Source organism: Columba livia, chromosome 6, assembly GCF_036013475.1.
Source record: "Columba livia isolate bColLiv1 breed racing homer chromosome 6, bColLiv1.pat.W.v2, whole genome shotgun sequence".
NCBI lineage: Eukaryota > Metazoa > Chordata > Aves > Columbiformes > Columbidae > Columba > Columba livia.
Window position 1 is genome coordinate 6809974 of NC_088607.1, and position 72089 is coordinate 6882062.

Genomic DNA, 72089 nt, shown 5'->3' on the forward strand with positions numbered 1-72089 from the left:
GCTGTTGTAAGCGCCAAGTTGGTTGAACGAAGCCATATGCTATTCATAATTATTTTCACAACACCTGCTGGATTAATTTTAAAACAAATATCCTGAAGTGTGAGAAAAGCCTAACTGTACAAAATCCTGACTAACGGGAGAAAGAGAAGCTTGCAAAGCTAACTTGGACCTAGGGATGTTCTTGTGCATTAGTGATTTACCAAATTCTGTAAGAAGATGATGGAGACAGTAAAAAAGGTGGATGTTGGAGGGACCATTACAGTCCCAGAGAGGACACAGCAGCCTGCAGAGATTGCTGCTCTTCTGGAGCCGTGACATGGGCTGTGATGCTTTTCTTCCCAGCGTCAGAAAACACGCAGAGCTTCAAAGCTGTTGTCACTGTGGGGCTGGGCACCCGTTCCTGTGAAGCTGGCTGGTTTTCTGCTGAGTTTTTGTGTGATCTGCATTCTGAAGGCTCTAAACCCAATGTGGTCAGGGTCTGTGTGACAGTGCCATGCTGTGATACAGGGAAGCCTGTTGAATGAAGTTGTGTGTACACAGTGCACACCTCTGTGAGAACAGCTGCTGCTTCAGGGGGTAGATTTATCTTTGGCTGGAGGTGAGGGTGCTGGAGGTAGAGCAGATGGGTGTCCATGGGTGCAGTATTTTGGGCTGTGCAGAACGTGACTGCAAAGAGAAAGCATTCCCTTCAGTCACAGTTAGACCTCCACCATTTTGGCTTTCATATGTCGCTCCAAATTAGCTACCATGTAACGAATGCTGATCTGTTTATCATAGAGCAATTTACAATCTATGTAATCTTAATTCTAATTATCAGGTCTCCTGAAAACAGAAGCTTGTAAATTCAGTGCTCTCTTGGGGCTCACACGATTGAATGAAGTTCAGGTTTCAAACTTCAGTAGCTCTTCTGATACACCTGAAACTCTTCGATGTTTCTTTTCCTATCTGACTGTGTTATTACTCTGCCAGTGAGTACTGTCTGTACCAACAGTGCATAAAAGGAGAGACATTATACCACTGGCTGTTGCATTCAATAGACCTTTCCTGTCTTAGACCACTCTGAAGATGGCTTAATAGTCTTGCTGAAACATTTCCTAGCTGCTGCTCCAAGTCTGGATTTTCCAAGCCCAAAAACTAGTGCCTGGATTTCTCCAAGGATTGTTACTACCTCCTCCAACAAAAAATGCCTTAGTTCTTAATCATGGGAAGGTAAAAATAGATATTCTCTTGCACAGTGCTGTCACAGACTTCATTTCTAGGAGTCCCCGTAACTGCTGGATTAAGCAAGATTGATACAATATAAGAAAGCAAAGTGTGCTTCTTCTGTGCTCTGTTCTCTGAACAGGGAGACAATTGTTATTCAAGGTGTTGAAGGTGAATGAATTTCTTGCAGTCAAATGTCAGATTTTGTTGATATTCTTCTTCTAAAAAGTGCACAACGCCTGTAGGAAAACAGTGCTCTCCTAACCAAGAGGCAACATAGTTTTACGGGTCTCATAGTATTCTTCCTTAAAGATATGAATAGAATTGAAATGCAAAGATTGAAATACATCGTTCTAGTGTGACCTCCACACGTCTGCTCATTGACTATGAACAAGCCTGGGTAATTACTTCTTTGGCTCTTGGATGCCAAGACTGATTCATGCTCGTGTAGACATCACGTGTCCTCATGAATGTGCCATGACGCCCACTGGCAGTCACCCCGTGTGACCCGCTCAGAGAAGGAAGGTCGCTTTGCATTTCTGATAATGGTGGGTATGGTTGAAAGAGCAGATTAAGTCTTTAATCTCATGAGCATACTTTGGTTTGCATTTCATCTAGGTTTAATTTTTATTACAAGAAAAAACATGTGATTGAGAAACTGATCTATCCATTTTAAACCCTCCAGGGAAGTTGATCAAAGCAGGCAGGAGCGCTGCATGCCTGCGGGTGGCAGTCATCCTCAGAAATCCCAGCCTGGTTCCAGCTCATTTATTACCTATACATAGTGGTATGTGAGTATTGATGCTACCCTAATTAATTTTCCATGATTAATACGATTTTTTCCCTTAAATATTTTATTCCGTGGTTTTACTGTGAATCAAGGAAACCAAGACATTTGTGGGAATAGGTTTGCTGCAGTGTAATGTCTGAAATCACCATAGGAATAGAAGAGTTTTAATAAATAACAGCAAAGGAAATTAATTAATAAAGGGCATGAGTGTTTATGAAGAGTCAATGGAAAGCAGCTCAAGGGAAAAGGGAAATATGCTGATGGATCTTTTCTTATAGCTTGCACTAGGAAGGAGAACTGTGTATCTATATGGAGACAGCAGATGTCAGAGGCTGCTGTGGCTAAAGGAAGATGTTTTTGTCAGTACAGCATTGGCATTCATTTTTAAGTCTTCTTTTTGGGAAAGCCAGTTTGAATCAGGACTGAAACCTGCCTGTGTCTGTGACATGACTATTGCCTTGGCACCAGGTAATGCTACCAGCTGTTTAATGAAAAATATCTGCATTTGCATAGCATTACCTGGCTTTGACAAATTTGGTGAACGCATTTTATACAAGCTCTCTGGGGACAATGAGGATTAAGAAAAAAAAACCATCCAAACTCTAATTTGTTCATTTTTCTCTCCTAAATAAGTGTTGTTAGCAAAGTGACTTCTAAAAACACATATTTCTGAATGACAACAAATCACTCATTGGAATAAATTTCAGCCTCACTTAGAGGGTTTGCAGGTCTTAGTGGCTTTTTTAACAAACTTGAGTTAAACAAACTAAAACCCAGATAATTATCACATGGCTTGAAATGTGTTTTGTGAGTACCATGCACATCTAGTGCCCTTGAGAAATGGAAAGCATTATATTTATTTATGTAGCCACATAGTTCCACAGCCAGCTCTCTACTCTTTAACATTCAGAAACCAGCAGTTACTGTGTGTTACTAGGCAAAAATATGTCCTGGTGGCTGTAAAGGAATATGATTGAGTCCTGTGAGGAAAATGATAGTAATACAACATAATACAGTGGCTCCCTTTGGTTGTATCACAAAAGATTAGTCAAATTACAGATGCTGTTCATGTACAAAATGTACACAACAAAATGTAATGCACATAGAATAATGGTTTATTACCTAATTGAAGGAAAATACATGTCTCTACCAGCTTCCCTTTGTTCTCAAAATAGTGTGTGCTGGTATATAATCTGCTGTGGTGTGCATGTGCTTCACAGGAACTTCACACTGGTAAGGAACAGGCAGTTTTGGGCATGTTTTTGAACTGCTGTGTTATAGGACTCAAAGATGCTCAAGTGGTCTGGGAGCGGTGAAATCATAGTTCCTTCACCTGTGTTATTCTAAGTGCTGAATATCTCCCATGAAATCACTGCAGGACAACCCCAGGTCTCCAGCTTCACCCCCACCGTAGGTCCTTCAGGATGATTTACTTGTGGCAACTGTGAGAAATGATGAAATTCCACTGAACTCTGATGATGGCAAGCGAAGATGTGCCGAGCTATGGCCTGAGGGGTGAGACGGCTGCACTTACCCCGGTCCCCTCGTTGTCCCCAGGTGCTCAGGGTCAGCCCCACTGGGGCAGCAGCCCTGTCACCTCTGCTGGTGGCTCTCCCATGTTGGCTGAATGAGCTAGCAAAGGAAGACCAACTAAGTTGATTAAGCTATCCCAGTTTGTTAGTGGCCCAGGGAGCAGTTGTGTGACCAGCTCAGGGGCAGCTGGTGGGACAGAGAGAAGCATCTAGGGGCTGGAGGTGAAGAGTGAGTCTCACCACCATGCTCAGGCCCAAATCCAAGAAGGTGACTAGGGATAGAGGTGGATGCTGCACCATCGCTCCTTCCCCCTCAATAGCAAAGAAGAGCCCAAACTTTATTTTAAACAGTGACATGGAGTTTTAATATTTTTGACTGTTTTTAACAAATTAAATATTTTTAGTATTTTAAACCAGCTTTGCTGCAGAGGTGAGGACCGCCTCTCCTCTTTGCTTCTCCTCTGCAAGGTTTTGTGAAGGAACTAGTCTCTTCACCACAGGATCAGCACTGTGTGCAAATCCCTATTTTCAAAGCAGCAAAAAATATTGTAGGGTGTTAGTCATCCATTATTCCTTGCAGGTACAGAAGTTTATTGCGAAACTATTACCCTTCTTTTCATGGGTTGTTGTTGATCTCTGCTCTTATCTCAGAAGCTCTCTGAGGGTTGATTACTTTCCTTGGAAGTGTTCTTTGCCCCCCAAAGCATGGCAATGTGAGTGTGCTTTGCCTACAACCTGTTAGGCACCCATGAGCACCCAGAAGACAATTAAACCACTCAGTTTCATAAAAATAAAGCATTTGGGAAGACTCCAGTCCTTTCTGCATATACCAAAAAAAGACAAGGATTGCTACTCACATATAGCAAGTGATGAGTGTACAGAGTTGGCTACGTAGTATTTATTGGGATAAATATCTCTGCCATTTGAAGGCAGAAATGATAATTTGGGCTGCTGGCAATCACATAGGAAGATGATGTATTTAACAACTGATAAGGTTTATCTTCCCCTTGTATGTGTGCCACATTGACTCTTATTTTTTTAAATAGCTACAAACTGGATTTTATGAATATTAAGGGAGTTCTCTGGGTGTTACAAACAGCAAAGGCTGTGATCCAGCTAGTGGAGGTGAGTGTAGTAGTGGTGGGGTCTACTGCACCCAACGATCTACAGATTTGGACCTAATGGAAAAAGGTAGGCATAGGGACTCAAGCTGTTATGCTCTACACACTCATGTTGCTTAATGGAACAGACTGGAAACTAGATTTTCTCTTTAATGGGTAGCTCACACTCTTGATAAAATGCAACAGTTTCTAGCAGAATGAAATCCCAAAAAAAATTTCAAACTAATGGAAACATTTTTATTAAATTGGAAGGTTCAGTTGACTTTTAGTGCTGGAAAACATGTTGGAAATAACTGGATAAAAAAATCTTCCAGGGGAAGAATAAAAATTCTCTGAGGGGGAAAAAGAGTTCATGGGATTGTGCCATTTTTCATGTTAGCAAATTGAATCAGCCATTAAATTCCACTTCTGAGGATGAACTATAGATGTTTGAGTATGGCACATAGGCCAGAGCAATCTCTAAGCTGTGCTACAAAGGTACTATTTTATAGAGAATAGCACTAGTATTTTTTCATTAGGTTGGAGTGGTGTCCGAATTGTATTTTTTTGACTTGCTCCTGTCAGGAGGAATAGAGCTTCTAATTAAAAAGCCAATGTTAGACTAGTCAGATGTCTATTATCACATTTAAGTAGTGCTTTGGGGAGCTATAAACATGACATGGTTTGTGTTACTGATGTGATTTAACAGAAAAGTACCTAACATTTTAAGTGCTTCCTTTGGGTGTTTCAACATGCTTTTTGGGGTATTTAATAACTCCAGCACATCCTGTTTACTACAAGACCAAAAGACATGCTTTGTTCTGATATTTGTACAGCCCTTTGTATCCAAAATATTTAAAAATTTATTTTAATGCTTTCGACATCACCTTACAAGGACTTGGGAGATGAAAGAGAAGATGCTCTGCATTTAACAGCTTGCTTGGTCACATCTTTGAGGCAACAGGGTTTAAGTAAAGCACATCCTGGCTCTGGCCATCTTCCTTTCTGTGACTGAGGACAACCACTACAGACCCAGGAGCAGAGCTGGCTCTGGATTGTCCCCGGGGGATTCAATTGCCCAGAGACCTCCAGCACTGGTCCCTTGACGAGTCTTTCTGTCCCTTCATTTGGGTGTCTCCAAATGCACACAAAAAGGCATACTTAAGCTACTTAAACTCTTGTAATTGGACTATATTCTTGCTTTTACATATGTAAGGCTAGATTAATCTGTTTACAAGTCCAAAATTACTCTTTTCATTCATAGTATAACTGAGAGCACAAAATCTCCACATTTATTAGAGGGGACATGCAATTAACCTAAAAAGCTTGCAGAACAGCTAAATTACTCTTCCAACACATTGTTGTCATCCTATGTCTTTTTTTTTTCCATTATTAGGATCATCTGAACTTTCAAACATGGGTCCAATGTGTTTATATCATTAGAAATGTGGCTTAGAACTGGATTGTGGCCAATATACTCTGAATACCCAGATAATGATGTGTCTTTGAGGACACCTATTTTAATGCTCCTTTGGTGACCTTACACAGGGACTCAAGGAGGGTATAAAGAAGCAACTAACATATTTTAACTCCAGGTGTAGCAAAGTTTTGGAACAAGCTTAATTTTAGTATTTCCATTTTACTGGTGTTGAAGGAATACTGAAAGCTAACGTGTTTTTAGGGAGAAATAGCAGCAAGACAAGTTTTTGAGAGTCCTGCAGTGAGGATTATGGTTGTTATGGTTACTAGATTAGCTTTCTTGCTATCCCATCTGAATTCATCCAGACTCTTATCCCCACTGGAGGATGTGGAGTTCCATCCTACAAGATGCACCTCAGCAAACAAGTCCACCCATTTGTCACCATTCAGAATTGAAAAGGGCTCACAATGAGCTCTTTTGTTGCAATGGCTTCGTGCTCCCTGGCTGCATCTATGGGCTCCAACTGTGTTACTGTTATGAAAGTTGATTGAAATGACTCAGAAATGATACTTCTCAGAATAGAGCACTGTCTCTTAATAAATCCAAGAGCAGAATATGAAGGGTAAATGTATAAACTACAAATCCCACATAAATATTCCCTCAGGAAAATATTTTCTCATCATTTTATTAAGAAGTGTAGTGCATTTCTGACCTGCACTCTTGTTAGCGCAGTTAAACAGGAGCCTTAGAGACAAACATATTTGAGCAAGAAAGATCCCCAGAAAAACATGGTTGTAGCAAAAGGATCCATTTTAGTTTCAGGTGGGACTAAAAGGAGCTGGCTGCACAAAAAAGGCCCGTGTGGAAAAACTGTGTGGAGAACAGGAGATCTTTGAACTGCAATGTAAGTTTGGAATGCTTGAAAACAGTGAGGAATTTAGGCAAATAAATGCATACAGGACTTCTACTGCTTTGCCTTTGCTCTTACCTAACTTAAGAAAATCCTCCTCCTCTTCTCTGTAGGACTGATCTGTCAGAAGGATCAATGTCCTTTGATCTCTCAAGAACAATGAGCAAGGCTGGACTGAATTCCTCTACCTACATGTATATGTTTTCTTCTTATCTGGTATATTTTATCTTTGGAGTGTAGTTTCTCATCTCTAGTAACTGCTTTGCCTGTGGTGATTTAAACCTGTCCCTGACACGCAGCATTTCAGTGGTTTGCTTTGCTGTTGCACAAGTTTTCAATGCTCCAGATGTGACTCCACCACCTTGAATCCCTGCACCCAAAACTCAACCTTGTTGGTTTCTCAAGCTTCTCTAGTACCTTCATGGAGATGTTAAATGAAGTCTTTACTCATCCAGTATAAAAATATGAACAGTATAGCACTTGTGATAGCTGTCCTCTGATTTGTTTTGGATCAGCCTCTCATTTGCATTTCTATGTGTACGCATACCCCTGTCCTAAACGTTGTGGGTAGGAAACATGGGCTGGTGACATTAGCTGTGGGACAACTGGGGCTACAACATTGTAGGAGGTTTGACAAGTGGCCTGAGGAATTAACTGTTTGTGTCAAAATAACCTGCTTGGTCATCTCTTTTGGCTGTCAGAGGACTCTGAGTCTCTTCCAGGCTGACACAACCATTTATTGTAAATCTGGCTGTGGAACAAATGTTGAGATACGACCAGTTCGTAGCCTTCCTCCTAATGTGCATGCTGGAGTTATTTACTCAAAAGCAGAAATCTGGGATACTAAGATGTTAGTCTGCAGGTTGACAAGATCCATAGGGGAAGGGAATCTGAGAAATAACAGTGTCCAGCTAAAACAACAAGGAAAGTGAAGCCAGCAACCAGGAATCCACGTTCAAAACCAAAACTGAATTGCAAATTCTGCCAGTGCTTCAGATCTTAGTTTGAAAAACATCATATTCAGAAGCACAGGTGCTCTCAGGCCATGAAATAATTAGAAAACAGTGGCTTATACCTGGAGAGGTGCAGCCCCTGCTGACCACAGGTTTTTGCTGCTGCAGAAGTCAGATTGGACTGGTAAATTTTGTTGTTGTTGTTTTGTTTTTAATCTATTATCTCTTCTGGGTAGTGAGATTAGGAAGATAGAGAATGAACAGCTTAGAGAAAGCGAGAATTGCAGATGACAGAGACTTTTTCAGCTTCTTATTCTTTTTTCATTGCTCGCCCTTCTGACATGGTGATGACTCCATTGCCAAATGCAAACTGAAGGTGGGAAACATGGACAAGGAGACTAAAGGGTGAACTTTGCAAGGAATTATGCACCCCATGGACCATAGTAAAGTGCACGGGTGTTCGTCATATTGCAAATCAGGCCCTGGAGTATCCCTGACAAACATGTGGTCTCATAAAGCCTCAGTTTGTGTTCCAAGAAGGGTGTGAAGTGCAGAAATGACACTGCAGATATTAATAAAATGATCTGGTTACATCATTCCATTATAAATAAGGTTCAGTGTCATTGGGACACTGTTGTTATAGAACCACAAAGTCATTGCAGCTGTTTATCTGTGATTACTACAGTGTATAAAAACACTGAAGATAGACATGTTTCAGTTATTTTTAATGTTTCTGCAACGTAAAAGATTCAAACTGTCTATGAAAGTTTTTGTCTAGGACAGCTTTCTATGTATCCTATTAACTTTAAGAATCTGTTTAAGTCTTAGTTATTTCTCTTGTTGATTTAATTTCTCAACTTCTGATAGTCTGTATTATCTAATAGCTCAGAATGATGCCCTTATATCATTTGTGTAAAACTGTGCTGTGTACCAGTGTTGTGGATACCTGTTTACCTGAGTTTCTGAGATTTACTTGGACAACAAACAAGCTCCAAATCCTGCATCAGCTGGATAAAGGCTGGTAAGTGTGAGTTAAAAGTAGAAATAGATAACTTACCCTGCTAGTTCAAATAAAATGAGCACTACTAAATTTTGGCTGATATTTAAAACAGCTCCATGTCCAAAACTGTAATTCTACCAGCTATTCTCTGTGAATAGAGAAATGAATTACAAAACAAAAGTTACAGAGTGCTAGTGTGATCAGGGATAGGACTTTATGTGACTCAAACTCGAATGAGGGAGCCAGATGTATGCGTAATTGTTTGACCACAGTCTGAAATCCCTAAAGATGAAAAATGCAATATGATGCACTTTCCATGGAAGCATGTGAAGTAAAGGGCTTGAGAATACATTGCAAAACAACTGTGAAGTCAAACTCTTGAAGCTGGTATTAGAAAAGGTTTCTGTTGAATCTGATATTTTGCAACGAGTTTTGCTTTTTGTCTCAAGGTACTTCTCCCATCTTGGCTGGTTTCTAATGCTCCTTTTTAATGGTTATGCTTGTGCTGGTTTTGTTAATGACCATCCATTTTTCCATCCCAAAGGCTATAATAAACTGGCTATGAAATATCACCGCGAACTGCTGCGGGTGTCAACTTAGAAATCTGTTCCCAATACGCAGAAGGACGATCCTGCCTGTGTGAGTTATGAATGCACATATAAACTAGAGGGAAAACTTTCTTCCTTGTTTTATTTGGATTGCAAGTTGCTGGGCTTTGACCTGAGTTACTCCCTTGAGTGAATATCAGTAGAATTGACTCTGAACTTCCACATGGCTGATGCTGCACCAAGCATGTAATTTATTGGGCTTTTGTTATCTTCTTCAATGCAAGGCAAACTCCTGGCATAAGCAAAGGCTAATCCCTTCCCAACTGCAGGAGTACATGGTTGGCTTAAATATGTAGATTACAATTGATTTTGGAAAGAGTTATTTATGGTTTTGTTGTTTCGAGGCTACATAATCTGTAGTGAGCTGTGAGACGGTGCAAGAGGCTAGGCTTAGTTCAAGCAAACCCAAAGCTGATAAACCCTGGCCTCGAGGAGGTTTATTTTACAGATCTATGGCATTCCAATGGCAGCCTTGATCGTTCAGATTGACTGAGCCACCTGATTCACAAACACAGTTTTAACATCTCTGCCAGCAAACGGAGAGGTTAACAGTCTGCGTGAATCATATCTGTTTCAAGGTGTGCTGGTGAGACAACTGAAAAAAACAGCTGTTTCTTGTATATAATGTGAAATCATAAAACTCTTTGGTTTTCTGCTTGTTAAGGTGCCTTGATTTTTCAATCAATCCAAGAGGCACAGTCGCAATTTCTGCTCTCAAAGCCATGGTCATGCTCATGGGCAGCTGTTTCATGACTGACTTTTTATTTGGTGTATTTTCTCATAAAGCTACAAGTAAGATTAGTACTGAGGAAAGTTCTCATCAAGAAGCTTGATAAAACAGTATAACTGTTAAGTTGTCCTCGCTCAGCTGAGGCCAGTCTTTTATGGTATTAAAGTCCTAAGGATTTCAGCAGCACCTCTTTGGGCTCTCAGTCTCCTCACAGGTGTAACTTCTCTCACCTCTTCAAGGAAATGGGATATTCCGATCCAGTGATCGGTCATCAAACAAAGACTGACCCTGCTCTGTGGAGAGACCCTTGTAACTTAGACACCTGGTCCCAGAGCTTGAACCCTGTACATTCATCATAGGTTTGTGCCAGTAGAGGGAACAGACCCTTGAACTTTTTGCAAAATGTTCCAAATCCAACCATTCATGGCTTAGTCAAAACAATAAAATGAAGGTTTTTCTTGCTCAAGTTCTGTTCTGAAGGATTTTTGGCTGCAAGTCATAGTGCTCCAAGAAATCCAAGAGCACCCATTGCCCATACAACTTCTCCTCAGATCCCAGGAGTCCTTCCTGCTGTCAGCTTCCTTTTTCCTCTGCTGTAGGTACAACAAAAAGAGCTTCTTCCTTCCCTGAATTTCCATTTTTCCCTGGGAATCCCTCCCAAGTGCCAACGCTTCTGCACTTTTTAACCATTATTTTTACTGTATTGAGGCGGGGAGAGTTTATTGCCATAGAAGTTAGAGAAAATGGAATTTCACCTGAGCTGCACGCAGCTGTTCTCCCAGGCAGGGTTCACTGACCTGCCAGCATTCCCTAATGCTGATCTAGAGATGGGTAGACAGAGTCATGAGTTGTGTGTAGGTTCCTGAGTCACGCAGCATATGCTAACCATAATATAGGGATCCTGCAGCTTGGACTAGTTTGCTATATCTGTTAATGTAATTCAAGTTCCATATTTAATGTCAACACTTCAATTAAGAGTAAATTAGCATGTCTTTTATACGAGGTTGCTCGTTTGAATAAGGGTTTGGCCTTTCATTAAAGCGTACAGCAGCTGCTTTCCAAACTGGAGTGTCTTGCAGTGTATTTATAGTGAGGAAAGAGAGAAACCCCTGAGGTTCGGGCCTCGATTGTATGATGAAAAACTGGTGGAAGAGGGAATGTAGCAGAAGAGGCAGGTCCTGGTGTGTGCTCTGCTGTAGCTCACAGCAGTCTCATTAACGATAATATAGGTGAGCTAATTTTGCTGGGATTCCTGGTTCTCCAGGTCTGGTTACAGCACAGGAATTACCTTCCCTTGATTGTGGGTAGTTTTAGGTCCAGCTTCTGGAAGCATAAAGAAGCCAATGCTCAATTCCCATAAATCATAGAATCATTGCTGTTAGAAGAGACCCTCTGGATCATCGAGTCCAACTCTAGCATTAAAAATAAAGCACAGAAATAAAAAAAGGCATCAAAGTAACAACTTTAAAGTAAACTATCTTGGTTATCTCCTGAAATAATTGTTCAAAAGAAGCCTACCATCTGCAGAACATTTTGATGAGATGTTATTTTACTTCAGGTTTCAGGGAAAAAAGGGAAAAAAAAGAAGACATTTCAAGTTGTACAATACCAGTTGGCTTTGAAATGCAGCCAAGGACAGCAAAGATAACACAAAACCCTCTGGCTGTTCAGAGGTCCAGAGATAATTTTTGCCTGTCTTTTCTCTCTTTGTGGTAATAACTTTACTTATTTTTAGGTGTCTACATACTTATGAGTGGCTATTTACAGAAATGTCACACAAACAAATTATGGCAAGGGAAATGAAGTGCTTTGATTGATATGGTGAATTTAATGCAGCATAGGAATAAACTCAAGTGTTTGTCTCTAAACTTCAGAGTTTATATTTGACACTATATCCCCCAAGTCTTCCAGTTTGCCATCTGTCATTTATGCCAGATCATGTTTCGTCTTTTATATAATTACTAGTTGTTACAAAATGGAGCGACCATAGCTGCAGATTTGAGAAGTGCAGGTTAGAAAGTAAATCAATACTTTGCAGAGTGGTAGAAATATGCAGGAGTCACTTATCGTCAGCTCTGAATTTTGGTAGAAAATGGTAATACTGGTTTTCTTAAAAATCCTTTGGATTTTTTCTACTTCATTCATTATATCTTTCCTGTTTAATCTTTCAGTTTTTTAATGGCAGTTTTATTTGTGATTTCTCTTTTGATTTTTTTTTGACCAAATAAGATTAGTTTTCCTGTTTCTTTCCAACAGACAATACAAAAACGTACCTCTCTTTCAGTGAACTGGAAGGTTCCATTGGGTAAAACCTGGCAAGTGCTGACACTCAGCTATCAGGACAGGAAAGTGAACAGCATGTGTGCTTCTGGAGCTGCTGAATATGAAACAGCTGTGAATCATTTGGGTCAGCAGTAATTGAATAATCACACCTAGTTTAGCAACCTAGAAGGCAGGTGTCTGATCTTAGTTGGTGGCCCAACACCCCATTATGGAAAGGGAGATGGAGAGAGAAAACACTGCCAGAAAGGGTGTCTGCACCTATTGCAGCAGGAAATGAATCACCTGCTCCTATCCATTGATTACAGCACACACCTTGATAACTCACTGAGATTAGACAGCTGCAGCCAAAGACAATGACTCCCATTCTCTCTCTGTTGAGATATATTTGACTCAGCCATCCTAGAATTTGTGTGAACTCCTATAAATGAAAGGTGATAATACACTTCTCCTTGGTGTCCACTGATGTAGAATTTAAAGCCAGAGAGGACCTCGCTGTATGCTCTTAAATTTTGGAGCATTTGCTGTTTTGAACCCAGGATCCTCTTCTCAAAGCACAATTTATGGTTTAGGCTGAGGTGTGTGTTTCAGGAAGGCACATCAAGGCTTGCTAAGATGATTGGAAGGAATGGAGACTGGTGAGCATTTTGAAAGGAGTATAAATGGTCTTGAGTGTTTTGTATAAATTAACTCTTTTTGTTTTCCTTTCATTTGAGTCAGTCTGGCACCAGTTTACTGCTGCAGGCCCTTTCTCTGCTTGAGAAGGGAACATTCAACATACATTTCATACCAATGAAAGAATTTGTTGCACTTTTTTCGTTTGTTTGTTTTGAATTTTAGTTAGCCCTGTTTGCAATGTGATTCTGATTGCTTTGTGTTACTGGCCTTATCCAATCAATGGCTGATGCTCATTTCTGCTATTTTATACTTCCATGTGCTCATGAAAGTGCTGACTCTAAATACTTCCATAGAATTATTTACTTGCAAGTAACGTGGCTTTTAGGTCTCTCATATGGCAGATTCTTCTAGTTATGTCAATTAGGTCTTGATTCAGTTTCTTGAATATATGGATCTAATACCTTTTTGTGTAACTTTCTTGGCTACCCGCTGTGCCTCCAAGAGGGTGTTGGTCTTTCCTAGTCCTGCATCCTATCTGCTAACCCCATGTGAATGTCTTGAATGCTATAAAGTGTCTTAAACATGTTAGCTGCATATGTTTAGTGAGACAAATTGATCATGTACTATCATATAGATCAGCTTTTTAGTTGTTATATCATGCAGCCCTTAAGTGTGAACACAGCAATCACATTTACCTGTTCTGAGATGCTACCGTCTGCCATCCAGTGAGGCAGGAAATGATTATATGCAAAGAAAAGGAGATCAGCTTAGATCACATCATTCTGGCCTGAGACTTCCAATGTTGAAATAGAAAATTCTCTTTTGCCAGGCAGGCAATTTCACTTTGCAGATATTTGGAAAATTGAGAAATACAGCCCATATTAGTAAAAGGATTTTTCCCTGTAAGCCATGGTACCTACCGTGTATTACCCACGATATCCAAAAGATAATCACGTGCTGAAGGAATAATGCTTCCTGCTCTCTAGTTTAATTCAGCAGTAGAACCCACCAGGGGTGTCCTGGCTCTTCCACATGGCCTAGTAAAAAAATCTAAGAACAAACAACAAAAAAACAACACAAACAAACAAAACACCACCACCTCTTCCCCCAAACCTGAACAATTTAAAAGCTTTGAGCAGATGGAGGCAGGAAGGACTTCTGGCCACAGATGTAGCAGACTAATACCTACTTGTGGGAGAAGAGCATGTTCTGCATCAGCTTCCTTCCCTGTGAGCAGCCTGGACCATCCGTTCCGCATCTCCACACTGGCTTAGTTGGAGTTCAGGAGGGAAAAGGATCGAGATTTTGGCTGTTTGGTGTTTGCTTTCTCAGAGGAGCAGGGGTGATGTGCGTTCACTTGCTTGCAGCATCTCCAGGCACGCAATGTCTTGGGCAGCTGGAATCAGAAAGACTCCTCTCATATAGCCTGATATACTCATTATACTCATTCAGACCAAGCCGTGATTTATAGTTGTCCTAGTTTTATTAAAAAACGAGTTTCTCTTTTAGTGATTTTGCCTGTCAGCTAAAGCCTTCATATTAACTGCATTTTCCTGGAGAACCAGACACATGTTTTGGTAAACCTAGCAACGAAATGCAAACTTATTGATAAGCACAAATGGACATCTTGCGAGAGGGGCGACGAGAAACAAGTGACCAAGAAACTGACCAACATTCCATTCACGTGAATACTTCATATAAAAGTGGGAGATCACGAGGATCTTGTCCCTTTTTCCCTTTGCCTTTTCCTTTTTCCCTTCTGCTTATGGCCAACATTAGGAGAGGACCTTGCGAGTCGTCCCTGCGAACTGAGGCCTAGTGAGAGACTGAATCCAGCTCCGTTTGGCTGCAGAGTCCAGTCCAGGACTTTGGGTGCTGGCTCTGCAGTTGCTGAGATTTTCAAGATTGGTTTTGTATATTTTGTATTATTTTCTCTATTCTTATTAGTAGCATTAGTAAAACATCTTTAATTTTTCCAACTCTCTTCTCTCTGTCCTTCTTTCCCTCCCGATCACCTGTCCTTAATGGGAAGGGGGGAGAGGGAGGGGCAAAAGGGGGAAGTAGGGGGGAGAGTGGAGGTTAACAATACATCTGCCAGGGTTTTTGTTGTCACCCCGCAATCTAAACCCTTGACAATAGTTTAGAAAACCCATTCCTTTTAGAATTGCAATGCAGAGCATGTTTATTGTTTCAGCTATGGCCCCATGAGATTTGGAAAAGGTGGGTTTATTGTTAGTGACATTTATATGCTTGATACACTGTGTGTATCTTTCTGACTTAAAGGCAAATATCACTCAAGAAGGTTTCTATTTCTTTTACTCTGGCTGGTTTGATGCTTCTGGTCAGTGTCAGTGAAACTGGCATAAAATTCAGTTGGTGTGGCTTGTCATTTCTTGGGAGTGAGTGTGTGTTGCGCACCTGAAGCAGAAGAGGGAATATCCAGTTGAAATAATTTTCAGTGCCAAACTGATATTTCAGAGTAAACTCTAATGACCGTTGAAAAGAAGCTGCTATATGGATAAGATTGGATTAATAATTTATATCTAAATCTAGGAGCATATCAAGTGAAACTAATATAAGCCCTGAATTAACTCCTTTGCCTTTAGGTCCTGGTCCCATCACAGCTTTTCAGCATTTCCTGCTGCAGGAAGGCAGTGACCAAGGGGTCATGTTGCAGTTTATATTTGGCTCAGATTAATACATCTTTACAGAAAGGTCTGTTGAATCTACATGCAGAAGAAATAAATTTGTCAAGTGCAATGAAAATCCTGGTTAGAAAATTTGTAAGAGAAACGTTATGATGTTCATTAAAGGGGGCTTATGAAAAAGATAGGGATGGACTTTTTAGCAAGGCCTGTTGTTATAGGACAAGGGGTGACAGTTTTAAAGAAAAGGAGGGGAGATTCAGACTAGATATAAGGAAGAAACTTTTTACAATGAGATTTGTGAAACCCAGGTTGGCCAGAGAGGTGGTGGATGAGCCATCCCTGGAGACACCCCAGGCCAGGCTGGACGGGGCTCTGAGCAACCTGAGCTGGTGAAGATGTCCCTGCTCATGGCAGGGGTGGCACTGGGGGAGCTCTGAAGGTCCCTTCCAACCCAAACTGTTCTATGATTCTATGTTTATACTGCATAAGGAACATAAGTGGCAGAATTATTTATTATTTGGCTTCAGTCTCACAGAGGTAACAGATACATGAAAGGACTAACCACAATAAACACATGCTGTATGAATTATTTAAGTCTGAAAAAGGATGGTTATATTTTGGATATCCATGGGTAATACAGGGTAGGTACTATGGCTGATAGGGAAAAATCCTCTTTATTAATAAGGACTGTATTTCTCATTTTTTTGAGTGCTTCAGTGCGTGATCTATTAATTGATGCGTGATCATGCAAGTATGAATATATGGAGCTCTGCCTCTCTGTTCATGTACTGTAGCCTTAGTCTTCGCAGTTATGTATCTGGACAGTCCTCAGCTGTTTTTTAGAAGTATTTTCTAATTGAGCCTATTGGCAGAAAAATAGTTTTTCTCCCTAAGGACAATTGAATGTTCTATGTAATCTCTGGAATTCTAAAATTATTTCTGTGCTTCCGATACTCGTTAATCAGGTATTAATGTCTAATGGATGTGATTTTTTTTGTCCTTAACTTTTCTGCATGTGCAGAATCAGAGCTTGGATACTGATACCTTAAGAAATGTTGCACTCCAAAGATCTCATTTCTATTCATCTGTGAATAAGACTAGAATCTTGGTCCTATCTTTTTTTGCAGTAATGTCCCCAACACTGAGAATCTGATTTAGGACCAATTGAAGTCAATAGAGAGATTGTAATACATTTTGTGATACATTTTAATGGGCTTTGAGGCAGAGACATAAAGACTGTCTGAAGCAACTGCTAGCATTTCAGGAAAACCACAGGTTAAACAGCTGAATTTGGCAGCATGTAATTAAATACTGAAATTCAATATCATGTTGCACAATATTTGGCTCTTCACATAAGAAAGTAAGGTTTGGGTTTTTTTTCAATATTTCTATATTCCATTGCAAGACACATTTTAAAAGTCATTGAGATGAGCTAGAAGAATGTCTTTCATTATGTTCAGAATTGACTGTGTTTGGGTTTTTATTCCCATCAGAGGATAATGAAAACAGCTAGAGTTAAATTATTATAACTCAGAAACATCCACTGGCACATTCCTCTCTCAATATGCTCTGTCTGGAGGAAATGAATTGCGTGGTGCTGTGAAGACCACAGGCAGTTGTGTAGCAATGCTCCTGAAGTTTGAGATGGAAAATCCCTGACCGCCTCTGGTCACACAGTTAATCTCCAACCCAGTAGACAGTACACTACTGACAACAATATTTAGACTCATCAAATCACAACTATTTCCATGAAAAATGCCTCATTGACTGTTAAACCAAAAATCTAAGCAGTCAGTAGATTGACAGGATATCTATTTCATAATCAGTCTAACTAGCATGCAAAAGCCACAATAACTTCAAGTCCTCGATGAATTGTTGTGTAGTGGATTTAGCAATAGGAATGGTTGAAGGGCAACACATGAGAAGAACAGCAAATCTGGTTTATGATTTGCAATTGCTCCAAAATACCAAGTCATAAAATACTTTGGATATTGACCTCCTGATCTGTTAAATCTTGGCTTAGTCACTCAAATAGTAATCTTTGGAGATTTATATACTATATAACAATCAATCTTCTCCCAAAAGTTTTCTTTGCTTCCCTTTTGCAATAATACCTTTATATTCTTAGAATTGTCTGAATTTAATTTAAAAAAGGCCTTTATTGTTCACTGTCGTGATGCTTGTCTACTGAAGACAGGATAATAAAAACATTTGTAATTTCTGCTGTAATGAGATAGAAAAAGAGGAAATGTAGGAGAAATATTGTGATTTTATATCTCCCTAGACATCTGCTTTTATGTTTTAATTTTGTTCTTTAGGACAGACTCAGAGAAATGCTTTTTATCTAATCTGCAGTCAAGTATTGAATGAATCATAGTTATCAGTTGTTTAATCATATAAAATGAATAGTACTCCTTCCACCTCAGAGTGAAATATTAATAAGCATGAGAGAAGAAAGCAGGATAGAGCCTGAAACCTTCTTGCTACAGCAGCCAGCTGCCAGTCCTGTGGGCTTGCACGTCTCAGTCCTGTCTCTTGAGATCCAGATCCAACACTTATATTTTCACCGTTGGGCTTGTTTGCTCTGTGGCAAACCGCAGTAATCTTGAGAGATATGCTTTGTCATGAGTTGCTGTCCAAAACAAAGGAAAACAACCTTTTATTTTCTACAAATGACAGGTGATCTCTGCCTGGGATCAGAGTCTGGCTGTGCCTGATGTGGGGAAAGGCAGTGAGAGCATCCTGAGCTCCTCTGCAGTAAGGTACATGTTTGTATTTCTGCATCAGGTTACCTCTGCGCCAGGGCAGCTGCTTCACATGCTAGAGGAGGGGAAGTGCTGTATGAACTCAACACTAATTGCTTAGGAAACTGCAAGCCCTGAAGTAACTTTGCAGACAGGATCAGGTCTTTCACTGCTTCATTTTGTATGGAAAATAAAAATGCAATGCCAGAAAATAAAGTGGATACAAGGAATGGACTGGGATAACAGATGGAAGAGAAGACAGGAAGCTTTCTTTTAGATATAATTTGCCATAAATTTTAATTTTCTAAAGTTATTTCTTTCCCCAGCTGTAAAGAAACAATTGCCCTTTTTACATTCAAAATCCTATGATTTAAAGGTTTTGAAACACAGTTTTTGATCCATACTTCTCATCTCAGACAGGTACAAACTAAGCACAGTTAAGGCTGTGGATGTCCACGCTGGGGTGGACCGCGTTCTTCCCACAGGGGTTTCCTCAAGCCCTGTCAATCTGTGCTTCATGCTGTGTCCACAAGGACAGCTCTCTCTGATGTCCTCATTGTACCTGGTTTTCTTCCCTGACGTGAAATATCCTTTAGCATTAGCCTGTACATTTAGGAAAACTTTCCTTTGGAAAGTCGATATCTATTTCCACTTTCCAGTGACCTCAGACTGGTAATTTCATTTCAGGAACTACCTACCTAAGACCTTTGTAATGAGCAAAGCTGTACCACAGCTGCACATCGACCACTTCTCCAACATGGGAAAGAGGGGACCATGGTGCGTGCACCATATCCAGCCTGTGTGAGAGGCTCCCCACCATCGGCTCCATCCTGGAGCATGGCTGAGATCTGGAGAGTGTCATGGAGTGTGGAGGTGACTAGTTCCCTCATCTCCTACCCAGAGTTAGAGCACAGGAGTGGAACTAGCTCATATGATGTATCCACCTTGCTTTCCTCAATGCATAGAATATATCAGAGAGTTTTCATAAAATCATCAGCCATGCACGGTACTCAAACAACCTCTAAAATGAGACATATTTTCATTTGGTAAGGAAGTAAAGGTGTGAAAAATTCTTTGATTGTATGATTGAGGAGGTGGTAAGAAGTGGAGGTTGTGGAAGAGAAGGGTTGGTTAAGAAGTGTAAAGATTTGCTAAATTTGATCCATGATAATAGGTGCATGTTTTCAACATCCAACGGTACAGCAAATAGCACAAAGTTAAAATGGATCAGATGAAAACAAGACAGAGAAAAGTAAACACAATTCATTTAGATCTGAATTGTTGCCTGAAATGTGTTCTTCACAGGATCTTGGTTCATCTGGCTGAAGCTGTGGTCCCCATAAACTGGTGATTTCACACAGACTTCCAGGTGCTTTCTACAGCAGGGGTCACTGGAGCCAAGGCCAACATGTCCAAGGAGGATCTCCTTTAGGGACTCTCTCAGTCAAAAACACGTGGCTTGACATTGAGAGGAAGCACTCCAGAAAGCAATGGGGTCCATGTGAAGCAAGGAGTGAGTTATCTGGAGGCTTTCTGTTCACTGGGTGATGTTTTTCCATCTAGCTGGATATTGTAGGTGACTGTCTCTGTGACCTGTGCAGTTCTACACTCTGTGTCCATGCAGCTGACTATTCCTGTCTAAACACAGCGCTTCATAGTCATCTTTTTTTCAGTCACATACTATTTTTCTCAGATCATTTCTCTAGTTTGATGAGATCCTTTTATATTCTAAGCTTGTCCTCAAACCTTTCTGAAGCCAGTTCCAGCTGGCCCTTGCATGCATTTTTACAGGAATCGCTTCTAGTCTACCATCTAGGTCCATGTAAGATGTGCTGAATGGAGCAAGATCCTTCTACTCCAAATTCTACTGTGTAGGAAAAGTACATTTGGCAGTGAATACTGCTGGTTGTGCCTGAGAGGGATTTTGCACCCGCGCCGTAACATTTTTATCTAGAGAGATCATGTTTGTTAATTTGGTCAAATGAAAGCCAGAAGTCCTACAGCATGTGTGATATTTATTGCTGCTCCCTATTTTTAAAGCTTGTTATACAGTCTGAAAAGGACGTTACATTGGTTTGCTTTAATTGATTCCTTTAGCTTAACTGATCTCCTGGCTTAACTCTAGGCCTTTACAAATAGTTTGAAGTTACACTGATAGGTATAACTCTTTTTCTCCATGTTGAGTCCCCAAGCATGGCTGCAGCCATGGTTTGTCGATAGCCTGTGTCTGACAGAGTACAGTAAACAAGGCATCTAATTAAAATCCCGTTTGAACTTTGTTCTCCTGTTCTCTCTTGCCAGCAGTGAATGTTTTTCATGACGTTTTTACCCATACTTTGCAGCATAATTAATGTTTTCTTGACCTTATTTTTGTGTGTACTAGTATCACCTCTCACCTTAAATCCATCAAAGAACTGTTGTCTGCCCTGAGAATTCAAAAATATGGAGTGGTTCATTGTGTACTGAATAAATCACAGAGGATGTCTTTATATTTGTCCTCAATGCAGTGCAATCTTTATTCTGTCCGAACCTTTCCCCTATTATCTTACACCTTCCTTAGCTTGTTTACCAACTTTTCAACCTCCTCATTAAATGTGAAAAACCATGCAACTCTGAGAGAAGGCTACGAATATTGACAAACTCTTGAAACAACAGATCTGTTTCAAAGAGGAACTGGAACTGGTTTACAGGCTGTGAGAACAGTGTGGGTTGGAAGCCTCCCTCCTATTCTCACTCTAGGTGATCATGTCAAATTACCGGGTAGCGAAATCTCATCACAAGGTGGTGGCTTGCAAAGCATCACACAAGTTTTTTCTCTCATCAAAAGAGCAATTTTCTACTTTTGTTTGCTTTATGTTCTTTCCCCTGGGAGATATAAATAAAATACTGTTAGATTGTACATGAAATCTGCATCTGAGAATCAGCTTAAAAGGAATCACAGAAGAAAACAGGAAAAATAGGGGTAAAGAACAGGAGAAATCAGAGGCAAGCAAGTAAAACAGATGCAGAAGGTAAGTGCAAGAATATTCCTTTCTGCCCAAGTTCCTGGTAACAAACTTACTGGGCACTGACCAGGAATGGGCTAAAATAACCCCAGGAAAAATACCAAAAGAAGACAGAGAGTTTAGGAAGAGCAGGTTTGCCAAGGCTGTGCTGCTGTTAATATGTTAAGGCTCCAGAACACATTACAGCTCCTTGCAAAGAGAAACACCGATGCACATGTAACTCTGTGGTAATGAATAGCCCAATTTCACAAAGAACATGAAGGGTAATATTGGATGTGGAAATATAAAGAGGAAAGTAGTGTGGAGGAGAGAATAAAAGGGTTAGTAACATGCTGGCTGTATTGTTTGAGATGCCCCAGACATGCTGAACTGGAAGCTTGAAGAGTCTGAATGGGATACAAAAAGATTTAGATCTATTAAAAAATTAAATCAAGCATGAGCAATATAAGGTCTGTGAGCTGGTTGTGTCCTGTGGTGCTGCTACAAATCACTTGCAATCATTATTAGCAATACGCAATAATACTACAAATACGTATATTAATAAATACTTTTCTAAATGCATTTGAGAAAAGCATTTAGATTTCAAGGAAAAACTTTCCCAGTGTTCATTAATACACCAGAAAAAGGGCAGAGAGCCCAGTGAAAGTATCTCTTTATGGGTATGTCATGGTGAACAGTTTAAAAGCCTCTGAACGGTTCTTTGAACTAGAAGACCCAGGCAACAATGACATAGAATGTCTGTAAATATTTTATTTCAGGATAAAATGTTCTTCTATTGACAGTAATAAATATATGGAAAATAAACTTATTAACTTTAAGTGGAAAACTGTTCTGACAAGGCATTCTTTGCAAATGTCATCTAGCCTCATAGCATTTCCAATTTGGGTATGAGGTTTTTATGTCCTTTTGGCAATAGCGTAAAAATACAGATGATTCATGTATCAAGATTTATTAAAGGGAAATGCAGATGGTGTTTTAGACAGTTATTTTGGTTATTTGTAATTATGGGGCAAATGAAGTTAAAATGGACCCACTCTGAAATGAGCATCCAAACAAAAGAATTGGAGTCTAGATTTCAGTTTTGTGGCTTTGCTTGGAAATAAGACCTCGTCTGATGAAAATGTGAAAAACTCACAGTTCTTGCCAAAATTAAACTATGCAACAGCCAATTCATAGCAGTTAATAAGAATCATTACATTTTATTGCTTGACTTTTCTCTCCCTCTTTTTGTCTCTTGAATCATTTAAAGGAAACCTATTTGAAAATAGCACATTGAAATCAAGTGATTAAATCTGATTGTCCTTTTGTTCCATTGGTTGCCAGTGGAAACAAGCACATTTAAAACAAACCTCTGCCTACTCTTTGCAGTCTATCTGACAAAGGCCAGTAGGACTTTGCTTTTCAAAAGCAAAATGTGTTTAGCTGTCAGCATTTTGCTGATGAACAGCTTCTCTATTACAGATATTTCTGTCCTAATTTTGAAAAACACCAGGGTATTCTAGCTAGCTTTTGAATTACCTGAGGGATTTATTCTGTAATTGTCATGCAGATCAGAAACCCAGGTGATGGGAGGACCCAGGTACCTCTTTGCAAGTGATTTATGGAACTGAATTGCAATTGAAATAATGAAGGATTATTCACAACTTTTCCTTTGAAATCTTGTCATAAAAGCCAAATACTGACAAAATAACTCTCTTCACAAATCCATTACATTCTTTATCTACTTTGTCATGAAATCATTAGAATCATCCTTTAGACCATAGACTATTGGCCATTGTGAATTATTTAACTGCAAATTGAAGAGGCTTCTGTTGCACCAGTTGGATTTGGACCAGGCCCTTGGGAGGAGGTATGTGGACAGAAAACATAGATGCTCTTAATGCTTAGCTGAATCTATTTATTAAAGGGATTATATAATATCAGTGTCTCTGTCAGCTGGAGGCAGTGCCTTAGGATTTTCTTCAAGTTCAGTTTCCGAAATTTAAATTACCAGGGAGTAAAGTGATGGGATTTCCTGGTACAGTATTTCAGATTGGTGTGGCTTTCACCTTTTGGTCATAATAAATGTTTCTATGGACTACAGATCCTACATATCACAACTGCTGTTCAGGTGAGAGCCCAAATTTTTGGCAAAACTTTTGATGAACAATGTCAGTAAGCTCTTTGTACTTCTCCAGCGGTCTAAACCCTGTGATAAGATCACTCAGTTCTTTGCCATATCAAAGTCAGATGGAGCTGGATGTACATTTGATTTTGTTTCTTTTATGAAATAAAACTATTAATCAAAGATTAGAGGACACCTGTGCTTTGCTACATGTGTGTGCCACTTTGCACAGAACACAGTAAGTCCCAAGGCAGCCGAGAGGTCTGGGCAGCATTGCCACTGTGCTGAGAACAACAGCAGACTTAGCATGAATCTATTTAATTCCAGAACTTGCTGTGCTTGTTGAATGAAAAGACCGATGTTTATGCAGTTTGTTACAAGGCATTTCTTGCTCTTGCTTGGCATTGCTCGTGTCTTTTGCTTGTTCCCTTCAAAGACTTGTAGTGACCTGTTTGAGCTGCGGGTTTGTGATGGGAGGAATCTGCTCCCCCGTGAAGCACGTGGCAGCTGTCTGAGGGCTCAGACCCCAAACTGCCGGCACAGATGCTGCAACCAGGAGCGGAGATTCTCACCCCAGCTCTGCTGACATCGGTGAGGCTTTGTCAGGCTGCGCCATACAGTGACTGGCCCGGGGCTTTGGTTATAAACGGGATGGAGGAGATGCTGCTATTATCTGAATGATGCTTTGGCTCTGTAGGCATGGCAACACTAGGGAAATTTCAAGTGAATTGGGGAACGTGAACTCTGAGGACTAGATTTGGTGTCCTAACTGTTGTATAAGCATAGTTTACTCCCAGTGTACAGTACATCCGTCTGTATGGACGGACACAGAGCATACCTTGCAAATGATGGCCATCATTTTAAGAGTGGAGCTTGCCAGGCACAGGGTGGGCAGGTGTAGTTATCAGGGCAAATGGCTGGCTACCCACAAAGTTGGTGTAAGCAAGGATGTCCAACTAAAAATGTCCAAGCTCTAGGCTGCAGGAGCTGCTTTCCTCCATAAGCCTTTTTTTGATGTTAGAGACACCCTTTCTTTGATAGCACTGAAAAAACTATAGGGAGGAAGAGAATAGGAAAAAAACACAGTGCTCCACCTTTATCCTTTGTTCCATGAGACCATCTGAAAAATCATTGTTGGAAGCCCCTGCTTGAGGGGGGCTCAAATCCCATCAGGAGAGTACCCAGGCTATGTGCTAGATTATCTCATTGACGAAGTGATCCTAATCCTTCCATTGATGCTATTTCAGCTTTGAGCAATACCAACTCCTATGTATTTTAAGTCTTTCCATATCAGAATACTGAAAGCTGCCGTTAGATGAGACTTGGATAGTTAAATCCACTGTGGCTTGAACTCAGTACGGTCACAGCCACAAATTGCTGCTGGGAAGGTGCAGGCTGAATGTTAGAAAAAAAATATCACGAGGAGGGTGCAGCACTGGGACGGGCTGTTCAGAAGCCGTGAAACCCTTGGAGGTTTTCAAGCCTTCATTTAAATGAAGCCATTGCAGAACTGGTGTAGTGTGGGCAGCAGTGTTGCTGCAGGGGGAGGCTTGAGGAGGTGACCTTCAGAGGTCCTTTCCACCAACACTTCTGTGATGCTGTGGGCAAAAACCGCCTGAAACTCAGGAAAGTTAGATGTGTTGTTAATAGCTGCTTGTGTGGGCAAGAGGAGCAGAGGGGAAGGTGTCGGATGGAACCAGGGAAGGGAAATAGCTGCAGGGGGGTGTGTTCCCAGGAGGGGCTGGAGACTCAGTGCTGGGGTGGGTGGTTTTTGAGTAGCAAATTCACCACAAGACTGGAGGGTTTCTTGAGAGCATGGGGAGGAAAGAAATTACTTGTGAATTTGAATTGAACTTAGGAAATAGATTCTGCTGGGGGCAGGGAGGAATAAAAGGAGCAGAATGAATGTAAAAACATGTATCTCCTCAGCATTTTAAAAAAGCTTCACTCCAGAGTTGCCCAAATATTTAATTTTCACATTGCTGTTATTTTCTCAAAAAGCAACTTTGACTTTTCATACTAATGTGGTATATTTTGATGATGGAAGAAAAGGTGAAACAACCCCAAATGGGAAAAGTATTGCCTAGCATGAAATTTGTTTGTTTGTTTTGTTTTACTCCAGTCACATATATATATGTTTATCCTAAGCCAGGTTTTTAGAATACCTTTATAATTCTTCCCTCAAACTGCAAAATCCATTATTTACCCAGTGAGCAAGAACACTCATCCTGCCAGGCAGTGTATTAAGCTGCAACTCTTGTCAACATGAACTGGGAGGAGGCAGCTGCTAATTGGTAAAGCAGAAATGTGCAGGGCTGTGCCTGCAGGACAGGACGGGGTGGGTTTGTGCAGGCAGCTGAGAGAACCAGCTTCATGGTCTCCAAGGGTTTCAGTGCTCTGGAACTGTTACTTACAGCTACCAAAGGAATGCATTGGAAATAGGTATTCCTGGGTGCAATGGACCCCTTTGGAAAGATTCAAATGCTGGGATTTGCAGTGGTATGTGATAGACTGATGTTTTGAGTCCACTTTTCTAATAACAATTTTTTAAATGCACATATTATTTAAAGAACTTTTGGATAACCATGGATCCATTTAAGGACTTCATACAGTTTCAGCTCTCCTGTGTGACACCATTCCTTAAATAGATTTAATAGATAGTAAGAAAACACACTTTTTTTTTTTTTTAACAACTGTTGCCATAACAAAGCAAAAACCAAAGCCAAGCTCTGAATCCAACATACACAGATTTCATCGTTATTTCAGGTACGTGGTATTGTTAGCAGAAAAATTCTACAGAAGTATGGCTCAGATACACAGCCTGCTGTCACCAGTGGGATCATCTCCATGATTATCCATGGATGTGGGAGCAGATCCCTTGCTCATCTCAGAAGGAGCTAGAGTTCTTGCCTTTTCTCACCTTAAAATGAAAGCTACGCAGTCCCTCTGCTGTGCGGCAATCTGTTTTTATGCTGAGAAGAGTTACAGATGGAGCAGAAGCAGAGACACACAGAGAAGAGACAGTCTGATGAGAGAAGCGTCTTAATTCTATGTACTGCTGCCTGATTAAAACAGCATGAGAGCAGCGTGCTTTTAACGAGTAAGTGCAATGAACACACAAAATATTATTGAATTGCTTCTGTCTAGCTTTTAAATGTGTCAATACTAGTTCCAATAACAATCTTTTGTTTAGGAAGTGCTCAGCTGCTCTCCCTGTAATTCAATTTAACTCCTGAGCCTTCGTCGTCACAGAGCCTTTTATTCCAAGTTTGATCTGAAATTGTGCTCGTGACCCAGGGATGTAGCACATGGTTCGTGAACATCTTTGCCAATGGCTTTAAGTAGAAGTAAAAATTTTTAGCAAGGTGCACAAACAAATCCCTGGCATGAGACACAGATGCGGGGCTTAACTCTTAATGCATGAATAAGTATATGCTTCTCTCAATTCCTGCGGTGTATACTGTTTCAGGAAAGAGGGGGCCTTTCTCTGGCTAATTTGGTTCTGTAAACAGCACAAGCAACATCACTCGTCACTTAAAGATTGCAAGTCCTCTGTGAGCTGCAGAATACCTTCTAGAAAGTGAATAATCCCTTAAATCTTAGAATCTATAGAAATATTTTTAGGCAAGAGAGAATCCATACACTCAGAGAATAGATTTTTAAGCCCAATTGTCTTCATAGCTAATGTTTTGTGCCTTATTTTTAGCATTAATTTATCCCCCTTCAGCTGTCATTATGCCTTTGGTAGATTAATAATCCCTCCATTATCGATGTTCTCTTTGTGTCTGCATGGATTGGAACAGCTTCACCTTTTAACTTCCACTTGGCTGAATTCATCCTGAGCTCCTTCACATCTTTCACAAGAACAGTGAACTCAAGGAAAAGCAGCCCCAGAGTATTTGTTTTTCTGGCATGTTCAAGAGGGTATTTCGAAACTGAGAGCAAATAGCAAAGCAAATTCCCAGCACCCAGCCATGGTGCTGTAAATGGCAGGAATGGGGTGGGAACAGTCGACAGTCTGGTGCAACAGGGTTTTGTTGGCTATTTGTGGGAGATGGGTACTCTGAGAAGGATGGGCTACCAAGGGAGCTAACTGTTCACCTGAGTAAAGGCTCCGAGCAGTGGGACCGTGCAGAAGGTGAGGACAGGGCTGGAAAAAGTTTGCAATCAGGGACTGCAGTTGATCCATCAACAAGATCCATGAGAGCACTCCTGAAACTGGGCTTTGGCCTTGCCACTGCCTGAAAGAAGATTGTAGCATGGAGGGTGTTGGTGTCTTCTGCCAAGTAACAAGTGACAGGATGAGAGGAAATGGCCTCAAGTTGCACCAGGGAAAGTTCAGATTGGATGTTAGGAAAAAAATTATTCACAGGAAGGGTTGTCGGGCATTGGAACAGGCTGCCCAGGGAAGTGGTGGAGTCACCATCCCTGGAGGGGTTTAAAAGATGCATAGGTGAGGTTCTTAAGGACATTGTTTAGTGCCAGTGTTAGGTTATGGTTGGACTTGATCTTGAGGGTCTCTTCCAACCAAGATGATTCTATATTTCTATGATACTACTGAGGCTGTATCATTTGCCACCAAACATTCCTGTCCCTTGGAATGATATTCCTCTGCTTTTGTACCCAAGGCTTGTGGTTGAGCTCTAGCAACCAGAGGCCATCACAAATTTCTTTCGCTGCTCTGCAGTAACCGTGCATACATACAGCCTTACTTAACTGGGACTGTGAGACAACTATATCTTTCTTCACTGTAGGGCCAGCTTTCTCCAAGTAGTACTTATTTACACACAGTATTAAAGCCAGTGCACAAGCCAGCTGTGCATCTTGACAAGTGCTAATTTGGGACCTGTGGCCATTTGTGCCCCTGCACTGTACCCTGACACAGCGTGTGGTTCCTATGGCCAAGGCTGGCATGTGTGCAGGCACAGCTGGTTTTCTGCCCCTCTGGGATACATTACTGTTGTTTCATTCCCTGATTGCCTCTCTGCTGCTGCCCCGTTGGTGCTAACCTATCCTTCGTGATATCTGCACATTTTATAGAACAACTGAATAGGCTTTTTCCCTGAGATGGTATGGTAACCTTTTAGTCTCTCAGATATATGTGATCTACACTTGAGCTTGCCTTCTACAATACATTGGTTTTGTGTATATTGTGTTTTTTAATCTAAAAGCCATGTACCAGTATATTAAATGCTTTATGAAGGCTAATATATGTTAGCACAGATTCCTTGGTCAACCAAATTTGTATTTCATGAAAAATATAAAATGTATTAATGTGTGAATGTTCGTAATTGCAAATATTTCTGCTTAAGAAAATGTAAATGGGGCTGGTTAGAAAGGCCTAAATCAACATCTCTTAGAAGGAAGCAGATATTAAAACAATGTGTTAGGAAGAGTGAAAATGTTTTCTAAGAAAATAGGCCTAGGCCTTGTGATTGCCTTGGATATACATTTGCATAACAATCATCTTGCCTAACTGCTTTCCAATGTTTTCTGTAGATGAAAGTGTAGTTTTCACTTCAGTGTTCTCCATAGCACTTAGTTTGTATGGAAATCAATAAGATTATATTTTTTAAAGTGCAGATGATTTTCAGTGTAATTCACTCACTCTTTTAATTTATTTTTGTATTTATTTATATTAGTTTTACTGAAGGACACTTTAAATACTTAGTCATCTTTTTGCAAAAATTAACATCCCTTTTATACTTAATTATACCTATTATACCTAATTGTTTTACAGAGCAGCCACGGTTTAAAAGAAAAAGTGATGGTAGGCTAATGTAAAAGGTATCAAAGAAAATCATCCAGTGTAATAATTGAATCTTCAGATCCAGCCCTTCAAAGGATGTTCATTGACTGTCTAGGGCAAATATTGCTAAATCTGATTCCCAGCTTAGCAGACAGGGCTTTTTCTGTGGGACACTACCACGTGGCCCCGTACATCTGCTCTGTACTGAGTCTCTACAAGCTGTAGATCTGTCCCATCGAGCTTTGTGAAGGTGACTATTGCATGAATAAACGTGGATGCAGAGTCTGGTAGATGTTGGGTACAGCATGAAATCAGTGGGAGGAAAGTGGTTCTGCATGGCTAGTTATTCACACTGCAATTACACATAGTACTTGCTGTCCTGCATGGCCTTAGACTAGCTAATACTTTGAAGAAGCAAGAAAGGTTTATTTTCTGACAAAAGAATCTGAAAAACCTGCTTTAAAAATCTACTTATTTCTGGATGCAGATGAGCTGGAAGAAAGGGAGAGAGTAGTGTCAAAAAGTATTGTGTGTCACATGCACACAAGAAATGATTTTCTCTTTCTTAGTTGTCTCATAGACAGGCAGGACTTTGTTCGCCTGTAGATATGGTAGTTCTCTATTGCCTGTATTATGCCAGTTGCCTCTTTTGGGAAACTCACACGAGTATATTTGCTCACCTTTATAGTCACACGGGGCCAGATTTTGAGGCAGTGATTATTGCTATGGCCTCACTGAAACTCTGCTGAAAAACTCAGAGGTCGCATTGAGCCTGTGCTGATTTTTAACACAGACCTCACCCCCATCTCCATTCCCATGTGTGGAGCAGGAAACACACAGTGTGTCAGTAAACTCAGCCAAGAGCTGGAGTCACTGCAGCACAGCCCATGCCAGCCACACTGATCTTTTCACAGCTGGGAATTGTGCATAAAAGGCTCTTTCTTCTCCTTTGCTAATTGCCACACATATGACTGAAGCAATCAACAATGCCACTTACAGGATGGACTCGGCGAGGTCGGTTTTTATGAGTTGGCTGCAATTTTTGTACCCGTTGGAGCTTTGTAAGAAAAGATCATTTCTGAGGGTGACTCATGTGGATCTGGCTGCCACTTACTGAAAAATATGTGTGTATGTGGGATGTAGGAAAAATTATCTGGATCTATTGGGTGGCAATAGAATATGTACAGGGAAAACATTAAAAATACATGAATGGCTTTCCTTAGTGACACCCTGAAATTAGGACATTTCAGGGCAACACAGGAAAATGATCTGATCAAATAAGCTTTTCTCAGGAATCAGTGAGCTGGTAGGACAGTGTTCTGGATCTCAGTCTGGGGAGCTCTATCAGACCTGTGGGCACCCCTTGCACTGCTTTGCAAACACCCGCGTGTTTTACGCCGCTATCAGAAAGGCACAAAGGTCGGTCCACCTCCAGTCCCTGCTGTGGTGAGTCACAGATAGAGCAGTTTGGGAACGGCCCATCAACCAACCCTGCTCATTAATCATTTTGCTTTTTGCTGTGCTATTTTTAAGCCAGATCAGTTCCCCAGTCCAGCTCGCTGGGCAGCTGCCCAAACACTTTCAGTGCAGACCTGAGGGGGAGAAGCAAAGAGGAGGCCAGGAGAGGAACTGGGGGCTCCATCAGCTGGCTCTGCTATTTAAGGGAGTTCTGCATTTCAAAGCAAATCAACCTCTGAACTGTAATAGCAGCCTTGACGTTACAACGGGTTGGCTGGTTTGCTTAGCACAGGCATGTGGAAATTTGGACCTGGGCATGTCCATAATGGCAAAAGAAGAAAAGTCTCTTCAGCTTCTGCGGTGTTGAGTACATGCCCAGAGCTGGGAGCTTTGAAGGAAAGAAGTCATAGGCTTGTCTCAAAGCCACCGCTGCTCCTTAGCTGTCCTTGCTGTGAGCTGGCAAGGCGACGGAAACTGAAGAGGAAGCTGATTTTTAAAAGATCCAGAACTCAAGAGCTCAATCAGCTGGATTCCTTGCCACCGATGAGCCTGGGAAGGTGAAATATATAACTTTGTCGAGGCGCAGATTTTTGAACAGACATCTATTGTTTTGGTAGATTTATTGGAAGATCTGGAATCCCAGCTTTACAGGCAAAATCTTCACTCTTGTACATCTTCAGAATAAAATACGAATAGATCCTTATTCCTGTAATATTTCAAAGTAGAATATCCTGTGATTAATAATTGCGGAGTAAGTGCTTGAAACACTCTGTATGTTTAAAATACTGCTTACGCTCCTGAGGCTCAGGCAGAAGTAGACTAAGGACAACCCAGAAATTCCTGACTCCTAATGCTGCTCTCTTCATTTGGCCTCAATCTGATGTTTTAGTAGGCTAATATCACAAAAAAGTTCTCCCTAAAAGAGAAGTTGGAGAATATATCTCTGTCTTGGTTTGCAAATTACACTAACAGACATCTTAAACCAGTTATATTCAGGCTTTTACAGTGTGATTATAATTCTGGCAGCAGTTTAAGTTGGAAAATTAATTGTTGCTGTATTAACTTTGCAGTCATCCAGTAAATAAAATAATCCAAGTGCTGTTATGGATAGTTTTGTATTACCAATGGTTTTAAATTCCAATATATTGCCTAAACTGAAACCAGTGGCTCTGCTGGGAAATGTGTGCATCTCTTGTAGATAGTGCTTGAACAAAAAGGTTCATCATGCAGTTTGTTACTTGGAGAAGGAAGATTTTTTTAAAAAACATATTTTGTGTTTCTTTCTAGGAATATTTATAGCTATTAACACTACCTATGCAAAGTAAATCAATATAGTTTCCAGATCATATGCATGGAGTTTTCAAATATATTCGGTTTCTTTTGCATCTGAGACTAAGCTGCTGATCTTGTTAAGATGAATAATAGATATTCTTAATTATTAAATCATGAATTAATTAGGTTACTGCAGGACAAATGAGAAGTGATCATGGTATGGAGAACTAAACACTGTTGTTGATTTTGGATGAGGTTTGTGGTAACTTATTGAAGTGCTAAAACTGGTGAATTAACTGTCCAGATGAGCATGGTTTCATGGCTGCCTTCTACTGGTTTTTGTTGAGGGCGTGAAATTAAAAAGTCAAAAATGCTGAACTTATTCACATCTTTGGTATCTCATTAGAGAGGCTTAATCATTTGGAGAAGCTCTGACTAGCTGGTTAATGTGTTTATTCCATGGCATCCTGCTCTTGTGGAGAACTCTACAGCAACACAATACTGAAGGTGTTTACTGGATGTTCACCTGAAAGGATCCCAGCAGCAGCGCTTGAGACGCTCCTGTGGGAATGTATAGCAGTTTTCAAACAGAAAAAAAGGAAAGATTTGTAAGTTAAAATGAGTGAACAAATGATCAAAGCTTCTGAGGGTCTGACTTTCCATTTCTCTCTTAATCATCACAAGCTTACTGCTCCAGGCAGAACTAATTAACTAATGAAGGCAGGAGAGAATTGCTGAGGAAGGGATAAGAGAACAAAAACTTACTAAAATTTAACATTGGTATCTGTTTAATGTAATATCTGTTATGGTGATCACTTTAAGTGACAACATCCCAACAGTATATTTTCCTAATTATTCAGAAGTTCCAGGTACTGTAGGCAATGTAGTCTCCTGTTTTGAAATTCAATTTGTGCCTTTAGCAGTATTAAATAACTATTTTTTTTTTTTTTTTGCTTGCTCTGTAGGTTGAAGAAGTCAGGCATTCAGATGCAATCTCAGATTGTTTTGGATGTGGATGAATAGAGATGAGAAAAGAATTGGTCAAATTTGTGGAAGAAAAGCCTGTGGAACAAGACTCTCTGGATTAAGCCACTGGCTTAACCCAAATTGTTGATTGCTAGAAGGCCGTCACAGGTAAAGCATCACTATATACTATATACTATATACTATATACTATATACTATATACTATATACTATATACTATATACTATATACTATATACTATATACTATATACTATATACTATATACTATATACTATTTCTGTTCCCCCTTTCCTTCTCCCAAGAGATACTACTAGAGATGGGCTGCTGGACTAGACAGGTTAGATATCCTAGTGCTGCCATTCTTCCTTTAAGCAAGTTAAATTCATTTAGTCATGGACTTAACTCGTGACTCAAAAAGTCACAAGTACTCTTCAAGGACAAAGAATAGGAAGACTTGGACAGTGTTGACTTGTAGTAACTTTTCCACACCTCATTCAACAGACGTAATTCACCCCTTTCATCTCCTGTTAGGGGAGTATTTCTCTGTACTTCCATACAAAGCCTTTCAAGTTTCATTTACACACCTGAAACATATCCCTAGTGGAAGTATCAAAAGTATGTTTGATTCATGCTTTATATATAACATATATATAACAATTATGTAACATATACATAATATATATCACAGTATCACAGTATGTTTGGGATTGGAAGGTACCTCAAAAGATCATCCAGTCCAATCCCCCTGCTGGAGCAGGAACGCCCAGGTGAGGTCACACAGGAACATGTCCAGGCGGATTTTGAATGTCTCCAGAGAAGGAGACTCCACAACCCCCCTGGGCAGCCTGTTCCAGTGTCTGTCACCCTGACTGAGAAGAAGTTTTTTCTCAAATTTAAGTGGAACCTCTTGTGTTCCAGCTTGATCCCATTACCCCTTGTCCTATAATTGTTTGCCACCGAGAAGAGCCTGGCTCCATCCTCATGGCACTCACCCTTTATATATTTATAAACATTAATAAGGTCACCCCTCAGTCTCCTCTTCTCCAAACTAAAGAGACCCAGCTCCCTCAGCCTTTCTTCATCAGGGAGGTGGTCCACTCCCTTAATCATCTTTGTTGCCCTACGCTGGACCCTCTCCAGCAGTTCCCTGTCCTTCTGGAACTGAGGGGCCCAGAACTGGACACAATATTCCAGATGTGGTCTCACCAGGGAGGAGTAGAGGGGAAGGAGAACCTCTCTCGATCTACTAGCCACCCCCCTTCTAATACACCCCAGGATGCCATTGGCCTTCCTGGCCACAAGGGCCCAGTGCTGGCTCATGGTCATCCTGTTGTCCACCAGGACCCCCAGGTCCCTTTCCCCTACACTGCTCTCTAAAATGTAATTTCCCAACCTATACTGGAACCTGGGGTTGTTCCTGCCCAGATGCAGGACTCTACACTTTCCCTTGTTAAATTTCATTAGGTTATTCCCCACCCAACTCTCCAGCCTGTCCAGGTCCCGCTGGATGGCAGCACAGCCTCTGGTGTGTCAGCCACCCCTCCCAGCTTAGTGTCATCAGCAAACTTGCTGATAGTACACTCTATTCCCTTGTCTAAATTGTTAATGAATATATTGAATAATATTGGCCCCAGTACTGACCTCTGAGGCACTCCACTAGATACTGGCCTCCAATTAGACTCCGCACCATTGACTACCACTCTCTGGCTTCTCTCCTTAAGCCAGTTTGCAACCCACCTCACTAGTCTATTGTCTAGACCACACCTCCTCAACTTAGCTGTGAGGATGCTGTGGGAGACTGTGTCAAAGGCTTTACTGAAGTCAAGGTAGACCACATCCACCACTCTGCCATCATCCATCCACCTTGTTACATTCTCATAAAAGGCTATGAGGTTGGTCAAGCATGACTTACCCTTGGTAAAGCCATGCTGACTGCCCCAATAACCCTCTTATCCTTGATATGCCTTGAGATGGCACCAAGGATAAGTTGTTCCATTACTTTCCCAGGGACAGAGGAGAGGCTGACCGGTCTATAATTACCCGCGTCCTCCTTCTTGCCCTTTTTGAAGACTGGAGTGACATTTTCTTTCCTCCAGTCCTCGGGCACCTCCCCCGTTTCCCAAGACTTGGCAAAGATGATGGAGAGCGGTCCAGCAATGACTTTAGCCAGCTCCCTCAGCACTCACGGATGCATCCCGTCTGGACCCATGGATTTATGGATGTAAAGACTATTTAATTGCTCCCTAACCCAGTCCTCATCGACTAAAGCAAACTCCTCCATTGACCTGGCTTCATCCGGGGTCTCAGGGGTACAGGGCTCCCCAGGACAGCCTCCGGCGGAGTAGACAGAGACAAAGAAGGCATTCAGTAATTCTGCCTTCTCTGTATCTTCTGCCACGAGGGAACCCACCCCATTCATCAGTGGGCCTACATTGCCTCTGGTATTAGTTTCATCTGCTATGTATTTGAAAAAGTACTTTTTGCTGTCCTTGACCCCTCTTGCCATTCTTCATGTTCCTTCTCAAACACATTTTCACAAATCACTGTGCCTCATTGCCATCCAAAACTTTCTTTGGTCCTTATTCTTGGAGTTATTTGTATTTTTTTTTGCTTTCAAAACATGTAGATATTCTGTAGATAACTGTGCATATGTAGATAACATCTGTATAAAATAATCAGGCATCCTAATGTTAGGCAGAAAGACCAAACTTTCAACACCAGATTTTTATTGACATGTAAAATGTAGCAGCTGTGATAGCACAATGTGTGTGTGAGCGGGTTCCCGTGAAAGATTACGTTTCTGGGGGATTAGAAAACCTGAGAAACATCTGGTTAACAAACAAGTCCCACAATAGTGTTTGTTCTTCGGCTTCTTTTTATCCCTAAAATGAACATTAACTTAACTACTAGATATTCCCAGTGCCCGTCAGTCATCAGTAATTGGTGGTTATAATGGGGAGCTGAGAGCAACATGGTGAGAAGGCCATAATGGACATGAGTGTGGGACAGCTGCTGTGTTATGGGAAATATAAAATGTATGTGTACATATATATATGTAAAAGAAACCAGGATTTTGTAATTCTGCTTTTTATGGTACAACTTATGAGATGGCTGGGTATTGAGATAATGAAAACTCTAAGCTGTTTATGTGGCAGTCAGTGACAGAAACTCTACTGACTTAAGAGGAAGAATCCAAATGCCTCATAGTGTGCTGGGACAGTGCAGATTGCATTGTCCTCGCCTGGTGCCAATAATACCCTAAAAGCAGCAAGAGTCTTAGAGCAGGATAATTCCTTCTTTGGCTGGAGTTAATGTCTTGTTCTTCCAGTTTCCTAATTGTAGACTCTCCAGTTGGATAATTAACACATATTTAAACCCTGGGAGCTGGAGAGCTGCACCCATTTATGGTTACCCCATTCCCAGCTGTGCTGTCAAGGATGATGGTGGCTATAGGGCAGCAAACTGTGTCCACGTTACATGACTTGGAAGGCTCTATCAGGTTGACGCAGTGAACTGTAGGAGAATCTATGTAGCTTCTGTTTCCCTCCCCTTTGTACCAAGTGCACGTGTATGATCTTGGACAATCTGATGCATATGAATTGCTCCAACAACTTAGATGTGCCCTTCCCCATGGCAAGGGTATGTAGATATCCCAGTTTTTGCATTTCAGGCTCTCGGGGCTTTGTTTCTGTTTCACTTTTAACAAATGAGCAAATGCTGGTGATTTGTGTCCTCTAAGACCCATCCACACAAAGTGTATTTTTCAGGCATCACAGCTTCTGTGATCTCTTTGCTCTCTTGTTTCTTCTTTGCTGCTTTTGCAGCCTTTTTGTAGCCTTCAAGTGGTTTGTAATTTCAGTCACATGAAATAAGTCTGTATATTGCAACCAAATAGCGAGACTGGATGGAGGCAACTGCTGCTGTACACGGCACAAAATAGGGTAACTCTTAGTGCAAAAAGCATTTCAAGTGGCTTAAAAATTGCTTTATTATGAATTATAGACTACTTTTGCTGTTCTTATAATGGGAAGCACCATCTACTGTGATTCATTGCAGTCAAGCAGTATTAACTTCAGGGAGAAATGGGACAAAAGGGAAACTGCTCCCTTGGTGACGGGGTATTTTGTGGGGGCAAGCATTGTAGCTATAATAAATTACTATAATTTACTATGCTCACTCAGATCTACCCTTCTAGGCCCTTTTGATGTTGAAGTTACATACTTTACAGTAAAATGTAAGTTAAAGAGTGTCCGAGTAATCGAATCAAGGAGTAACAGGTGGTAATAAGAGAATATAATCGTGACACATATTAACAGCTCTTAAACTTATTAAGTTTAACAGAACAGCAAAAAAACAGAAGTAGCAGTAAAATCTCAACTTTTCACAAATGGAGATGAAGGCTTTTGAAAGTGTGAAACCATAGACTCCTTGGGTGCCATTTTATAAGGGACAGGTAAATTTGGGTACCCAGCCATTCAGTAGATAAACTTAACCTGCTTTTTAATTACCTGCTCTTAGTCTCCTGTCACACTGACCCCACTGGAAACCCAAAGAGATACATCTCAGTAGGCTAAATTCAGTCCTTGTGAATATCTACCTCTGCCACAGATTACCATACTGCATTAATTGAGAATCTATTTTAGCAGGAAACACTCTCATTGTGAAACACGAATGCTGAGAGGACATTAGAGCTTCCCATTTTGTTTTGGGGGTGTGTTGTGTGTTCAAACTCCATCAGGTCAGTATGCTACGTCGTGACATTTGATGTAAATTTAATTAATCAATAAAGTATGTTAGCCTTGTCATTTTGGTAAGATCCTTGGTCTGTAAAAGTCAAGAACAAAACTCCTGGACACAGTGGTGAAATGAAACCATTACATTAACTTTTTTGTAAAATTAATGCAGGAAAATAAATTGCTTCTTTCTCCTCTTGTCATTCTTCAAATTTGAACCACTGCCATTTGGGCAAGCACCCTCCATGTGCTGTTTTCATTTATGGAGCGAAGGTATTGCAGGGGTTAGCAATGGGGTTTTAAGACCTGTCTCCATCTCTCTCACTATATATTTCTCCTGTTGAGAGAGTTGCTTAGTTACTTCATGTTTTAGTTCCTCATTTGCAGATTGAATGGCAACATTTTCCTCCTTAGAGTGTGTTCTGAAGATTAAAATTCCAAATTGGAGGAACTCAGGTTCTCCACAGACCATGCCCTAGTGTGGAGGAAAAAAGGACAAACTCCTGTCTGTATAAATCAGATTAAATTTTTTATTGACCTCTATTTGCGTACCTTCTCTCTTTATGTATTTTGTTTTGCTTTTCTGATTCCATGGGCAAAATGATACAGCTCGTTGTCATTAAAGTGTCCTGGAAATTGGTCCAGAAAGAATGACATCCCAGATGTCACTGGCTTTACCTTCCCTGAACAGAAGGGTCTGTAAGAAATGGCTGTTAGTGGTTTGCAATACACAACTCTAGAGTATTGTGATTTTCCTTGGCAAGTTCATTTTGTTTCAAGGGAAGAGATGCATTTTCATTATATGGCTGGGAAATTTAAAGTTGTGGTCATTGCTCAAAGGTCTCTTTCCTGACACAGGCATTTTTCTTTTAAGTTAATTGATTAGTTATAATGATGGTTGATGAGGACAGACTTGGGTCCACAGAGGACAATTCTAGCCTTGCTGGAGCTCTACTTTACTATTTATTGGTAAATAAATGGGCAGAACTTTGTTTTGAACGTGAACAAGTATACTAAGAATATGGGTCAGTCACAAAGGATCTTGGGAAAATTTGATTCAGCTTCATTTATCCATATTATTTAATTTCAAACACAGAGAGATCTGTATTGAACATTTTAGACATCCTATAGTCTTTTATTTATGAGGTCTGCAGAGTTTATTATATTATTTTATAATTTCCATTCTGCCCCAGGTCAAATGCAGATTTCTATAGTACTCAGAGAACTAATAGTGGGAGAGATTTGTTTCCAGATTAACCAGAGGTGGTCCCACACTAGAGACTTGGGTTTTATGTATGCAAAACTAAGTCTGTAGAACTTTTTTGTTTTAATTTTCTCTTTTCAGTGTGCTTCAGTTATTTATGACTTTGTGCCTGGAATTGTGCTATGCCCTTTTAAATCACAAAAGAAATATCTGAGGGATTATTTTTCCTGTTGGGTAAAAACAGTCATTAATAAAAGGTTTACTTAATTTGTTTATGTCTGGATATTTTATAAGACTTTTGTACAATTTTTATTTCATTATGGCAGCATATGCTCCATAGTCTGGCAGAATAGGTCCACTGGATTATAGCTGGGTGTTATGTAAATACTGTATTTATTTTAATGGGAATGTATTACTTTTTTTTTAATATGCTTATGGAGGTAAAAGAAAAATTATCTGAATGTAAATTTGATTTCACTGAATAGTCATTTAAAAAGAGTGACTGGAAAGTGACATGTGTACCCTTTTTAACTTGTATAACATTGAGCGCCTTAGAAATTTTAGCATCATTCATGTTAACACATCAAAGTATTGCTGGTTGAACTCAAATCTCTCTGAAATGCTAATCTGCACCCTTAACAGTAGTAGAATGAACATACAGATGGTTCTTCTAATTACTGGGAAAAAGAAAAGGGGATGATTTCCTTTAATGATTTCCCCTTCTTTCCAGACTGAAAGCATTTCCAGCTCTTCCCTCCAGCTAATTTGACGATTAAAAGATGCCTTTGTCTTGCTTTCAGCTATTGAGGTTTCATCACAATTTGTTAAAACTTTCCGTTATGAAGTGAGGTGTGAACCCAGGGCTACGTAGGTTTGGTTCAGCTGTCACATGAAGGGAAATTATAACCCTGAGTATTTAAAACTAAAATGGGGGGTGGGGGGGTCGGGTGGGGTATATTTCCATCATGCCATGTTCTTGCACCAATGGCAAAGATAGGTTTTTATGATTACAACAGGAGCTTAAATCTTAGATAAGGTTGTTCATCAGGGAATAGACCTCAGGGATTCAGGCTCTAAACTCACGGTAGCTCCATTTTCCCAAGGATACAAAGAGATTTGAAACACATTTCTGGAGCTGCTGCTTTGTGGGGTAACATGTTCTTCAAAGGAACTGGAGAAAAATGGTTTCTGAATAATTTCAAAGCTTTTAATTTTCACTATGGACCAGAACAAAGGTTGAGATTTTACAAACTCTACCCTAAAAAATGAGATGTGCACACTGTAGAACAGCTGGCGCGATCATGGGTCTCTTGGCCCACCACCTCGCTGTACCTCAGGATCATGGTGGTGCAGCTATGTGGGAATCTCTTCTTGTTGACAGGTATAGGTCCATGTCAGTTGCTGAAATCTGTGATGCACAAACCTCCTCGTGTTAGGGTTCATGTGGAGATACCTGAGGAGAGAGAAGGTCTTTGGTCACCTGGGAGCATGGCTAAGCTGACACACATTGCTGAGAAGATGACATGGAATGCGAGGACCCACATCACACTGTTTATGGCCTCAGTCTGTCTTCAGACCTCAAAGGTGAGTTTCATGTCTGCTGCCATCCTTTCAGCTTGGAGCTCTGTCCCTCGGTAGCCAAGGCTAGTCAACGTAAACCAGAACAAGACTGGGGAGCAGAAGGAAATGGACTTGATTTCTTCTGGCTCATGATGTGGATGCAAGCAGAGCAGCCCTTTAGCTCTGTGTTGAAGGCTGTGACCCATAGCCTTGCACAGAAAACTGTGTGTCAGTGCCAGTGTCATCCCACATGTTCCACAAGTATTTCACTTTGTTCAGCGTGGCATCAAGCTGTTACTCTTATTTCAGGATTTAATAGAATTTTATAGATTACCATTTGATGGTGCATTTTCCTGAATATTCTAGAAACTCTTATAGGTATTTTTTAATTAAAATACTCAGTAGGAACAACAACAACAAAAGAATAACTTAAATAAACATAGTGACTCCATTTCTTCTGAACTTCTACATAAAAATCATACTTAATCACTCCCTATAAATAATGTTTTATGTTCTGTTTTTAAGGTGCACCACTCCTCTCCAAGCTATTCATAAGAAGATAATTTGGGTTCATGACTGTAAGAAGACTATTTCAGTGCTCAAAGAGACTAATTGTGAGTTCAGAATTGTCTTTTTTTCTTCCTTCATTTGCTATTAATGAGAATGTTGTATAACATTTTTGTTAAGTAAAACTGTAACCAGTGTGGGCATCTTCAGAAAAGGCTTTGGAGGAGTTTGTTGCCTAGAGCTGTGTATTTTGATTTTGTTTGCTTGATTCTAGGCTTTGTGATGTTGGAAAGGAAACAAAGGAAGGGGAGAATGGTTAATTAGAAATTCTTGCCTTACCTTCTTCCTTTCCCATGCAGTGATGACACCTCATATAGTAACAGGGACAGGCAGTTTGTCTAGGTGGGGTATTAGCAGATCAATATTCCCTTCTCAGTTCTACCAGCAATATCTGTCCTGCTCCAGGGTAAAAATTATCCAGCCTCAGCTTCACCCTCACCAGTGTGGAGAGGACAGTGACCTTGCTTGGTGTCACAAAGACCTGTTGATTATTGTGCATAAAACACTGTGAGATTCTTGGCTTGTTACATTCGCAGAGACTAAAGTTGTCTTCTGCTTGGGCAGATCTTACCTTGTTGGGTAAAAAATGTTCATTGTAAGTCTCTCTGAACACTTGGGGTTCTACTAGAGAAATGAGGCTGAGATAATAAGTCCTAAGTAGCATATACCAGCACACTTCTATGGAGCTTTTTCATTTTACCCTAATTGGGATATGGTTCTCCTGATTCTCTACTACTAGCAGTGAAACATCTGAAACAATACTTATGTTTGTTGATAGGAAAGAATTATTTTGCTGCAATGATGAAACAAAAAATATGTGAAGTGATATAAGAATTATAAACATCTGGGACATGGCAGACCTCAAACATTTCCGTCAACTCTCCTTATGTATTATATAATACCAGAAAGAACTGCACTTGAGCCATTAGTTATTTTGGCATTGCAGTGTTTTACTGCAAATTTTTAGGAAAGCTGACAGAACATGAAATTCCAGGTCAGGGTTCCTGCATGCTTGGTTAATAAGTATGAAATCAGCACTCATAAAACAGTGGAAGCCACTTGTTTAATGAAACATCCGACACTGTGTTTGTGGTTGAGTTGGCATTAACCATGTAAAAAAGAGTAAAGAATCTGCTATTTAAAAAAACAAAAAACAAAAGCAAATCCCCCCACCCCCAACAACTCAAGCAGCATGTCAGAGCACAGCAGCCAAAACAGAGCAGCAGTAGTGGGACCACCTTTTCCTATAATTCCCCCATCCTCATATGGTGGTCACATCCAACCCTAAAGCTAGTGACCATGGATAACAGACATTTAGAAATCATGCAAAGGAAAACAGATTTGTTCTGTAGAAGAAAAATGTCTGTGGAAAAGGGATAAATTCTGGGATAGATATTTATTGTAGACATGTTCAAGTCTTCTAATCAATGGTAGTTAGATCAATGCATTCAGTTGAAAACAAGAGTGTTCATAAAATTAGAGCTAAACTGTGACTTTTGCCACTGCTCAGGCACTTGACAAAGCCCATATAGGAAAACAATTCTCCCATCACAAATGCAATCACAAAATGAACAAAACACTTCATAGAGTGCAATGTTAGGGAAAGCTACTTGGAGACTAAATTCTTAATCTAATGCCAATCAGGTAAAGGAATTGATAGTATCCATGGGGACATAATAGGACTGGCTAGCATGAGCCGAGGAAACCTACAGATGGGGCAGGATTCCTCCTTGGCAAGATTCATTAAACAATGGAAGAGTATGCAAAGGAAGGGCTGAAACAGGCGAATTAAAAGGAGTGACAGTAAAGTGAGTCTGATGCTCTTTGTGGTTTCAAATTTCTTTCGTTAGATAAAAAGATGGGGAAAAACCAACAGAGCTAGAGAAGAGTATTCTAAAGAAAACACATTAAAGAAAAGGACAGAGAAGAACCTGGTCAAGATTGAAATTTGCAGGAAAATTCACGTGGCTTTTCATGAGAAAAGAATTTCCAGTCACGAATATTTCCATTTATAACCAGTGCTACGTGTATGAGAATAGCATGAAAGAATAAATGACAGGCGTGTTATGTGGGGGCAAGTCATGGCAATGGGAGTCATAATGAAATGGTCATTCACCTTCTGTGTTCCTCTAATTTCTTCTACATTAAGCCTTTTCTGCCCCATATTTTGCTCATCCAGCAATGGATTCCTTTAGTGGCTGCTCTGAGTGACACTATGAAACAAGGAAAAAATAAGGAGCCAAATTCTATTGTGGAAAAGAAATGGAGACAAAGAGAACAAACCCAGATGTTGAAGCATAGCTAAAATGGGTACAATGCACACAAACATACTGAGAGAATAGTCCTGATAGCAAATATAGATCTTTACATTTGGAGGGTGAGGTGACTGTAAACAAGCCTGGCTGTGAATATGTTTAAAGTTGTTGTTTTTTTTTAATATCACTTCATCAGTCTAAATTGAACTGTGCTGAAAACATACAGAAAGCTCCATTAGAAGTGCTGTTAGTTGGGGTTTTTTTTTGTTCCCTGATAATGTAGGCTATTAAAGTCTAATCTCTCTTTCGGTTTTGTTTTGTTTTTTAAGATGAGTTTGCATGAGAGCAGAACAATGCATTTCCAAATAGTATTCTTATATCTACGTAATGTTATTATGCAAACTGTAATCAAACCAGATGACAGTTCTTCAGACAAACCTTTAGTATTAACAGCTTTCAAAGCTCCAGGGCAGATTGTTGTTGTCGGGACGGTTAATTAAATGAAAGCTGGATTTTATTACTTTATATAAACAACTAAGACCAGTTGGAATGCTGTTTGCCCTCTGGGATTTTTTCCATTCTGTTTGGCAAATATTAATTGAACTCATTGCCCCATGAATACAGCAAGTTTACTCATGGCAGTGTGGTCACTACAGGACATCATGTAGCCATTACTCCTCTCTGCTTCTGCCCTTCACCCATCACCAGGGTAGATGGGCACTTTAGAATAATGCAGGAAAGTAGATCTCTAAGTAGATATTCTACCATTCTGTGGTATGTCACAGAATGGTTGGGGTTGGAAGGGACCTCTGGAGATCAACCAGTCCAACCCAACTGTTAAAGCAGGGTCACCAGAGCAGATCACACAGGACTGTGTCACAGAGTCACAGAATGTCAGGGATTGGAAGGGACCTCCAAAGCTCATCCAGTCCAATCCCCCTGCTGGAGCAGGAACACCCAGATGAGGTTACACAGGAACGTGTCCAGGAGGGTTTGAATGTCTCCAGAGAAGGAGACTCCACAACCTCTCTGGGCAGCCTGTTCCAGGGCTCTAGCACCCTCAAAGTGAAGAAGTAGGAACTGCTTTTTCCTTCTTTAGCTCTTGAGGAGAGTTTTCCCTTTCCATTTGGGGTTCAGTATAATCACTGGCCTGCCTCTTTATTTCAGGGATTGCACACTGAGTGTTTCTGTGGGCAAAGTACATTTTGCGTGTGGCGCAAGGACTCCCATGTGCAGGGGGATTTTCTGAGGGTCCTGCCCTTGCCCTTCAGTGGTGCTCTGGGCTGACCCGCCTTGTCACAGCTTGGGGACAGACGCTCGTCCCCGTGTGACGCCGGGACCCCCGCGGGCTCCGGGCCGGGCGCTGTCCGTGGTGCTGCAGCCGCCGGGCCGGGGCAGAGGAACCAGGGCAGGGAGAGGTCTGGCTGCTCCTTCCCCTTGGAAGGGGTTCAGACCTCAGACCCACAGGGACTGCGTCCCTGTGCTGCTGTAGAGACACGTCACTGGCCAGGCAGCATTATTGCCCTGTTTTTGCAAAGTTTAACAATGGCAAATGTTGTATTTTACACTTAGGACATGGCAACCCTGAGTGTACATACAGATGGGGTTATGAGATGATGGAGAGCAGCGCCGAGGAAAGGGATCTGGGGGTTCTTGTTGATGGCAAGATGAACATGAGCCAGAAGTGTGCCCCAGCAGCCAAGAGTGCCAACCATGTCCTGGGGTGCACAAGCACAGTCAAGAGGGGGAGGCACTGATCTCTTCTTTCTGACAGTCAATAGAACGTGAGGGAATGGCAGAAAGATGTGCAGGGCAGGTTTAGGTTGACTGTTAGGAAAAGATTCTTCACCCAGAGGGTGGTGAAGCACTTGAACACGCTCCCCAGGGAGGCAGAATGGAATGGAATGGAATAGAATAGTTTCAGTTGGAAGAGACCCTCAGGATCATCAAGTTCAACCATAACCTAACTTAACTCTAGTAGTAAACATGGCCCCAAGCCTGGCAGTATTCAAGAAGTGATTGGACAATGCCCTCAGACACACGGTGTGAATTTTGGGGTTGTTCTACGCAGGGACAGGAATTGGACTTGATGATCCCTGTGCATCCCTTCCAACTCAGGACATTCTGTGATTCTATGATCAGCCATCAGCTTTTCTTGCCAGCCCGCTTCTCCATAAGTGTTAAGCTGCATGCATGATGACGTGAGGTTATCTAGTGACCCTGGCTCCTGGCTGTTTGCATCTGCAGGGAACATTTCTAACTCTAAATTTCTCCAGGGCTCAGCATTTAATCTGCAGGTGTTTCTGGGAGCTAATTCCCACAGTCTGTTCTAGCTTGGGGCACGTATTGGTATTGTACTCTGCATTCCTTCAGGGCTTGCGAGCAGAGGAGAAATGCCAGTTTTTCTGGTGGGGATGGGAATTGTTGGATCTGATGGATATGCAAATCTGCCTTCATACTTTTTCATTTTAATCCTTCCTTGTAAGAGGAACATTTTGGCCTTTAGATCAATTATTTTCACATACCTTCTCCCAGGTTAGTCCTGACTTAACTATAAAAAATGTAAGCACACTTTACCATTATATGTCAGCACTATTCCTAAAATTGTAGTTATAAATGAAAGAGGAAACTTCCAGCTCTGATATTTCTAAAGATTTTTGCCCCACTTTTATATATTTTTTTTTTTCTAGTGTTGCACATCCTGTCTACAGGGACTCTGAGGACAGCAATTGTCTTTTACTGTAGTAAGGGTGCTAACATGGTCTTTGTTTCAGTGATAGTTTTACAGAAGAATTTGTGATACACATCTTAAATCCTATTGATACCTGTCGAGACAACTGGGAGATGGTCAGACATGCTCACCTAGTCCCTATTTTTCATCAAAATAGTGCATTCACATGCTCAACATGAATACCTCTTGGATCATAATAGAATTAAATAGAATATAAATTTTAAAAAGAACCACATGTTCTTCATCACCACCCAAAAAACTCTCTATACCAAAATGTAACTTAAAAAAAACCCAGCCAACTTCTTTCTTGGTCATTAATTCCTGTGTGGGTTTGTCTTGCAAAAGAACCCTTGAGGGGGTGGGATGGGGGGAATGAAGCCGGCTCATTTCGAGTCTCTGGGTAGCAAATTTGCAGGAAGGCAGGGGCAGAGAAAGAAGAATCAGTGATTGTACTGACTGAAGTGCCTTGGAGCTGAAATGTTTTTACAGTGTGGCTCTGCTGATCCTGCCTTTCTCCCTACTTTGTAGATCAGCTGCTCTGAACAGGTGCCAAGATCAGCAATGGTGAGAGTTCATGTGGCAAATATTCAAGTGCTGTTCTATTTGATTTGCACAGGCACTAGTGCACAAATCTTTCCATCAAAGAACACTAGAAACATCTTAGGACTTAGTCTCAGCCATGCCATGTGTGTGGGTATCAATGCATATAAATTTTAGTTCTATCTTTCGAACATTATCAATGGGAATACTGTTGAAAATGATGATAGTGGAGTTATTTTGAAGTAGGAGTGAGCAAAGTCCAAAGACTAAATCTGTGTTGATGTATGATGGAAAGGAACCTCCTGAAGCCCAAGAACCGTGCAGGCAATCATACCGCATGCATGTGATAAATGGATCAAGCTTTCTGTTAAAAGCAGGTGTTTTATTTCCCCACAATACCTTGTTTGTTTAAAAAACTAGCATTTCCAAAAGGCAATTTGTTGCCCCCCTGCTTAGAAGTGTTCTACTTTTCATCCTAAATTTGCCCATGGTGAATTTGTTCTTTCATTAGTATTTTTTCTTAGCTTAAATACACCTTCACCTGCCGAGTTTACCATCCTCCCCATTGTTTTTAATGAATACAGAGCAATTCTGCTCTGGTGAATAGACACTTACAGCGAGAAAATCATCCAGAGATTGCAACAAAGTAGGGACAAATTAATGCTAGAATCTGTCACAAAATAGTAGATTTTCTTTTTCTTGCACTTTCACTGCACTGTCTGCTCCTTTGTCTAGACTTGTGCCAGAATTTGCTCCATCCTAAGCCATAGTGAAAATGCTTATTATCAGGTAACCTTGATCCTGTCTTTTATGACAAGTTTTTCCTCTGTAATGGTATCAAAGTTCCCCCCATTCTCCTCGAGGTTTTCAAAGTTTCTCTGTATTATTGTGCAGTCATCTTCTGTAGCATCTCTGATTCCAAACTTGGTGGTTCTACCAAATTCAGTCAGTGTGGTCCTGCTTTTTGTGCTGACATAATAAAATGAAAAGCACTACGGAGGCTGGTCAATCCCAAGCAAGGTTCTTGAGGAGCATGAATGGTTGCTGCCTTCTGGGCCAACTCCTTCATAAACGTTGCTGTTCTTCACCTATTTCACAGTTAGGGTAATTTAAATTTCCTCTGGTACATCTGATGGTTTCTCATATGCTACCACATCATATATATTTTGCAAACCCTAACTGAGAAGAACTACCACATATCCTGGGTCGAGAAAAATCAGTTTGATAGCACATAGATAGAATGTTAATCTGACAAAAACTTCCTTTGGTGTCCTGTCTCCTCTCTGTCTCAACTCTGCCCATAAATCTGCTCTAAAACCAACTGTAAAGCTGCTGTCATACTTTCTCATTGTGTTTCCTCTCCCTCCGCATTTTCAAGGACAGGTGGCCCATTTGCTTTTCACCCACAAGTTCCATGTGCCTGTTCTTGCTGGACCTGGCAGTGGGGATTAGCTAGCTCCTGACAGTACGAGTTTATTAACTTCTACATTTGGCTTTTACCTTGTTGTGGTAATTGTGACTGAGCACCTTCATTTCCAGGAGCCTGCTTGTATTTTTCCTCAGTTTTTACACTGTTATCTTTATTTTAGTGTAAGATGTTGGCCATCTAAGCTCACTTTTCTAATTTAATTTAGTTTAGCAGACTAAGAATTCTTAGCATAGAGGGAAGAGCAGAGCCTCTTCTCTATATTTCATGTGCAACTTCAAGCATCTCTTGACTTAAATTCAAGCCTCCTCTTCATTCAGGTTGTTAAGCTCCCCTTCAGTTTAAATGAATTATTCTAAGCTGAATCCTGAATTTATCAAAATTTGGTACCTTGAATTTGAGAAAAGCAACAACAACAACAGCAAACTCCAAGCTAACAAAAAAAAAACCCACAACCCTTAGCTGTAAACATGGTGTTTAGAGACTGTAATGCCTCAGTCCACAGCAGAAGCAGAGAGGATGTATTTATATGACTAAATGAGAAATGGAGGGACAGGCTGCCCTGTCTTGAAATTGTTGTGCTATGCACAACCTTGTTCTGGCTGGTCAAAAGAAGAATTTGCTAAAGAAAACCCCAGCTCAACTTCATTCAAAATAGGCAAAGCATCTATTTTTGTTGTAGGCTCTGCAAGAACTACTTGATCTGATTTGCTCTGCACAGAACGTTCTTGGAAAAATATGAAAGACTTTTTTAAAAGGAGTTCTGTGATGGAAAAGATGTTGTGTTATACAGGAAAATACATACATCAAATAAACAAGAACAGAGAAAACTAAAACCTGAAACTGTGAGACTTTAATGACAGAAGAAAATTTCTTGGTCTGTAAAGTCTAAATAATGGAAGACAGCTTAAGAAGTACTGTTGAGCTTTACAGGTACAGGTGCTAGGATCATGCTGGTTTAGTTAGGAACTACAGGGACGATTAGATGGGCACGTAAGGAACAGTGTTAGCACTTTAAGAGTTTTACCACTTTGAGTACATCACATATCAGCTCACGATGTTTGTACTCAGTGTCTGTACAGAGTCGGACAGGTTTGCATAAGAGATGGTGAAAGCTCTGCTGTGAAATGTTTCTGTGAAGTGTTGGTCTGGCTCTAGATATAATGATTTCCCTTGGCTCAAGGAAGACTAGGGTCAATTAGACACTAATCAGCATTCCTATGTGGCACCCTTATACATTTCAAATGTCAAAACAGTTCTCATAGAGCAGTAATGCAGTTTCTGTGACCTTTTCTCTTTTAATAAGAAAATTCTGTGTGTGAAATAGACTTATACGCAGTTCAGGAAGGACTTTTCCACCTAGCCTAGAAAATTCGAAACAAGATTAATATTTGCAATCTTTAAAGGAGGAAAGGGGATTTCTTTGGGGTAAAATGCTGAAATGTTTTTTTCTACTCAAGCCACTATTAAATATTATCTTTCCAGGTCCTGGCTGTAGAGTACAGTTGAACTGAAGAAATTTTCTGCCTGAAGCCAAAACAAACAGAAAATCACTAACAGAAATAGAGTGGGAGCTTTCAAACAGAAGGTGTACCAGTTACTGGTTTCAGAGGTGAAAACAGTACACTAAAAGGTAAGAGAAAATGCAGGAAGATTACTCGGTACAGACTGAAATAAAAGAACCTCAAAGGTTACTCATAGGTTTTTGAGACCTGAGCATTAAGGTGACCTTGAAGACTACTTTAGATGATATTTTGTTTGATTTTTATTCTCACATAACAAAGTATAAACCTTTTTCTCATAGGGATACAATGAAGATATTTATTGGATTTACTCTGCAGCTCTTGGGAATGAAACAGAAAAATCACTTAGTTAAAAATGAGATTTTCAATTCTTTTGTGTGCACTGATATTATTGTGAGGCTTCTTTCCCAGCATAAGCCTGGCAAATCTAGTAGGATGTGGGCAGTATGAAGGCCATTTACATATGTTCCCGGTTCATTTTTCTGTGTTTTCTGGCTTATACTAGAGACCACATCTAAGGCCTACTCAATTCCTGCTTCTGTAGTATTTAAATCAGACCACACTTTTCTCCCACATTAAGTGAAACAATCACATTTATGGGTTTTAGGAACTACTTTTGCAGCATGTCGCTTATCACCAAACAGTATGGTTGCACTGGCTGGTGAAAGCAGTAGGAAATCCCTTTTTTTAATTGTCTCTTTGCAACCTCCACCCTCAGGTCCCTCTCCTGTTCTGGATTTGGGTATGTAGAGATAGATATACAGGTATTATATTCTTCTGGGTCCCATCCAGCTCAGAAGGTGAGATTGGACTCTGGACTGGGATATAACATCTCATTTTTCATATGGGTCCTGGGCAAGTTCCTACATCTATGAAGTGAAGGATGGCACTCTCAAGCAACGTAGCTACATGCTTGTTCCTCCCTTGGGCTGGAATTAGAGTCATATTACAGTCCATAGCATAATCCAACCATAAATGCAGCAGCACAGCGCCTGCAATTACTATATCTGACATGCCCATCCATCACAAGCAATTGCAGGAGAATGGCTGTGGTCTGAACAAGGGCTACAAAGGATTAGCTTCTGGTTTAAGATTAGGGAAAGGATTACAGTACAAGGGAAACATCTTTAAAATTTTGTTTTATGTCAAATTACATCAAATCAAATGAAGGATGTAGGTTTGCCCATTGCCTCATAGAAAATAACGGGTTAATATTTTCTTAAAGTAGTCTAAGAGGTGAGGAGATAAACAGTCTGTTGAAGTTGTGTCTAAATCCTCTGAGTGCCTGGCAACATTCTCTGCTCTGATGTGTTCTGAAGTTGTTGTTTTTTAGCTTCCGTAGCTGGTATTAATGGATGCAGTGGAGCTTCACTGCTCCCAGAAATGGTTGAAACAGAGGAGAGTTAAGAGAGAATTAAAGCAACAGGTAAGAGCAGGACAAAGACCTTGCTTAAATGTGTGTTCTCTAAGCACCTGTCCTGATGATTTCTAATGTCTGAATTTCTTCTAATAATTTCTAATGTCTGACCCAAACAAAACAAGTACAGACTATTTTACAGACTGGTTAGCACTTGTCTGTTACATAAATGCAACATTAGAAATAGTTTACTGTAGTTCACCGCAGGTAAACCCTTACAGCTGAGCTTTTTGGATGCTAATAGTTCCTTTGCGAGTCTCATACACATTTACTTTTAAAGATGTGTAAACCCCACTGAAAATACAATGGGTGAGCAAACATTGTATCACCATTAGAAAATAAATCTAAATAACATAAGATCCTTTGTGCTAAATGCGTATTTCTAATCCTAACTTTGTTCACCAGGTACGTAGCTGAGTCCCTCTAGTGGCATAAACATTTATTTGGCTTCAGCATGTTATTAAAATCCTATTTTACAGCCAGATTGTAGCAGCAAATTAACAGGTAGCTTTTTTGTACACTCCGAGGACTGTGGCAAAGTGAATATTGGATTAGATACTGTGCAGGCTAGTGTTAATGAATGTAAATTGATTTTTAGCTGTCAGGGGCAATTACAGATGTGCTGGAAGGAGAAGGGAATTTTTGAAAGGATATTCAAGAACTAATTACTATCAGAAAGAAGCACGCAGAGAGCAACGTAATACCCAGGACAGCCAATAGGGATAAAAGCTTATACAGAAATCTGTCATGACCTAGTAGTGAAGACTGTTTAAAAACACTGATCTCCACTTAGCTTGTAAATGCGCATCACCCTCTTTCTCACTCCTATATTCTCTCCCTCTCTGACATGCACACACGCTCCTGGATTTGCAGAAAGCAGACATCTAGGGCACTTCTTGGCATCCACAGGAAAATCATATGGGATTAAAAAACCACAGCAGTAAGTACTCACTGCATTAAATGTTTGTTAAGTGGCATGCTGTCAAAACCTAGATTTTATAGCAAATACAGGAGGACTTTAATGGAAATTTGTTGTATTTGATTTTTCTTAGGAACTGCTGAAAGCTGCCTCTCGAGGATTACAACTTCACCTTTGCATTTACGGCTGCTTGTTTACTATCCATGTGGTAACCTCTGGACAGCCAGTAATCCATTCATTATCCACACTGATTGAGTGCAGTGGTAACTACTTCACTCAGCTGACAGCAGACAACAAAAGGAGGGAAATGATGAATTCGGACAATTTAACCTCCCAAAGCTTCCTCTCTGCGATTCACAGCAACACCAGCAATTTATTCTCAGGGCTCCAGTTTGTTCAGTCCTTCAAGCCACTCATCATCCCCTGCTACTCGCTAGTGGTTTTTATTGGTGTCATTGGGAATTACCTTCTCATTTACGTTATCTGCAAGACAAAAAAGATGCACAATGTCACCAACTTTCTGGTGGGCAACCTGGCTTTCTCAGACATGCTTATGTGTGCAACCTGTGTGCCCCTGACGCTTGCCTATGCCTTTGAACCCAGAGGGTGGGTGTACGGAAGGTTCATGTGCTACTTTGTTTTCCTGATGCAACCTGTCACTGTCTTCGTGTCCGTCTTCACCTTGACTGTCATAGCTGTGGACAGGTATTATGCTATGGTGTACCCATTCCGCAGGAGGCTCACGATCCCTATTTGTGCTTATATCCTGGCTGGTATTTGGCTGCTGAGCTGTACCTTGGCTGCCCCAGCCTTGGTCCACACTTACCACGCAGAGTTCCCAGAACTGGACTTCTCCATCTGCGAGGAGTTTTGGTTCCACATGAAAAGGGATCGCTTAGCTTACGCCTACAGCACCCTCATAATCACCTATGTGCTGCCTTTGGCTGTCATCTCCCTGTCCTACCTAAGAATCTCAGTCAAGCTGAAAAACCGCGTGGTCCCAGGCAATGTCACCCAGGGCCAAGCTGAGTGGGACCGAGCAAGGAGGAGGAAGACTTTTCGCTTGCTCGTCTTAGTGGTGGCAGCTTTTGGAGTCTGTTGGCTGCCCCTGCACATCTTCAACATGATAAAGGACATAGACATCAGCCTGATTGACAAGCAGTACTTCAACTTCATCCAGCTGCTGTGCCACTGGTTTGCGATGATGTCTGCTTGTACCAACGCCTTCCTCTACGCCTGGCTCCACGACAGCTTTAGGGGGGAGCTGAAGAAAATGTTTGCCTGGAGAAAGAAGAAAATTGGACCCACTACAAACTGTATCATGGCCAGCGTGGTGCTGTAAATGAGAGCTGGTGGGAAGGTACTTCCTTCGTATGGTAACACTGTAAGTCTTTTCTACTTCTAATTAGTCCCCATTCCTGATATTTGTCCTCAGGGGCCAGCTGTAACAACACAAGTCCCATGTGTAGCTTCCTCAGCACCTCTACTCCTACTGGAGAAGGAGGAGCAAACTCCACATCCCAAAAATGTCTTTAGCTCTTTGATAGGAGTTAGAGGCCAATGAGATATTCACACAATAATATATCCTTATGTAACCTACAGGGATCCTTGTTATCTGTTTTGAATATCGCTGGCAGTATAGACATGGGATTTGGGGACAGGGAGAAGCAAGGATGGATATGGGACCTAAATACCTCAGTGAGGATCTGTTTTGCATTGTTTAAAAATTAAATCCACACATCTACCCAGAGCCCAGCCACAGACTCCAGGGTGGAGGGCTAACAATATTCCTGTAGTCCCCTTGGGATGGAGCCATGCTGTGTGTGTGAGCACTGCGTGACCACTCAAAGACAGACCTGTCAAACAGAGCAGAGTGACAAGCACTCTCTTTCAAAGGAGCCTTTTTGGGAAGAAACAATTTCCTTTGACATTCACCTTTCAATTGGATGAGGGGGTTAGAAGCTATAATCAACCTAATGGTTTCTATTTTCTTCCTCCTTCTGTCTGAAACTGAAAATACCTGAGATAACAGTTAAGTGTAAGGGAAAGAGTTCTGAAAGTAGACACTGTTTCTCAAGAGGTTTCTTCCAGCCTGCCCAGACAGAATCTGGGGTGGCACAAGGAACTCACGGATGGTGAGCTGAGATCAGCTGCATAATCAGTACAATCCAAGGGCAGTTTTGGCCTTGGTCAGCAAAGGCATCTATCCAGAAACATACGGGCTGTGAGGTAACACAAATAGTCAAGAGGGGAAAGAGAGGATGGTTTCCCTAGTTTGTAAATGTACTCCTACTGTGACACTGTGAGTACTATTTTGCTCATCAGCATTCAGTAAGTCAATGTGGTAAAAAAGAATTACACAGATGCATATGCACACACTGTGAAAAGCATTGGAAAAATATTTGAAATCCCTTCTCGCAAATTTCCTCAGAATTTCAAGCTGTTCTGGTGCCAGTTACGAGGAACTGGATACTAGAAGCTGCTACAGAGCCAGTGAATCAAGGAAAGTGATTTTAAAGAGGGTGTTGCTTGCATTCACTCTGAGATGAAGTATCTGCTTTGTTTACCTTGATGTAAAGACTTGAATGACTTATTAAAGGCTGTTTTGCTGAATTTTAGGCAATTGTTTTTCCACTGAGGTCAATATAGCAAGTTGCTGGAATAACCGGTGATTTTAAAAAGGCAAAAAACTCTTTCAAACAAACTAACCAAATTTTATAAGCTTTTCAGCTTCTCTTGGAGTTCTTTCATAGAGAACAGAGAGCAGGATACCAAGAGAGCATTGAAACACCACTGCAAAAAGGAGCCTTAAATAACAACAAAATCCTGATTTTTAGAGATTTTTCTTCTATGGAATTATGTTACTTCAAGCTGTTAACTTGTCAGTTTGTAAAGGCTAATTGTCATTGAGATGGCTCGTAATGTTTACAACTTTGTGCACTAAATACAGACAGCACTGTAATCTGGAGTGATCCAAAGCCCAGTGGAGTAACTGGCAAGACCCTTGTGAACAGAGCGGACCTGGGATCATTTCCCTCCTACACATCATGTTTTTACCCTCATTTGCCAGCACTGCAGTTTAGCTTATTAATGTTCTCTCGAATGTTAGTGACTGCAGATGGCTGCTGCGGGGAGCTGAAGGAAGAAAACAAGGGGGATTTATCTATTTATGCTTTCTTTGAGACAGAAATGAAGGGCTGTTCCATGCATATATTGTTCTCACAGTGATGGATGCATTGGGAACACCTCACTACCAGCAGCAGCAGTTACAGCAGCCCTGATGTCTGTCACCTCAAGGAGGTCCTCAGGAGTGCCCAGCATGGCAGGCACTCTAGATTAAGTGCTGGTTTAGCTTGTACCCACCTTAAATCTTTCAGGACTTGCATTTGCAGCAGAAAGCTCAGAGCCTGCCCCTTGCTTCAGGCCCTTCTCAGGACTAGGTTTTGCAGGCACACCCTGAAATGATCTGTGTTCTCCAGCTGTGGGTTCCTGAGGCTCCTTCTTTCTCCTCAGCATCTTCCTTGACCCACCTCAGTGGTCCCGCAAGTCCATTTTTCCAGGATTTCCCTGAATGGTGCACAAAGGAGCTCTGGCCACAGTCAGAAGGGCTGTGTGTCCCTCAGGCTGGTGGGGACCAAGGCACAACCGCATTCACTCAGCCCCACCTCTGAATCGAGCCCTGAGAACCTCCGCTCAATGTAATTACTGTTTTCTCTGATATCCAGCGTAATAAACAATAATAAGATTTAGAGGCACCTTGGTGTGCTTCTTTAATCCAGTTATGCAAATAATTATATTAAAAGCCATCATGTGAAATGTGTTTTCTAATCTTCACCCCTCTCCAGGGAATTGCCGTGGTTGTCCAGGGGACCAGGGCTCATCACTATGGTATTTTTGATGGTATAATTTTTAATTACACTTCAAGAAATCATTGTATGCTTTGATTTTATAAAGTAGCCCCGTTCAACACTTGGTGAACATATTAACTAACTTACCCCGTAAGGATTTGAGTTGTTGTTTCTTGCTTTCATTCGAATCCGAGGACTCGCACGCTGCAGGGCAGCTGCTCTGCAGGGATGGAGCGGGGTTTGTGTCTGAGCTGTGGCAGAACGCTGCATGCTCCTCAGCTGCTGGCATTTCATTCCAGTTGTTTACATGCACCCAGAGACTTTTAGTAGATAGATATCCAGGTGGTTTGCATTTTACAGCAGCAAATATATGCCATTTATGATGGCTCCTCAGACTATTTCTAAAGGACAGTCTCTGGTAAGAACTCCTGGATGTACTATGGAGTTTGCACACATGGTCTGTGGTGGTGTTTTCAGATAGATATGAAATTTATTAGCCAGCAAGTGGGCTATCAGAGCATGGTGAGCCTCAGGCTTTGGAAATGAAGGTCCTGCTTAGGACCACACTTATTGTAAAAATCAACTGGGAGGTTTCACTGGGGCCAAGCCTCTGCAGCTCAGAAGGCTCTGCGTATCTGAAATGTGGAGGTTAACAGACATATAAAAGGAATTGATTGGGAGATGCAGGGGAGAGTGAGATGTCTTCATTTAAGGTGAAGAGCACAGACTTAAACAGCAGGAATCACAGCTTCACCATTTGAAGCTGCTCTGTACGGTTGTTGGAAGGACTCACAGAGCATTGTTCTAGCAAATACACTGTATTTCCAATATTTATATATGCAGAAATGCTTGATCAAACATAAGCTACTCCCTATGGTCAAACATGGGATTGGTATTAAAAGGCAATGTACTTCTGAAACATATAAAAAAGTAAATCAGTATTTGATCAGGAATTAAAAAAAGCCAGATTAGATAATGAATGAAGTTTCACAAGATCTGAAATCAGGCAGCCAAAGAAGAACAACAGCTAATCAAACCTCAGCTAGGGCCAGGTAGAGTGGGTCTCTCCCCCACCTTGAAAACAGCAACTCAGAGCAGCCACCAAAGACTCACTTGTTTGTGCAATGCATCATTTTAAATAAATTTTCCTTATATTTGGAAAGAAAACAGAGAGCTGTATTTGTATTGTATTTGGGGAATGGGGGTTTATCTGGGATGGGCAAAAGCAGATCCTGTCATAAGGGATCTACTCGCAGGAGCACAGCAAGTGCTTTTGAGCTGATAGATAGACTGGGGAAAACTGATATTTTTCATACCAGCCAAACAACAGATGTTCTGTACAGTTTTAACTGAGCAAATCTTGCTTGTTGAAGTGTCAATGGTGAGATATAATGAGATGTCTAAGATTATGCAGAGTACAGATATAAGCTGAAAACAGCACACCTGAAGCTAAGGGGAAAAAAAACCACCAAATTGGACAAAACTGTACAACACATCCATCAATCTGCCCAGCAGAAGAGAACAGTACAGAGAGAGAAACTATGAGCTGGTGGTAAAGGCACTGCTGTCTTTGCCACTTCTGCATTAACAAACACAATTTTTACCTCCAGCCCTCCCCTGTCACTGCTCACTATCTTCTTACTTTCCTAGAAAAAATAGTCGCATTCCTCTTGCTTCCCCTGGAGAAAAGGTTGCTCAAGGGTCAAAGCAAACATTTCTATCTCATAGAAAGCAGAGAAGCTTTTGAAGACTGAGATCACCCTCTTCTCTAAAACATTTTTCTGCAAGCAGAAATAGCCAGCTGTGCCCAACATAACCATTTGCTGTGCACATCTGCAGCTGGCAGAAGCAAACCTGGCCTGCCTGTCACTTGGAGCACTGGCTTGTGTGGTTGCATCAACGAAATACCCCTCCCCATGATCATTGACCTCATTCTGGGCCAAAACCATCCCTGGCTCTGGACCTTTGTACCTGACATCCCTCCACACCAACTAGAGTTTGCTTTAGTGGAAGTGCCAGGGAGCAGCTGCAAATCTACCCTGCCCATATTAATGGGAGCTTTCCTTCATAAATGGTTATCATACTCCTTGTTTCATGAGCAGCCTTCAAGTACATTCTTATCATGTACTGATGTAACAAGACAGGGCAGGTTTCCCCAGGCTGATTTCAATCAAATTTTTGATAGGTTTTTCCACTCCCTGCTCTTCCAGCCCTTTCCCAGACTTTTGAAACCAGTGATCATCCAGTCCATAGATGCAGAAGCCTCGAAGATACTGAAATCCTAGTAGTTATTTGAAATCCAGAAGAATACTATCACTTTCTTGGTGCTCCCCAGGCAAGGAAAAGCCATCCATGTGCTCTCTCTTTTAGGTACTCATCCAGGACTACATGGTGGATGGTGTAAACGGTTTGGAACTACAAGATAGCCAGGCTGTCTCCCTTTACTCCCAGGGGTAAAGGGCATGAAGCTCAAATATACCTCACTGGGAGTTATGTACCTTTGGGATCTAACAAATATAATCACTTTGACGAGATGCTGATAGGGTTGACTTCTTTGCTTGTTGTTTACTCTCGCTTTCTAAATCCTGCTTTGCCAAACCAAGTTAATGAAGCTAGTAATTGATATAAATAATAAAACACACACTCAGGAGCTCCCTGCTTTGTGTCTCCAGCCTGCTGGAAATCAATTTGGGATCACTGTTCTCTGTTTGCAGCTGACTGGGCTCTCCGTTCTTTGCGTCTTGTTTATGGTAATTATCACCATTATGCTGTAATTTCCTTTTTTCTTTTCTCTGCAGGAAACATTCAAAAGGAGATGATGGCTTTAATCCCTACATCTACATTTCCTACAATTCCTACATTCCCATTAGGCACTGGGGACGTTGCTTCAGCAGCTAGCAGGGCTGCAAAGAGAAGCTTTGCTGCTTTCCAGCGCAGAACAAGATCTGCCTCTCCTGCTGAGCACAGGGCTTGGCTCCTAGATAACACACTGGAAAGGCAGCCTGTGGCTTGCAGCAGCAGGAGGGGTTTTAGCACTGTGGTCTGCGAGAACCTGGTGGTGTGCACAGAGCTGAGGACCATCCTGTGCAGCTCAGGATCCCCCCAGCAGCATCAGAGTGATGTGCTGGGCTGGAGGCAGCTGGTGCTCCTGTGAGGTTGGGCAGCATGAAGTGTTGTTGCTCTGTCTGTGCTTTCTCTGCCACAGGGGGTTGTGCCCAGCTACCCTTTCACACCCATGACAAGACAGGCTGCCACTCTAGTGAAAATGTGACCGCTGAACAACACGGTTGCTGTGACACGCTGTCACAGGCCGGCACCAGTCACAGCTCAGATTTGTGCGACCAGCTGCGTTTGGGAGCGGGAAGGCAAAGCGATGCACTGTATTGTAAAAAAAAGCCTGTCTTGGACTCGCAGAGGGAGGACAAGAAAGAAAACAAAACAAAAAACTATTTTTGGACTGCAAGCAAATGATAACCATCCAAAGGCTACATCTATAACCACCCAGAGGCTGTGTTTCTGTATGGACATAGGAGTTACTCAAACCTACTTGCGAGCGTGGTCCCTCACTTGCAGTGCGCCAGTTCAGTGTACGGGCTTTACTGCATCTTTCCTCAAACCTCTCAGCCATACACTGAGTTCCAATAGTGGAGAGCCAGGTGAACGTATGGACCGTTAGTGTTAGGCCCACATATGCAGAGCCATCAGCGTATAGTCCAGAGATGGATGAATTGAGGGCGGGTGTAATTGTGAAAGGGTTTTTACTATAAAAAGAATGGAAAGGTTTGGGATGGGGTTTTGAGGCAACCCCCTGCTCAGCAACTGGATGCAACTCTGGAGGAAGCAAGAGGAGAATGATCCAAATATCATGTGCAAGAGTTATATCATCAACTAGAAATTTCTTTCTGAGACACTATATACAAAGTATTTCAAACCATTAAGAAGATAAAACCACTCGACTTTGGAATGATTTCCCCATAATTATTGGATCCTTTAAAAAAAAAATCAACATCTGTTCTTAATACACATAACTTTTGAAACCATCTGAAGCACTAGACACAGCATATGGCAGACCTGTTTAAACTGAACAAGTCAATAATGTTATCACTGCGAATCATTTCATTAAAACATGTATTCATGTCTGTTGTATAAAATCAAGTTTGTTTGTAAGAGCCTTTTGTACCACCCGTGCAATTATCAGTTGTCACAGCTAATTCTAAATTGTTTTGATAATACTTCCTCTTGGACAGTTGCCACAAAGTGAGGACAGATGAAATGCAAATCATCACTGGTCAACGTTCCAGCAGCATCACCAACAAAGTGCAGGGAAGCTTTTGAAGATCTATGTTTTGCTGTAGTTGCTAAAAGATGGGTGTCATTACTTTTAAGGCATTGTGAAATGCACCGTTCCAAACACTTCTCACCCTCAAAAAGTTGTACACAGGGTCTGACAAGATCTGAATCCTTTCATAAATCATAATATTCTTCCCTTATTGCTACATGAAGAAACATGTTTTCCCATTAAATTATTTCAAGTGGCATTATCCCCCTGTAAATGCTGCTGACTAGGGATGGGGTGAGGACATAAAAGACATGTCAGACTTCAGAAGTGGAGATTGAAAGTCAGACTGCGCAGACTCTGAAGTCATTGCATCATTGGATAAAGGCAACTGCGCATTTTTACCTCCTCCTCCCACATATTTTAAGGAAAAATGCTTGAATTTCGGGCTACTGATTTTCACGCAGACACACCTCCCTTCAGGCCAGTATGTGGCACCCAATCTCAGAGACGCAGGGTCTAAAAATCACATCTTCATTTTGTATCCTCGGTGATGGCTGTGAGCTGGTTCAGCTCAGAGAGCAGCTTATTCTGCACATTAGTATTCAACATTTTGGGTAAAACCCTCTCTCAGTGCATTGCACAAACACTCAGCTCAGGATGCTCTTGATGCTCCTATGTATTCACCTAGTCTTATGAAGTTCAAATCTGATTTGTGATTTTATTCCAGATCTGCTTTCCAGTAATTCAAACAGAAGTGGTAAAGTAACCAAGAGCCCTAGGTTAAATATCTTTGCCATACATAGGAAATTTATTATTAACTTACTTATTATCAAGTAAAACGAAAAACCCAACAGCCAAACCACTCAAAACCCCAACATGTTAAAGGAATGGATTGACACAAAAAATAAATTGTTCTTACAATGCCTTGATTCCCAGGGAGCAACTCACTTTTAAAAGGGTTAGAAGGTGTTTTAATGTTTGGTCATTGAAGAAAGCACATGCAAGTGAAATATTTGGTAATTTTCAACACCATTATGGGTTTTCTGAGTGATCAGAAAAGCATAGAAAATTTGAGGGCAAGAGGAAAACATACAGGAGTTTTAGTGCTAAAATGAGTTAGCTGGATAAGCTGCATTTGCAATATTGTGTTCAACAAGCACAGTCTAATTTAGTGTTAGCTATACTGAAAATAGAGATAATTAGGCAAACACTTTTACTTCCAGTTCTAACATGAGGTATTTGAGAGCTGAGGTAGAAGATGAGTTGGGGGAAAGACAGACCGGTACAAGAATAGCCTTAAATTTCTGACAGCAGTGAATAGAGACTAAATGGAGAGTGTCTGTACAGCTTTCTAAATCTGAAACTATTCACATTCAAAGACTGAGACTAGAGATGGATAAAAGCAAAGTAGAGCTACCTTAAGTTTCACAGTTCACCTACTTAAAAATAGTTGCAATAATAGCAAACCTTACAGACTACCCTCAATTTCAGATGTTTGAACCATGGATCTACAGTTTGATTTGATCTTTTAATGAAGGAAGTCTAACCTTTGAGTAGAGATGACTATCTCTGTGTTGTTTCTTAGGTGGACCTCAGAGACTGACCAAGCCACTATGGTTTTCTGCTGTAGACAGCAGTTCCAAAATGAGCTTTGAGGTGTCTCTCCACAAGATTCAAATTTAACACAGCATAACCAGAGGACAGAAAACAGCAAGTCAAGCAAGTAGAAACTCTAGCTAATACCCCATTTAGAGTAACTAAACATTTTTAAAACCAAAAGAAATGACAGAGGACTAATGGAAGATTCAAAGTACTCTGTTTAATCTGCATAGCTAGAGTTGTTTTCTATGAAACAACAACTCTTGTGACCTGGTATTTATGCCTTCTCATTTGTTCTGGGCAGCCCCAGAGCACTGATGTTTCCAAGGAGAGCAATACTCTCCCAGAAAATATTCTGCCCTTGTAAGCTGGATATTGGCACTTTTAATCACCATGACACATTTCAGTAACTGCTGAAACATGAGGAAGATATTACTTATAACAAAATACAGCAGAGTCTAGCTAGGTAGAGGTACACTGATTTGTTTTATTAATGGCTAAGAATGCAACAGACACCTATCGTGAACTAAATCCAAACCCTGCACATGTATTTCCCAATAAGCACTAATTAGCTATTTGGGAATCTACCAGAGAGTAACAGTTTCATTAGGCTCAGACTAAGCAGCAACGTGGATAAGCTGTGTCACATCGGAAAAGCAGAGAGAAACCCACGAACAACCTATAATGGCTCTATGATTCAGAGCACTTAAGCACTGTGATATCTCTGGTTTTAAATATCTCCTTCTGAAGTATATTTGAACAAACTGTCTGAACAGGAGAAAATACAAGTTACTGCTCAATGATTACATGAAGTACCACCAGCTACAGTCACACACTGTTCCCAGGCGCCTGAGACGCTTCCTCCCACCTCCATCAATATCAGCAGCAACCTTGATTTCAGATTTGAGGGAACAGGAGTTTTACAAGGGGTCCCTACTTCTTCTCTACACTAGTAGAAGAGAAATACAAGTGAGCTTCCAACCTGTTAGTTTCCTGTTTTATAATATTCCTAGGTTTTGTTGTTGTTGTTTGTTTGTTGCAGACAATCAGAAGCTGTCAGGATGTAGCTGTTCCCCTCTCCATACACATTGTTCAGGTTCTAGTAAACAAAAAGAGCTCAACATCTGAGATATCACCTCCTAATAGCAGACAAAGGATTGAAGTCCATGAGACACAAACCATGAAACAGATCATCAGTTAAATCAGATAAATAATTATCATCCCAATCCAGACTCAGAACAAGAACTCTAAATCAGAACTAGTCAGTGCATCAAGTACCAACTCTTCACAAGAAACTAGCACCAGCTTCCCTTCAACATTCAGCATTAATACATTTAATAAAATTACTAGATCTTTACTCACCAAAGTATCTCCAAAAGTTGTTCTTTGTTCCTCCAGAACCTGCTAATCAGCTGTTTTCTCATAAATTCTTTCTAAATTAGAAAAACAAATCCTGTTTTTCCTACACCCCAGCAAACCTTGCATCCTCTTTCTTAAGTGAACTGATCTTGATGAACATAGTATCCTCCCACCACCATCAGCTGAACCTCCAGCACCTGCCCCAGCCCAGCAGGTAGAGCCTTTAAATAGGGCACACAGAGGCCCCTTGTAAATCACTGGCAGTGCTGCTGGAGGCTGGGTTGGGCAGCTGCAGTTTATAGCTAGTTCTAGCTTACTAAAATGCAAGCTTTACAAGGTTGCATTATCAGTAGATACTTTGGTATGAAGTCAGGTGGAACCTGCATATGCAAGAGGGTGATTAGTGTAACTATCTGATATTAATAGAGAAGTCTATTAAAATGGAAAAGAAAATCCCTCCTAAGCTGTTAGGAAAAATAAATACTGAAGATAATAAATGAAAACTTATTCAAAAGATTCAGTAGGGAATTGAGAGTCTTCTTACTCTTAGACCTCCCAGTTCTACTGAAGTTCTAAAATGCTGTCCCCAAGTTTTTATATCCTTTCTAAGAAACTTTATAGTTTAAATTGCTGTCTGTTCCTACAGGAGATACTGATAGCCAATACTTCTGGTGCCTGCTGATCCTGGGATGGGAAGGAGGAGGATGGATCGATACGATCAATACAAATCTGGGCTCACTTCTACTTAAAACTGGCTTTTGCTTGAGTCTGTGCCCATAATAAGCAAGAGCCCAGCTTAATACTAGTGCTAATACTAGATGTTAGTTTCCTTTTTAGCCAGCAGAGCACATATAAGACCGATGACCTCTTGGTGGCAAGCACCAGTAGAACATAGCTGGTGAGCAGCCAGACCCCAGTGATTAGTGGGCCAAGAACAGCGAGAGTTGCTTCACCTACTCCTTGCAGTCAGCAAGGGTTGAGCCTTCGTCACCAGAGACCAGCCTTACTCCGAGGAGACCTGCTACCACTAAGCTTGCCATCTCTCTCTCACCATGATCACTTGCTTGATACCAGGTGAGACCGCTTATCCCAAACAGCAGTGGGGTTTCTAGATACTTGGCCTTTCATGGTCTCTTAGCTTGGCACTGGAGAAGTTCTCCAGGAAGGTGGAGAAATGATGGTCTCAGTCAGGATTGTTGTGGCAGCATTTACTTATGAAAATACAAAAGGACTTTTCTGTCTGGTTTCCTCTACCTTGGGAGATGGGCAGGGTTGTGACAACACATCCCCTTGTGCCTCCAGATTTTCTGATGATCTTTTTTGCAGACCATCCCTGCAAACCAGGGCTGATGCAGTGTTGAATTTCAAGTTTGAGTCTTGCAGCTGTGCATGGTGAATTAGTAGTGATGTCTTACTCTGGGGTAGGGTATAAGCCTCTTCATGGACTTCAGATATCACTCTCGCTGTTTTATTAACCCACTTTTTGCTCCTATTGATATTATCTCAACTATTTCCACTTCCATTAGTTACTTAAAATGGCTAATTTGACAGTCACATGAACTTCAGACTAGGTAGTATGTCTTCTGTTTGCATATCTTTTCAAGTTGTATAGAAAGCTGCAGGATAGCAGGCTCCTGATGCCATGCAAGCCTGACACACAGCCTCGCACCCGTATGCCTGTGAACTGAGGAAGAAGACAAATCAATACTAATTAACGGTCCCCTGGAAAGTAAATGATTTGTTCACAGTGTGCAATGTAGCAAGGAATCCTGTAGGCTATTTTTGCCTTTGATTTATCACACTGCATAAAAAAGGGTTTATACATGTAGCCTGGAACTTAGAATCTGTTGCTGTTAAAGGTCACAGCTACTGTTGAGATAAAAGGAACCTACAAACCTGGGAAAAAAGCTGGGATATTTTACTTCCATGGATGCAGTAGGTAAAAGCGACCATTTCATCTGTCTGGTTGCTAATTTACAGCAGCTGCTGAGATTTGGAACATTCAGAAAAATATTCAAGAGGTCAAGTATTTAGTTTTGTGGAATAACTATACCAATATCCCATTTTCTGCAGGAAGGACACATTTCTGATAGTTGGCCTTTCTGTCTTAGCAGACAGAGCTAGAACAAGACAGCTGGAATAAGAGAAAACAAAGTTTAAAATCAGAATTGTTGGCTAGTGAAGGTTGTTTCTCAGAAGCCATGGCAGAAAGTTCTGGTTTCTTGTGCCTGTGCTAAAAGGTTTATGAAAGTGTCGAATCAGTTGATATTGTGTTGGCTTCATGTGCAACTCAGAGGAAAGGGTTGATAGTGGCCAGTTGTAGGAAAACTGTTTTAAAATGCGTCAGGCCTTTTAATTACAGATGGCCACTTAGCAATTTCAGCTTTTAGGAAATGAGTACCATTAGTGGAGTCAGGTTCTTCCTTTATTGCGGTCCCTTCCAGAACACGAGCAATTTTGTCTAATTGCTCTGTGAGAGTACATGATGTTAGGAAATGGATCATTGTACGCTGGCTCAAACACATGTTTGAGTGTTGTGCTGCAAGAATGTCACTTCATTATGAGTATAAATTGTGAGTTTTGTTCAGCAAACAGTATCCTGGTTTGTGGTGATGATTACCTTCATTTTACACCACCATAGGAAAACATTGGCTCACGTTCTCCTCATGATTTCCTATAATCTTGGATCCCTGGAGGTTTTATTTTTGCTCCATCTCTTATTTGTGCGGTTAGTCATTCCTGGCAAATGCACGTCCTTCTGCTTGGTCCTGTAAGTTTTCATCCAGTGTTTTCATATGATTTCTCCAACCTGACTAGTTTCTAGTCCTGTCCTTAACATTCTTGCTTCTCCTACCTTAGTGTTTTCTACATCTTTAACAGCATAACATTTTATTGCATCTGCCAGATCTTTAATAAAACCATTTTGAATGCAGACAACTCTATAACAGTTGTCTGAGGACTCCATTAATTACGTTCTTCTATTCTGACCATGAACCACAGAGAACTGCTACATTTTCATTAGTTCAGAGTGTTCATTCAGCCTGGCTGGCCCGTGCAATAAGGGAGTTTCATGTAGAACATATTTTTCTACCAATTGAATGAGAAGGTCTTTAGAGAAGCTATCAAAGCCCGTTCTGCGATTTTAGATGGTGTTTATTGTTTTCAATCTCTCCAGACCTGCAGCTCATTCTTAAAAAGGAACAAGTTTGCTCCGAGATGATTTGCATTGACAAGTCCATTTCAACTCTTACTCATTTCCTTGTTTTCTTTCATGTGCTCACAAAGATTTTGTGCTTTCCAAGGTTTTTCTGGCAGTTGAAGGTAAGCTGACTGATAGACAAATCCCTGACTAGTCTTTTCCTTCCATCCTTAGAAACTGAAGCTATTTGCCCCTTTCCAGTCTTCTGATGCTTATTTACACTGCGTGACTTCCCTAAGATAGCCCCAGGTGGTTCTGACATTAATTCTGCTGTATTCTTTCCCTGTTTCCTGGGATAAAATCCATCAGGCTCAGGGAGTGTCAAAATGGGAGCTCTCTAAGTGTGCTGATGCCTCCTTGTGCATTTCTGTGGAGTGATCCTGCTGCGCTGCTGCTTGCATTGGCCGGTCCTTGCACTCATTCTTTTCTCTTAGAAATGCGAAATAAGACATGGAGAACTTTGTCCTTCTTGGCCTTTTGAGCTGATGACCTCCCTTTTTCATTTGCTAGTTAATCAATACGTTGCTTGGTCTTTTTCCCTCTGTCTCTCAATGTTTATTCAGAATTGTTTCTTGCTACTCCTAATACCACTTGTAATCCTGTTCTCTTCCTTCACTTTAAAAAAGTTTCTCTCTGCATATTCATGCTATTATTTGATGCTTGTCTCAGTAGCCTCATTTAGTTGCTACTTTCTCTGGGTATCTTCCATGTGTTTAGGGTAAATGAAGAGCTTGTGGCTTTTCCCCACATTTCTAAATCTTCTCCCACAGTTCTGGTTGGCTCACCAAACTGTCCTTTTAATTTGGGTGTGCTGAGAAAAGAAGGTGTCAATGCCACTCCTCTGCTCAGTAAAAACAGCTTAACCCTGATTCAGAGCTCTGCTCTGCTTCGTTCTACTGTGTCGTGCGCTAAAAATATTTTCATTCATTACTGCATCTCTAATAAAACTTTTTAAAAGCTAACCTGTTTGAATTAAAGAGGTTTGTAAGATTTTCACAGTACTTATCTCCTGCTTTTTCTTCCTTTTGAAGGGAATTTTTAGGAAGAAACTTCCATTGAGCACTACTCTATAGAAAAGGAAAGCAAACTCAAACATCCTTCAAATATATGAAATGGGGAGGACTTTCAGTGTTTCTTCTCCATGTGGCCTGATCCTACTATCTTTAGGGGAAAATAAAACAAACACCCAGCAGGGGACACGTAAGAACAACTCAGTTGATTTCTCTCTCTGATGCTGGCTTTTCCTGGCAGCCTTGATGTGAGGCACAGTGTGAGGTTTGATCCATCCTGCCACGACCTGGCAAATACATATAAACACCGACTGTCCCCCCTCGTGCTTGGAGATGCCCTCCGGTCTTGGCCACCCAGCTGCGTTGTGACAGATGCTCTTCCAAAATGGATGGTGGAAAGTGAAAGGATAATAAATGGAAATGGCACACAGGAAAAGATCCTGTTCCTCGTGTTTATGGCTCAGGATGTCATGAAAGGACTCAGATTCTTTAACTCTGCCTGCCAAGGGACCAGTGGAAGATCGGGAGGTCCAGCGGTGCTTTGGCACATGCAAAGCTCTACCCCAGCTCTCTCTCAAACCTCTTAGTTGAGGACACCAAAGTGGGGCAGGGTAGGACTTATTTCAGTTTCTTTACCCTATTCTTGTTTTATTACCCTATATGTTGACAGTGCTTAGGTTGCCACCAATGATTCCTGGGCCAGTGGAGGGCAACTCAGGTAGTTCTGTAAGAATGGGCCACCCAGGAGGGTACAGTGACCTCAGTCTGAGTTGAGATTAGTAAAATACTAACATGAATTGCAGCATGGCAGAAAATGCTTCCTAGAGGAATCATCTACTTTTTCAAGCAAGATATTCTAAAACTCTTTCTGTAGATACCATAATACAAAACAGAAATACAGATGCAAACACAAAACAATACAGACAGATGAATGAGCAGGAGGCCAGTTTCATTTTAAGGAACTGTAAACAGACTCTAGCAAGTCCCTCCACATGCAGCAGCTTCAGGACTGTAGTATCAGTCGTGAAAAGATATTTAGAATTAAAGCTAAAATAACTTTGATCAAACCCACCACCTGGAGGGTCTTTCTGGGTTATCGCAACAATAAGTGCAGTTAAAAATGAGGTCGCACTCTCATTAACCAATATAGACATAACAGCATTTTCCCACTGTCACATTTTAAGTTTGCTTACTGTGAGAATCTGTTATGTTTTTTCAGGCGGTTGGAGTGGACCTGATATTCAGATGTTCAAATTTAATTACTCATTTGAGTAAGTAAAATGATTAAAGCAGTCTTGAAATCCGGGGTCTTGCATTAAAACTTTAAGAGCTTTTTTCCTTCTAGTTTTAAAGTGAACAAGTGGGTTTCCTTACACCTTTTCAGCTTATTAACTACAGGGCCACACATTTTGGCACTTTGAGTATCATAGATAGCAGATATCTCTTAAAACACCCCAAACTGCAGCTTCTTGCTGTCCTGTTGTGTAAATCTGTCCTTGTTTGTGGCCTTGGAGTTAACCACGACCTTGCAGGCAAGCGGGGTGTTTGTGGAGCAATGGGTGTTTGTGGAGCAATGGATGCTCTTCCACTGCCACCTCCTGGCCAAGACCTGCGGGACTTGAGCCAGATGGTAATGAAAGAATTAAAAGAACTTGAAAATATAATAAACAAAAGATTCAACTTTTAATTTCTACTATCAAAAAAACCCTCGCCTTAGATGTCCCTTGTTGGCCAGAATGCAAAACGTAATAATTTTGTATAGATGTCTAATTTTTTAGCAGTCTGAGGCTTTAGTTAAAATCCATACCATGAGCTAGACACCGTGAGCTACCTACAGAAAAGGCATTTTCAGTTACACACAGCTCAAGTCTGAGTTGTTACAAATGTGCAAATGTGAGGTTAATCTGAAAGTGAAGGAAAGGTTTAGGTCCCGCAGTGACTGTCTCTCTTTCCTGACTAAGCAGAGCAGGAAAGTTTTACACAAACATAACTACTGTTCAAATTGCAACACATTTTCTAGTTTTCAAAGCTTTAGGGCTATGCCTGTATTTTAGGGTGTTTTAAAAAACTGTTTATATTTATATTTCTACAATGTCTTGTGTTGCCTCAGATGCTCCTCAGGGACCTGGTGAAATTTTGAACCTGAAAAGATGTTCTCCCTAGGAAAGCAGATCACAGCTGTGCTGGGACACCACCCTGTGCTGTGCTCACATGAAACACCTTCGTTCACACACAGATTTAATGGTGCTCTTGTTCTTTCGCAGAGCTCTGTGTGCACATCTGCTGGGCCTTTTGTCCGAGCTGGTGTCCCCACATCTCTGGTGCACACCAGAAAGTAGGACAACCATGGCCAGGTCCCATTCCTCATTTAGCTTGTGAGGGATTTCAGAGAAGACCTTCCTTCCTCCTTCTTTTCTCCAAACCTCCTCGGAACTGGACCAGAATGGAGCTCTGAAGATCAGCTGTCTAAGAAACTTATTTTTCCTTCACTCTGTGTGTACATGACTGTGAATTGGGTCTGTTTTAGGAAAAAACCTTGGTATCAAAACCTTGGTAGCATCAACTAGGAGATGGAAATAGGCAAACGGTCTTGATTCTGACCATATTTTACTGTTAAAGACAGATAGTTCATTGATTAAATGGGTGAAAAGTGTATGTTGTGCCTAGCCCTCTTGCATTTTGGACATAGAATTTAAAGTGATCAACCCAGAAACGCCTGTTTCCAGCAGGTGTCAGTGGAAGCTACAGAATGGAGAGACTGCACCAGAGCCAGGCTTTATTCCCCTCTCACTCCCCTCTCACTCCTACAAGGTGCTGCCTGGCCAGAGGAGAGAGCGAATGCTCCATCCTACAAAGAAATGTTATTGTAAGCTGGATTACTTACGTATTTTTTTCCTTGCTCAAAGTACAGCTCAAAAATTTGCAAAGTGGAATGCTGTGACTGTCAGAAGGGGACAGTGATGAAGCAGGTGTTAAATAATTTATTGAAGGGATAGTAGACATAGCTGAAAAGTTTGAATTAGTTATTAGTTAGTTTGAATAGTTATTTCTATAGAGAATTAAGGGTCTCTGACTTTACTCACCTGAGTAGTGCTTTACCCCATACAGCACTAACACACAAAAGGGCAGAGATAAGGTTCTCTCAGTAGCTTAAATCCTGGTAGTTCCTAACATTTGACTGCTTTAGATGTAGCTGATGGGAACTCCAGAGACATGTCCGTATGATATCTATCTGCCTGATGCCCTGCATCTCCAAGGCAAGGGATTATCCCGTTCCCCAGACTCAGCCTGTGGTTCCCACAAATCGCTATTGTAGCTGCTGTTTCCACAGCCCCCACCCACCCGTGAGCACCGGCGTTACTTGCTGCTCACATCACACCTTTCTCCATCAGCTTCTTGATTCCTGCTGGCTGCCTATAGCGCTGGGTGGTCCCAGAGACATGTTCCTTGAGCCAGCAAGGAGCTGGGGCCAAGGAACACACAGTCAGGCTTGTGCTTTGCTGTGCAAGCCGATGGCATTAACTGGCCGATGCCAAAAATTTAGCTGGGATACAAAAGTCCACGTGTGATCGCTCTCTGTCAAACTATTATGAATACAGCAATCCTAATACATGTTTTAAAAACAGGACTAGAATATAGCTGAATGAAAATGGATGAAGGTCGATGTGGATTTCCATGCTTTGACTCTCACTAGAGCACTAAGGTGGGCTTAATAAAAACAGAACTACCAAGATGGTTGTGCTGCCATACCCAGACACCTTGTTGGGGGACTGGGAGAAAGGAGATGTCTGTATCTGATCACAAATGCACAAAGATAATTATTTCTTCTTTTAGTGGCTCTCCAAGCAAACACTGACAGGTTTTCAGTGAGGCTGATATCAGTTCCCTTGTTTCACCCCCCAAGCGCACCACACAGTCAACAGTTAGTTGACTTCCACTGGCTGAAATCGCCCCACACAATTTCAGGCTGATTGCTGCTGGTTATCTTTCAAAGTGGGGATGGTTTTAACCTCACAAATGGCAGGGTCCATTCTCATCGAAACATTATGAACCTTACTAAAGCCTTTCTTTGCTGTTCTGTTTTACTGATGGTGTAGGGTGGCAGCATAACATAACAGAGGCTTTAAAAAACACCGTTGTGCAGTATAATTCCCTCATTATCAGGATGATATTCACAAGACTTATTTGTCATACAAATGAAAACAGAAAACAATTACCTCTGTCTCATAAAGGACCTTGTAACTGGTCTGGGACTCATGTGCTTGGCCTGAGCTGCCACGTGTGTACCCTGCACGCTTGCAAAAGCCCTGAGGGCTGCTGCGTGGGCACGTGCATGCGTAAAAACTCTGAGAGTTTTAAATTTTAGTAAAAAATATATTTAGGACAACTTGTTGCAACATGTAAACAAGCTTCCTTAGATATTGATTTCTACTGAAATGCATTACAGAGTTCTCAAGCACTTGTGGCCCTGCACAGTATCTTCCAGTATGGATTTTGCAGGGAGTCCCCAAGCTCTGAGACAGGCACGTGGTGACATGGGTGGAATGTGAAGAAGGGCAGGAAGAGAAACTTTATAAGGTCATTTGTAAAGTAATGGCCACTTTTTTTTCTGTTTTCTAGTGAATAAAAACTAAATAGACTCATCTTCTTAGTGTTACCTTGGTAATGAGTTCCATAGTGAGAACCTTCCACTGTTTTTAAGGCATATCTGAAGCTTATGTGAAGAGCTACCATCACTTGGGGAGAAATGTTTAAAATGGCAGCAGGAACACTTCTATGAGACACTGCAAATAATAGATACTGCTCAACA

At 41.0% G+C, this 72089-nt stretch overlaps 1 protein-coding gene across 1 annotated transcript; it reads left to right on the forward strand.

Moving 5' to 3' along the window:
• The first annotated feature begins 33073 nt into the window (after positions 1 to 33073).
• Positions 33074 to 59360, forward strand: PRLHR (prolactin releasing hormone receptor). The gene is made up of 8 exons (XM_065066877.1): positions 33074 to 33258; positions 40429 to 40631; positions 41133 to 41221; positions 49612 to 49759; positions 50992 to 51075; positions 51940 to 52006; positions 52119 to 53369; positions 58632 to 59360. Exon 7 carries the CDS (start codon positions 52293 to 52295, stop codon positions 53325 to 53327), a length of 1035 nt encoding a protein of 344 aa, XP_064922949.1. The 5' UTR covers positions 33074 to 33258; positions 40429 to 40631; positions 41133 to 41221; positions 49612 to 49759; positions 50992 to 51075; positions 51940 to 52006; positions 52119 to 52292; the 3' UTR covers positions 53328 to 53369; positions 58632 to 59360.
• The last annotated feature ends 12729 nt before the right edge of the window (positions 59361 to 72089 follow it).

Coding starts and splice junctions, on each gene's coding strand:
- PRLHR (XM_065066877.1), top strand. CDS start 52,293: ATGATGAATTCGGACAATTTAACCTCCCAAAGCTTCCTCTCTGCGATT.